A 55,223-nucleotide genomic window follows, 5' to 3' on the forward strand; every position below is an offset into this window, starting at 1 on the left:
AGAAAGCAACCCAATGTCTGACCTCAGTAGCTTCCTTTTCAATCTGGGTGGAAGCCTCCATATCTGCATAACCCTTGCATTTTGCATGCATGTAAATTTATTTAGATTTGCAAGAAACAGGCAAGGGACAAACTCGTATGTATAATGCATACATTTTTATTGGACAAAAGATGAATAGTGTGTAATTCAGTGATGTCCAATCAGGTGTAGAGGACACAACATCTATGAAAGGAGATTTGGGCTTGGGAGAATGCAAAGTCATACACCCAGCTTACTTAGTTAAAAATGTGGTTCTACCTCATTGAGACTAGATTTATTCATAGTTTATACTTCTCAAAAGAATGGAATTTAGCAGTTTACACACACACACTCACATATATTAGATTGTAAAATAAATAATTCACAAATAATTATGGATTCCCTGTTCTGTAAATAGGAATTTGGAAACACAAATATACAAAATAAATATGAGTAGCTGACAAACTTAAAATGAATTTTACAGATTTGTTTCTCTCTTCCTCTCTCTCTCTCTCTCTCTCTCTCTCTCTCTCTCTCTCTGTGTGTGTGTGTGTGTGTGTGTGTGTGTGTGTGTGTGTGTGTGTGCTCTTATTTGGTTACAATTTGGTGGGGTTTTGGAGGGGTGTTGTTTTATTTAATTATTTATATTTTATATTTGGAGGGTTTTTGTTTTTGCTGTTGCCTTAGGTTTTTGTTTGTGTTTTGAGAAGGAACTTACACTAGGGTGGGGAGGGAGAGGGAGAAGAACTGGAAGGACTTGAGGGGAAGAGGAGAACATGATGATATACATTTAAATTTAAAAATTGTTTCAAATAACAAAAAGGAAAACAAAAGAAATGTATACCAAAAGGAATTAAGGAACCTTCAGGAAAACCCAGATACTATGATGTCACAGTTTAACATTTTGGCTAATATCAAAAGAAGGAAAAATCAGTATTTGTGCTTCTTTCTCCATGAGAGAATGAAGAATCTATCTTTGGTCTCTTTTATGGGTATGGCAGCCATGTGAACCAACTGCCCCTCCCAGTATCATATTAACTAAAATTGAACTCTAAACCCAGAATCATGGTTTCTGTGTTCCAAAAAGCCATGCAACCTGATGGACATCCTGACAGTACTGACAGCACCATCCCTTTTCCTCTTCTGATCTGTGTGTCTATATACCCAAATCATGAAGTTACACTTAGAATTTTTACAGAAATAAAGTATGATTACTGTTTTCATTGTAATACTATTAAATGTCTGGACATCTTTCAATTTTTAAATTGCTTGGGTGGAATGCATGTGTTATAAAATCCATATTTCTGCCCTTGGGAAAGTAGAAATTAAAAATTCCTATGTTAGAGCAATGAAACTTGTAAGAAGGAAAAGAGCCTCACTCTATTCAATAATGAATGAAAGCAGAGACTAGAAACAGGAAACCATGACCCAGTTAAGAAGTGTAAACATCATATTAAAATCAATGTGCAATTTTAGAGGGAGATGGGAGATATTTAGGGCTTATAATTATTTAATAAATAGTCAAAGGATAATTCATATTTACCTTTTAATACATTTTCTAAAACGAAACAATATTCATAATCAGGATGAATGTAATCACAGTTTGAGGAAATTGGCATGATACTACTTGGCATATTTTACAGTGTTGTATTTATTTTGCAGTACATTCTATCATGATAGAGTAAATATCATACCCAAACATAATGTAATGGAGGTACTAGATGAGATAATCCATGTTTACTTGATATTGTATTTTTGTTCTTTTATGGAATTAAGCCAATAGGAAGGCCTGATGTGGACCAGCTTGCTGACCGATTCAGGTAGCTGCTCTGTGGTTGCCTGGCAACAAGTTGCTGTTTTTGTTTTCCCAAGAGAATTGGCACATGAGCCGAAATGTTTCTGAAAATGAGCTCCCAAGCACTTCAGTTCCCCTATATAACAAAGAGGAATGTGAGAGTTTTATAAGGCATTTTATTGACTGGTGACTATGATACCCCCTTCATAACTATCATCTCCATACATGCACACTACAGATCTAGAAATTAAACATTTACAATTTCTATGTGAGAGTTCTCAATATTAGAAAACTCACATAGCTGATATAGAATCTTACACAAATTAGCATTGTGGCTCCCAAACACATATCTAGTGAGCTAAGAGACTCCTGTTCCTAAGTTCCCACCCATGCTGCCTTCATGATCTCTGTCTTGGTTTAACACACTTCATCATCTTGCCAGAGAACTCATAATGTCAATGCATTGTTCATAAAATAACTGATAATAATTGCTGCAAATAGGTCTTGGATATGCACTGAACCCACTGCTAACTCTATTTTAGCCTCTCCATTTATCTATCTGAAGTAAGAGAAATTAGTATATCAAAACCTGCAACAATTTACTAATGGTTGATCCTGGTGTGGACCCAAGTCCAGTGCCCTCTTTCTTCATACTGTCTTATTAGCTTGACACTGTCACATTCAGGAAACACAGTTGCTTGTTTTCAGAGCATAGCTGATGCTGCTACAACTTGGACCATGACTGTGGGCCTATTTTCACAGCATGTTCAGTAGTTTTATACCCCAAACCACTGTTTGTCTGTTTTCATATCATGGCAGATGCTGTCACACTAGAACCACTGTTTGCCTGTTTTCAAAGCAGATTTCATTCTGGTGTTGGCATCTTATCTTACCTATTCTTTCATGGTGATGTCATCTCAACTCTGAAACTTCTAGCCTATAGGGTTACACTATTTGGGGGAGGATAGTCTTTGGGTTCCCCATGATTGGTCCAAGGCCACAATGGTGATTTTCAGGAATTTTCTTTTGGTCACCGCAGATGTTTTCAATATCTGACTACTGGACATCTCTTAAGGCAGCAGTTGTTCTGCTAGGTGGCCCAGTGTCTTCTTCATGAATTACCCAGATACCACTGACTCTGTGAATTCTTCATTGTGAGTCAGGTGAATCCATCACTGTACCTCCAGGTGGTATCTAAAATGTTCTCAGATGAAAATCAATTTAGACACCAGATATTTATATGTATGTTCCTTACCCAGAATCACCACCAGAAATGTCAGGAAAGGGTTATTAATATTTCAAGAGTGCAACATTCTAAGGTGTGGTGGTATGCACTAGGATACTGGAGAATGAACTAGGGTTGAGAATTCTAAGTTTTGATATACTTATTTCATTATGCCAAAGGATTGCATCCCCCTGGATATCACCACTGAATGTCTTTTCTTTTGTACAAATGATTTTCAGTGAGTCTTGTCTATCTTTGAATTAGAACAGAAAAATTGTGGTGAAACTAAAAGCTACTTCATCACATGCCAAAGTCGGTGATGATGATGTTACCCTCATCAGAGTTGATGCAGTTTCTGGATGACTCTCATGCCCATCTTTCCAATATTACTCGCCAAGGACCACTTTTTCAGGGAGTACTTTGAAATAAATTTACTCTTCATGAGTATCTGATTAAAACTAAATACCGCATTGTACTTCTAGAACACAATATGAGTCTTTCCACAATTCTTTTGCACAGTGGTTATGTACTTAGTTATGACCATGTCACCAAGGTACTTCTGGCAGATCTACACAAGCATGGAATACCGGGTGTCACTGACCCAGCTCCTAGGTTATAGATGCAGTTCCAAGAAGTCATAGCAGCTCCCACTCCTGCATCTTACTGCCTTCATTGACCCTGATGTTGTTTGTCTTCTTAAGCACATCCCTTGGATAGTCCAGCAGTTCCTCCATCTTACACTTTAAGTGAAAACCTTCCATCCATCATGGAAATACCCTAATTTTCAGTTATTAGATTCTTTGGCTTGGTCTCCTTATAAAGCATGTTGTCTTTTCTCATGTCTAACAAGACTGAAAATGAAAGCCATTTTTTTTATAATTGAAAGTGCACGAATGATGTATGTTTACTGGGTTACACACACACTTGCCTGATATTATTTTCATCTGTTATTTTTTAATTATTCATTATCCTGGCCTTCAGATCTCTACGAAAAATGTCTCTTTTTATACTATAGCCAGTCCCTAGAAAAGTTTTATAGCAATGAAAAATGGATAAAGACCCCATTCAAATATGATGAATTACATATTTATTGTCTTAAAAGGAAAGAACATTAGAAACACATTTATCATGCAGAACAATGTTCTAAATTGAATACATAGCTATATTAGAGTTATACAGATGTTTGAAAGTCAAAATAAGAATAAACATTTATTCTTTGGCTCCTACTAAATAAATTTCTCAATGATTATCAAAAGCTCCAAACATTTTAAATAATTTCCAATTATAACACCCAACACTGCAGTATTTATAACAAGTATGTATATATATGCATAAATATATACTATTAGAAAGAAAACTATTAAAATAAAAGTAATGGTAATGATTTTTGTCTACACGAAAATTTTACTCTCCTATGCTATTATATTGATGAGAATATGTGAGGTCATTGTTATGGAAATGTCATCATAGTTCCTTAATACTAAGGAAGAACAAAATAGCAAAATCATATAAATCAGATTCTCATTGTATATACAAAATGATCAAAAGTAAGATCCTGAAAAGCTATTTGTATTTCTGAGTTCATAATATTATTATTCACAAAGCCTAGGAATGGAAAATGTCTGATTGTATGAATGGGTCATATCAATATATCATACAAATGACATGCAAAGGGATACAAAGGGATATTGCTCAGATTTGAGCAGCAATGAAGTTCTGACACATTACTCCTCAGCTACTTGGACAACCTTTTAGGCGAATGAACTAAGAAGGAGGAGCCAATGACAGTAAAATGAACATAACCACTCTAGAATCTATAATAAGCTGCTATTATTGAAAAATGATATAAAATGATGATTAGTAAGGGGTGTAAATTTGGGAAGATTATAGAAACAGAAGAAGACATAGTTTTGGTTTAATGGCTGTATTTAGTTTTTGAGATTATATATAATACACATATTATATATAATATATATACACACCCTTTTGTTTCTTCCCTTCAAAATCTTCCATATAACCCTTCTTTCTCTTTCAATATCCCTTTCACTTAAAATTGTTATATGCATGTATGTAAATTATATACATATATTTCTAAATATAGCCTGCACAGTCTATGTGATGTTCCTAGTATGTAGACCTATCTTCCAGAATTACCATTAGGTGTTCTATAGCCATTTGATGTGCTGTTTCCTGGAGAAGACTTTTTCTCCTACTCTCAGCATTCCCTGGTTTCTTGCAGTTTCTTTTAAAATTAGTTTTGTGTTATACTATAAAATCATGGTCTCCATTATGACACTTTTACCATGTTTAAGTTTCAATTCTGAATGCATGAAGGGTCCTGTAGATGGTGTAACAGTGTGAATGCATCCCATACAATTGAACTGCACACTAGAAGATGTTTAAAGCTCCAATTTAAAACCTATTGCCTGTTTTCAGGCCATGTGGTTTTTGAGGGAGAGAGATACCTTCTTTTATTATAACTACATTCCTGCCAGAGATTCTCAAACCACTCTATCTCAATTCTTTCCCAACATCAATGTAGTGTGGCCAGGAAGCATCTGAACGATAGAAAGCAGAGTGACTGACAAACATTGCTTATAGCAATAGCAGTGAGTTTCCAGTTAGCCCATTGTACTCCATATCAGGCACATGCAGTTGCACTGTGGATGCACCTTGTGTTTGAGCTAGACTGCTGCGTGATTATATTATACATCAAATAGGAACTGGGGGTGTTAGAATATTTAAAGTATAGTTTTTGTGGAAATAAACAGGATCCTGCTTCAGATTTTCACCCATAGCTGCACAATGAAGCCAAATTTGGTAAAGCTGAAAATGGTGGTCATCTTTTTTCTCCTAAAATGTCTATCTGCTATGTTTATCCTCCTTATCTCATTGGATTTGGGCCCTTTTCTTCATATCCTTCATGGTCCCTCTTCTTAGCCATGATTGATTTCAGTCTCTCTTCATTGGATTTATTCCTATAAATTTTCATTTTGTTCTGTACAAATAACCCTCCCTCTTTTTATTTTTTTATTTTTTTTCCAGTTTAAATTTAGATAAGAAACAAGGTTGCTTCACAAGTCAGTTCCAGGTCCCTCCACCTTTCCCTCCCCTCCTCCCGTGCCCTTCCCCCAACCCTCCCCCCCCCGTTATCCCCTCATTCAACCAGGGAGGGTGAGGCCCTCCATGTCTCTTTTTATTTTATTGATCTGTTTTCCACCCTAATGGCTTCATATTTCTCTTTATCTGGAAATAAAGATATAGTCTGGTACCATCATGTTAGGCTAACTGGCTCTTTCCCCATATCTACTTAAGATGGCATTTCTCTACACTAATAACTATTCTTTCCCCTTTATTCCTGACCATATGTCTGAAAAGACTCTAGTGCAAGGCTCTTACTTGACTATTTGAACAGTCTACTCTTCCCCAGAACTATTCTTTGTATTGTAGATGTGGTCATATCTCTATATAGTTTCTCACCCGCTATATACTCTTGCTTAAAATTGTAGCATTTCATCTACTCCTTATCAATAGACAACCGTTTTAATGTAAACAGTTGGACTTTCAGTCATCATCTGCAATCATCTCTCTCTCAAGCTTTATCTTAATCGGAGTTTTCATCCTATAACCTCTAACACCTCCTTCATTTGCAACACTAGGCATAAAACCTGTGACCTTCTCTATGCTAAACAATCACACTACAATTACGCATACTTACAATGAGCTGTGACCCTATGCTTTAAAATTTTTATTTTAAGACATAATCTAAACAAGTTTCCTATGTTAATCTTTGAAGTTGAGCATTTCTCTCCTGCGCACTAGTTCCCAAATATCCACTCAGAGGATTAATATTAATTATCTTAGGCTTGTTACTAGCTCACTCTTACACTTTAGTTAATCCATATTTCTTATTTACACTCTGCCACCACATGGCTCATGCCTTGTCACCTCATTTTCCACATGCCCTGCTCCTTTAGAGGCTAGCTGGCATGTCCTGACTCCCTCTTTCTTCCTCCCAGAATCCTCTGTGTCTGCCTGTCTCACTGACATATATTGCCTGGCTACTAGCCATTCAGGATTTTATTAATGGATGAGAGTAATACATATTCACAGTTTACAGAGGGATTATTCCACAGCAAAACTTGAATATATTCAGTCATTCAGAAAAGTCTACATTTGTGATCCTAATCCCTCAGACTCATAAGAAACTGAAAATAGAGAGTTGTGGACTATCCCTTTATATTGTATGAATGTATATCACTGTGATTGGTTTAATAATGAATCTGATTGGCCACAGCCAGACAGGATAAGGTTAGAGGAAGAGCCAAATAGAGAATGCTGGGAAGAAGGGCAGAGACAAAGGAGTAGGGAGCAGACACAGGGAAAATAGCATTGACATGCCATACTGAGAAAAGGTACCAAGGCACATGGCAGAGTGTGTATAAAAATATGGGTAAATGGAAAATGTAAAATTGAGCTAAAAAGAAGCCTGAGATATTGGCAGATCACTTATAATTCATACTAAGCCTCTATGTGGCTACTTGGAAGTGGCTTGCAGGACAGGAATTCTGCCTTCAGTGACTCTGACATTCAGGCCCATCTCCTAAATTCCTTAAGTATCTTGTGATCCTTTCCATCATACACAAGTCAGTTCCTCTGCTAGGAAACTGCTTTGTGTCTCCCCACCCTGTCTGCTGATTGACACTGTAGGGCCCAGATAAGAGGACATTTACTGACAGTACTTCTCCTAGCTTCAAAGAACCCTACCTCACCATATAGGTCAGTATGTAACAAATAGAATTTCAGCATTACAAGATTTTATAATTTTTAGTCAAAGGTTAAGTGTACAAGAAAAATATTGAGGCTTCATCTAAACATTGTTGAAGAAAGTTCATAAAAGTCCATAAAAGTGTTAACAAAAGATACTGAAATAATTCACCAGCACCACAACATAATTGAACAAAGGACTTAGTTAGATGTCTGCTCAATAAGACTTCCTTCTCTTGGGGTTAATACCCAAAGGAAGATCATGATTATATAAAATCTCTTGTGTTGTGAATTATTGCAGTTCCTGGAGCCAAACAGGAAATTGCTGCCAGGGAGTTGAAGCATACTTCAGTGTGTGGCATTCTACTGGAAAGTGACTAAAACAAGAATAAATTCTCAGTTACAACTTAGAGAGTGAAGGATGGTGAGACACCCTCCTTCTACTGCAGATACAAAGGAAAACAGTGTTCAATAAAACCGTCCATCACATTAGGGTTTCTACTGCCTCAGTAAGTGACCAAATGTCTCCTTCACCTTTATCAGAGTGTTCAGTCTCCTAGTAACTATTAGACAATATATTTTATGACTTAACCTATAATTTAAGGAATATATTGTTTTGGAAAACTGAAAATATATGAAAATACGTCAGAAAACGTTAAAATAGGACAACTTGAAAGGAGTGTTTTCTCTGCGCACCTTTATCTTTAACTCAAATATGGTTCCAGAATTAGATTTTGCATCATGAGGTAGAGTCAAGAGCAGTTTCTTTGTCCCGTATTAAATGCCAAGGTATTTCTTTAGGTAGCTACTCATTGTCCCTCGTGATTCAATAATCATGGATAGAGAGTTAAAAGAAGTTGAAATTTGATGACACAGTCTTATGCTCACAGATGAACACATGAAATTTCTTTGTTAAATGCAGTAAAAATTTCATGCCTTTTAAAGCCTCTGTGACAGTATTCTTGTAGAATGTTTTTTGTGCATCCGTTCCTTCTATACAACTGGGCAATTAAGTACTTTTTAGGTTGCTTTTTTTCAATTCTACATACTTAGTTTGCCTCCTGTGATATATGTGACAAATATCCTTTAAAATTTGACACATTATTAATTGTGAGGTTTGGACTGATGTTTGTGTATGTAAAATTGTCTCTGTGTATATGTGTGTCTTACTGTGTGTATGTCTGTGTGTTCATGTGTGTACTTGTACGGTGGGTATTATGTTTCAAATAGAAGTAGGTGAAGTTCTGCATTGTGTAAGAAGTGCCTATGGAGACTTCAGTCACTATGCTATTATCAACTTTTAACCATATAGTTCACAGTATTTTCCCATGTAAAATCACAAATCCTCATTTTTCCACAGGAGAAATAGGCAAATATTCCTGCTTCTGTGTAAGAAAAATCGATGAATTCATTCAGGTTCAAGATTCAGTGATGCTCAGACTTTGAGTTTAAAATCATGAGATATATCCTTTGATGTTGTTTTTTCTTCATGAATACTGTAGGTTCTGATTATCATTACCATTGGTTCCAGAACCTGGGTGCCAATGTATCTGGAAACATAACCTTTAATTAATTAAATTTTCTTAGAAATTTTCAAAACTGATTATGCTCACTCCCCCTCTTTCTTATCCCTCTTCTACTTCTGCCATTCCATCATCCTTCCCACAAGTACAATTCTAGAGTGTTTTTGTTTCAGAAACACAAACTTCTGGAATGTTGGAATAGAATCATTTGTATGAATAGGGAAAGAGAAGATATGAGCATTGGAAGTTAAACTTGGGTAAGATTGTAAAGACACCATCCGCAATTACTCTGGAAGTTACTTTCTAAGTGACATTTTCAGAAACACCATCTGTAATTTGTCACCTACTGAAGGGTAATTCTGTCTACAACATCTCTCTGTAAATACCACTATTATTTTCTCTTCCACCCTGGTGATGTAAACCCATCTATTCCACATACATAACACATTTTACCAATAATTTCTTTCCATAGATTCCTAGGAATTGTTTCTCCCATAAATATGACAAACAACACTATAGTGACAGAATTCATCTTGCTGGGCATCCCTGAGACAGCAGGCCTGGAGAAGGTCCTGCTTTTCCTGTTCTTAGCATTGTATGCCTGTGCCCTCCTGGGAAACTTCCTCATTCTCACTGCAGTCATCTCCTCCCAGAGACTCCACACACCCATGTACTTTTTCTTGGGAAACCTCTCCATCTTTGACTTGGGTTTTTGTTCTACAACAGCTCCAAAGATGTTGTCTTATCTTTCAGGACAAGGTTGAGGGATTTCTTTCCAGGGCTGTGTGGTACAACATTTCTTCTATCACTGTCTGGGTTGTACATTGTGTTTCCTGTACACAGTGATGGCCTATGACCGCTTTGTTGCCATATGCTTCCCTTTGAGATACACAGTCATCATGAACCACAGAGTGTGCTGTGTCTTGGCCACAGGGACCTGGATGAGTGGCTGTGTGCACTCCATTATTCTAACAACCCTCACTTTCCAGTTGCCCTACTGTGGCCCCAGGGAGGTGGATTATTACTTCTGTGACATGCCTGCTGTGTTACTGCTAGCTTGTGAGGACCCCTCTCTAGCACAGAAGGTAGGCTTTACAAATGTTGGTCTTTTATCTCTCATTTGTTTTTTTCTCATTGTTGTGTCTTACACTGGAATCGGGATATGTATCTCAAAAATTCGTTCAACAGAAGGCAGACAAAGAGCGTTCTCCACGTGCAGTGCCCACCTTACTGCCATCATATGCGTTTATGGACCAGTCATCATCATCTACCTCCAGCCCAGTCCCAGTCCATTGTTTAGTGCAATAATTCAAGTTTTGAACAATCTTGTAACACCCACACTCAACCCAGTGATCTACAGTCTAAGGAATAAGGAAGTGAAAGCAGCCCTCAGGCATGTTTTTTTAAAGAGATGTCTTAGTCTTGAAAATAAATAATGATATCTAAATTGTTGCTGAATAAAAGCTAATTCACCATTTAGTAGGGCAGATTTGAATCTGCACCTTATTTCCTAAGACAAATTGACATCCATATCATCTAAATTGTATTAAAATGAAATATACATTACATAAATTATCAGTTTTGTCCCTGTTAAAATGTACATTGGTTTTATATCTCCCTGTGTTTTATAATGAAATATAAATGACAAAGTCTCTTAGAAGATCCAGGATTGATTTTCTTTTTTATTTCTTTCTTTTTTGTGTGTGTGTGTGTGACAGGATTTCTTTGTATATCCTTAGACATTCTAGCTCTTTAGAGTAGCCTGCCCTCACAGGCAGAGAAGTATCTGTCTCTGTCTTACAAGGGCTGGTATCAACCAGTCCTCCTGTGTTGATTTTTGTGTTGTGTGGATTCTATCCAAGCACCACTATTTTTCAAGGATTTGCTCATCTTCTAACTCCTTAAATGTGATCCCCTACCATTGCTGAACAGTGGGGTATCTCTGGATTTCTGGGGTCAGCTCTCCCTTGGGAACAGAGAAAGCTCTCCTTCTACAGTGCCCAATGAGGGGCAGAGCCAGTCATCCCAGGCAAGTGGCGATGTGGCATCTCAGCATGGCCCTCGGGATTTCAGTACACACACTTCCTATTACCCCTTATGGTAACATGGGCTATTGATATCTTTACAGACCCCAGCTACAACAGAAACACTGATATCACTTGGCCCAGGTGGAAGGACAGGCCACATTGTTAAGTATGGGCACAGCTACAGAAAGTTCCTCAGGCACCAACATGGTCATGGAAAGCTGTCCAAACCTAGGACATCAGCAGTGTAACCAACATATTGATACTATTTTTTTTTGTTTGTTTGGGTTTTTTGTTTTGTTTTGCTATTTTCTCCTAGAGGACTGATGTGTTCTCACAACTTCCTTCTTTTTTCCCTCAATATATGTTTTTATTTAAGTTAGAAATGTGAATGTTTTACACGTCAGTCCCAGCTCCCTCTCCCACCCCTCCTCCCTTGTCCCTCCACCAGGCCCCAAGCCCCCCACCCAATCCCCACTATTTTTATGCTGGCTTTACTTGTTCCCACGTCTTTCCTTGAGAAACATCCCATATTCTGAACCTATCTAACATCCTGAGATAGCCATTCTTGCTTAGCTTTGATCATTATAGCTTCATGAATCACTCTTGTCATAGACTGCCTGCAAAGAAAGCAACCTAATATCTGACCTCAGTAGCTTCCTTTTCATTCTGGGTGAAAGCCTCATTGTCTACATAACCCTTGCATTTTGCATGCATGTAAATTTACTTAGATTTACAAGAAGCATGCAAGTGACAAACTCCTATGTATATTGGGTACATATCTATTGGACAAAGGATGAATAGTGTGTAACTCAGCGATGTCCAATCAGGTGTAGAGGACACAACATCTATGAAAGGAGATTTGGACTTGGGAGAACGCAAAATCATACACACTGCTTACTTAGTTGAAAATGCGGTTCTACCTCATTGAGACTAGATTTATTCATAGTTTATACATCTCAAAAGAATGGAATTTTTATATGTTAAATTGTGAAATAAATAAGTCACAAATAATTATGGATCCCCTGTTCTGTCAAATAGGATTTTGAAAACACAAGTACATAAAATGAAAATGAAGGGTTGAAAAATTAAAATGAATTTTACAGTTTTGTTTTTGTTGTTGTTGTTGTTGTTGGTGGTGGTGGTGGTGTGTGTGTGTATGTGTGTGTGTGTGTGTGTGCTCTTGTTTGGTTACAATTTGGAGGAGTTTTGGAGATGGGTTGTTTTATTTATTTATTTAATTTTTATCTTAGGGGAGTTTTTGTTTTTGCTGTTGCCTTAGGTTTTTGTTTGTGTTTTGAGAAGGAACTTACACTAGGGTGGGGAGGAAGAGGGAGAAGAACTGGAAGGACTTGGGGGGAAGAGGAGAACATGATGAAATACATTTAAATTTAAAAATTGTTTCAAATAACAAAAAGGAAAACAAAAGAAATGTATACCAAAAGGAATTAAGGAACCTTCAGGAAAACCCAGATACTATGATGTCACTGTTTAACATTTTGGCTAATATCAAACGAAGGAAAAATCAGTATTTGTACTTCTTTCTCCATGAGAGAATGAAGAATCTATCTTTGGTTTCTTTTCTGGGTATGATAGTCATGTGAACCACCTGACTCTCCCAGTATTGTATTGACTAAAATTGAACTCTAAACCCAGAATCATGGTTTCTGTGTTCCAAAAAGCCATGCAACCCGCTGGACATCCTGACAGTACTGACAGCACCATCCCTTTTCCTCTTCTGGTCTCTCTGCCTCTGTGTCTATATACCCAAACTGTGAAATTACACTTAGAATTTTTACAGAAGTAAAGTGTCATTATTATTTTAATTGTAATACTATTAAATGTTTGGGCATCTTTTGTTTTTGAAATTGTTTGGGTGGAGTGCAGGTGTTATAAAACCCATATTTCTGCCCTTAGGAAAGTAAAAATTAACATTCCTATGTTAGTCAATGAAACTTGTAAGTATGAAAAGAGCCTCATTCTATTCAATAATGAAAGAAAGCAGAGACTAGAAACAGGAAACCATGACCCAGTTAAGAAGTGTAAACATCATATTCAAGTCAATGTGCAATTTTAGAGGGAGATGTTTCAGGCTTGTACTTCTTTAAGAAATAACCAGAGGATAATTCATATATACCTTTTAATACTTTTCTAAAACAAAAGAATATTCATAATCAGAATTAATGTACTCACAGTTTAAGGAAATTGGCATGATATTACTTGGTATATTTTACAGTGTTGTATTTGCTTTGCAATACATTCTATCATGATATCATACCAAATATCATACCAAGACATAATTTAATGGAGGTCTTAGATGAGATAATGCATTTTTGGATATCTTTACTTGATAATGTATTTTTGTCCTTTTATGGAATGAAGCCAATAGGAAGGCCTGCTTTAGAACAGCTTTCTGATTGATTCAGGTAGCTGCTCTGTGGTTGCCTGGCAACAAGTTGCTGTTTTGTTTTGTTTTGTTTTTTCCCCAAGAGAATAGGCACATGAGCTGAAATGTTTCTGAAAATGAGCTCCCAAGCACTTCAGTTCCCCTATATAACAAAGTGGAATGTGAGAGTTTTATAAGGCATTTTATTGACTGATGACTATGATACCCCCCCTTCATAACTATAATCTCCACACATGCAAAGGCCATATCCATAAAATAAACCTTTACAATTTCTATGTGAGAGTTCTCAATATTAGAAACCTCACATAACAGATACAGAATCTTACACAAATCAGCATTGTGGCCCCCAAACACATATCTAGTGAGCTAACAGACTCCTGTTCCTAATTTCCTACCCATGCTGCCCTTCATGATCTCTGTCTTGGCTTAACACACCTCATCAATTTGCCAGAGAACTCATAATGTCAATGCGGTGTTCAGAAAACCACTAATAAGAATTGCTGCAAATAGGTCTTGGATATGCACTGAACCCACTGCTAACTCTATTTTAACCTCTCCATTTACCTATCTGAAGTAAGAGAAATTAGTATATCATCCCTGCAACACTTTACTAATGGTTGATCCTGGTGTGTACCCAAGTCCAGTGCCTTCTTTCTTCACACTGTGTTATGAGCTTGATGCTGTCACATTCAGGAAACACAGTTGCTTGTTTTCAGAGCATAGCTGATGCTGCTACAACTTGGACCATGACTGTGTGCCTATTTTCACAGCATGCTCAGTGGTTTTATACCCCAAACCACTGTTTGTCTGTTTTCATAGCAGATTTCATTCTGGTGTTGGCATCTTTTCTTACACATTCTTTCATGGTGATGTCATCTCAACTCTGAAACTTCTTAAACTTTAGGGCTAAACTGTTTGGGGGTGGATCGTCTTTGGGGTCCCCATGGAAGGCTCCAAGGCCACAATGGTGACTTTCAGGAATTTTCATTTGGTCACCCCAAATGATTTCAATATCACATTACTGGACATCTCTTAGGGCAGCAATTGTTTTGCTAAGCGACCCAGTGCCTTCTTCATGAATTACACAGATACCACTGACTCAGTAAATTCTCCATTGTGAGTCAGGTGAGTCCATCACTGTACCTCCAGGTAGTACCTAAAAAGTTCTCAGATCACAGTCAATTTAGACACAAGATATTTATATGTATCAAGAATCACCACCAGAAATGTCAGGAAAGGGTTATTAATATTTCAAGAGTGCAACAGGATACTGGAGAATGAACTAGGGTTGAGAATTCTAAGTTTTGATATACTTATTTCATTGTGCCAATGGATTCCATCCCCCTGGATATCACCACTGCATGTCTTTTCTCTTTGTACAAATGATTTTCAGTGACTCTTGTCTATCTTTGAATTAGAACAGAAAAATTGTGGTGAAACTCAAAAGCTACTTCATCCCATGCCAAAATCAGTGAAGATGATGTCACCCTCATCAGAGTTCACGCAGCTTCTGGATGAGTCTCATGCACATCTTTCCAAAATGACTTGCCAAAGACCACTTTTTCTGGGAGTATTTTGAAATTAATTTACTCTTCATGAGCATCTGATTAAAACTAAATACCACATCATACTTCTAGACCACAATATGAGTATTTCCACAATCCTTTTATACAGTGGTTATGTACTTAGTTATGACCATGTCACCCAGGTACTTCTGGCAGATCTATATAAGCATGGAATACTGGGTATCACTTACCCAGCTCCTAGGTTATAGATGCAGTTCCAAGAAGTCATAGCAGCTCCCACTCCTGCGTCTCACTGCCTGAATTGACCCTGATGTTGTCTTCTTAAGCATATCCCTCGGATACTCCAGCAGTTCCTCCATCTTACACTTTAAGGGAAAACCTTCCATCCATCAAGGAAATATTCTAATTTTCAGTTATTAACCTCTTCAGCTTGGTCTCTCTATAAGGCTTGTTGTCTTTTCTCATATCATACAAGAGTAAAAATGAAAGCCATTTATTTCAGAATTGAAAGTACAAGAATGATGTATGTTTATTGGGTTACACACACACTTGCCTGATATTATTTTCATCTGTGATTTTTTAATTACTCATTATCCTGGCCTTCAGATCTGTACAAAAAGTAAATGTCTCCCCTTTATACTATAGCCAGTCCCTAGAAAAATTTTATAGCAGTGAAAAATAGATAGAGACTCCATTCAAATATAATGAATGACATATTTATTGGCTTAAAAGAAAAGAACATTAGTAACACATTTATCATGCAGAACAGTGTTCTAAATTGAATACATAGCTATATTAGAGATATACAGATGTTTGAAAGTCAAAACAAGAATAAACTTTTATTCTTTGACTCCTACTAAATAAATTTCTCATGACTATCAAAAGTTCCAAACATTTTAAATAATTTCCAATTATAACACCCAACATTGCAATATTTATAGCGTGTGTGTGTGTGTGTGTGTGTGTGTGTGTGTGTATTAAAATAAAAGTAATGATAATGATTTTTGTCTACAGGAAAATTTTACTCTCCTATGCTATTATGTTGATGAGAATATATGAGATCATCAGTATGGAAATAACATCATAGTTCTTTAAAAATAATGAAGAATAAAATAACAAAATCAAACAAATCAGATTCTCATTGTATATACAAAATGATCAAAATTAAGATGCTGAAAAGCTATTTGTATTTCTGTGTTCATAACATTATTATTCACAAAGCTTAGGAATAGAAAATGTCTGAGTGTTTGAATGGTTCATATCCATGTATTATACAATGGATATACAAAGGAATATTGCTCAGATTTGAACAGCAATGAAGTTCTGACACATTACTCCTCAGCTACTTGGGCAATCTTTGAAGAGAATGAGCTAACAGGAAGGAGCCAATGAAAGTAAAATGAACTTAACCACTCTAGGTTCTATAATAAGCTGCTTTTATTGAAAAATGATATAAAATGATTAGTAAGGGGTGGAAATTTGGGAAGATTATAGAAACTGAAGACATAGTTTTGGCTTAATGGATGTATTTTCTTTTCTCTTTTCTTTTGAGATTATATATAATATATATAGTATATAGTATGTACATATAACCTTTTGTTTCTTCCCTTCAAAATCTTCCATATACCCCTTCTTTCTCTTTCAATATCCCTTTCACTGACAATTGTTAAATGCATATATGTAAGTTATATACATATATTTCTAAATGTAGCCTGCACAGTCTATGTTATGTTCTTAGTATGTAGACCTATCTTTCAGGATTACCATTAGGTGTTGTATAGTCATTTGACGTGCTGTTTCCTGGAGAAGACTATTTCTCCTACTCTCAGCATTCCCAGGTTTCTTTCAGTTTCTTTTAAAATTAGTTATATATTATCCTACAAAATCATGGTCTTCATTATGACACTTTTACCATGTTTAAGTTTCAATTCTGCATACACGTAGGGTTCTGTAGATGGAGTAACAGTATGAATGCATCCCATACTATTGAAGAACACACTAGAAGAAGTTTAAAGCTCCACTTTAAAACCTATTGCCTGTTTTCAGGCCATGTGGTTTTTGAGGGAGAGCTATATCTTCTTTTATTATAACTGCATTCCTGCCAGAGATTCTCGAACCACTTTATCTCAATTCTTTCCCAACATCAATGTAGTATGGCCAGGAAGCATCTGAACGATAGAAAGCAGAGTGACTGACAAACATTGCTTATAGCAATAGCAGTGAGCTTCCAGTTAGCCCATTGTACTCCATATCAGGCACATGCAGTTGTACTGTGGATTAACCCTAAGTGTGTTTGAGCTAGACTGCTGCGTGATTATAGTATACATCAAATAGGAACTGGGGTTGCTAGAATATTTAAAGTATACTATTTGTGGAAATAAACAGGATCCTGCTTCAGATTTTCACCCATCTCTGCACAATGAAGACAAATTTGCTAAAGCTGAAAATGATGGTCATCTTTTTTCTCCTAAAATGTCTATCTGCTATGTTTATCCTCCTTATCTCTATGTATATGGGGCCTTGTCTTCATATCCTTCATCGTCCCTCTTCTTAGCCATGATTGATTTCAGTCTCTCTTCATTGGTTTTATTCCTATAAATTTTCCTTTTATTTTGTCCAAATAACCCTCTCTCTTTTTATTTTATTGGTCTGTTTTCCACCCTAACGGCTTCATATTTCTCTTTATCTGGAAATGAAGATATAGTCTGGTCCCGTCATGTTAGGCTAACTGACTCTTTACCCATATTTACTAAAGATGGCATTTCTCTACACTAATAACTATTCTTTCCCCTTTATTCCTGACCATATGTCTGAAAAGACTCTAGTGCTAGGCTCTTACTTAACTATTTGAACAGTCTACTCTTCCCCAGAGTTATTCTTTGTATTATAGATGTGGTCATATCTGTATATAGTTTCTCACCCGCTATATTCTGAGACAATCTTGCTTAAAATGGTAGCATTTCATCTACTCCTAATCAATAGACAACCGTTTTAATGTAAACATTGGGACATTCAGTCATCATCTGCTATCTTCTCTCTCTCAAGCTTTATCTTAATTGGAGTTCTCTTCCTATAACCTCTAACATCTCCTTCATTTGCAACACTAGGCATAAAACTTGTGACCTTCTCTATGATAAAAATCACACTACAAATATGTATACTTACAATGAGCTATGACCATATGCTTTTTAATTTTTATTTTGAGACATAATCTAAACAGGTTTCTTATGTTAATCTTTGAAGTTGAGCATTTCTTTCCTGCCCACCAGTTTCCACATAACCACTCAGAGGATTAATATTAATTATCTTAGGCTTGTTACTAGCTGACTCTTACACTTAAGTTAATCCATATTTCTTATTTACATTCTGCCATCACATGGCTCATGTCCTGTTACCTTAATTTCCTCATTCCCTGCTCATTTAGTGGCTAGCTGGCATCTCCTGACTCCCTCTTTCTTCCTCCCAGAATCCTCCGTGTCTGTCTTTCTCATCAACATGTCTTGCCAGGCTACTATCCCATCAGGATTTTATTAATGCATGAGAGTAATACGTATTCCCAGTGTACAGAGGTGTTATTCCACAGTAGACCTTGAATGTACTCTGTCATTCAGAAAAGTCTACAATTGTGATCCTACTCCCTCACACTCATAAGAAACTGAAAATAAAGACTTGTGGACTATCCCTTTATATTGTATGAATGTATATCACTGTGATTGGTTTAATATAGAATATGATTGGCCACAGCCAGACAGGATAAGTTTAAAGGGAGAGCCAAATAGAGAATGCTGGGAAGAAGGGCAGAGACAAAGAAATAGGGAGCAGACACAGGGAGAATAGCATTGGCATGCCATACTGAGAAAAGGTACCAAGGCACATGGCAAAGTGTGTATAAAAATATGGGTAAATGGAAAATGTAAAATTGAGTTAAAAAACAAGCCTGAGCTATTGGCAGAGCATTTATAATTCATACTAACCCTCTATGTGGTTACTTGGAAGTGGCTTGCAGGACAGGAATTCTGCCTTCAGTGACTCTGACATTCAGGCCCATCTCCTAAATTCCTTAAGTATCTTGTGATCTTTCCATCATACACAAGTCAGTTCCTCTGCTAGGAAACTGCTTTGTGTCTCCCCACCCTGTCTGCTGATTGACACTGTAGGGCCCAGATAAGAGGACATTTACTGACAGTACTTCTCCTAGCTTCAAAGAACCCTACCTCACCATATAGGTCAGTATGTAACAAATAGAATTTCAAAATTACAAGATTTTATAATTGTTAGTCACAGGTTAAGTGTGCAAGAAAAGTATTGAGGCTTCATCTAAACATTGTTGAAGAATGTTAGTTCATAAAAGTGTTCACAAAAGATACTGAAATAATCCACCAGCACCACAACATAATTGAACAAAGGACTTAGTTAGATGTCTGCTCAATAAGACTTCTCTCTCTTGGGGTTAATACCCAAAGGAAGATCATGATTATTTAAAATCTCTTGTGTTGTGTATTATTACAGTTCCTGGAGCCAGACAGGAAATTGCTGCCAGGGAGCTGAAACATACTTTGATATGTGGCATTCTACTGGAAAGTGATTAAAAGAAGGAGAAATTCTCAGTTACAACTTAGAGAGTGAAGGATGGTGCGACACCCTCCTTTTGCTGCAGATACGAAGGAAAACAGTGTTCAATAAAACCGTCCATCACATTAGGGTTTCTACTGCCTCAGTAAGTGACCAAATGTCTCCTTCACCTTTATCAGAGTGTTCAGTCTCCTAGTAACTATTAGACAATATATTTTATGACTTAACCTATAATTTAAGGATGATAATGTTTTGGAAAAATGAGAATATGTCAGAAAACGTTAAAATAGGACAACTTGAAAGGAGTGTTTTCTCTACCCACCTTTCTCTTTAACTCAAATATGGTTCCAGAATTAGATTTTGCATCCTGAGGTAGAGTCAACAGCAGTTTCTTTGCTCCGTATTAAATGCCAAGGTATTTCTTTAGGTAGCTACTCATTTTCCCTCATGATTCAATAATCATGGATAGAGAGTTAAATGAAGTTGAAATTTGATGACACAGTCTTATGCTCACAGATGAACCCATGAAATTTCTTTGTTAAAAGCAGTAAAATTTCATGCCTTTTAACCTCTGTGACTGTATTCTTTGTAGTATGGTCTTTGTGCATCTGTTCCTTCTATACAACTGGGCAATAAAGTACTTTTAAGTTGCTTTTTTTTCAACTCTACATACTTAGTTTGCCTCTTGTGATATATGTGACAAATATCCTTTAAAAATTTGACACATTATTAATTGTGAGGTTTTGACTGAGGTGTGTGTATGTAAAAGTGTTTCTGTATATATGTCTGTCTTACTGTGTGTATGTCTGTGTGTTCATGTGTGTACTTGTACGGTGGGTATTATGTTTCAAATAGAAGTAGGTGAAGCTCTGCATTGTATAAGAAGTGCCTATGGAGACTTCAGTCACTATGCCATTATCAACTTTTAACCATACAGTTCACAGAATTATCCCATGTAAAATCACAAATACTCATTTTTCCACAAGAAAAATAGGCAAACATTCATGCTTCTGTGTAAGAAAAATCAATGAATTCATTCAGCTTCAAGATTCAGTGATGCTCAAACTTTCAGTTTAAAGTCATGAAGTATATCCTTTGCTGTTGTCTTTTCTTCACAAATACTGTAGGTTCTGATTATCATTACCATTGGTTCCAGAACCTGGGTGCCAATGTATCTGGAAACATAACCTTTAATTAATTAAATTTTCTTGGAAAATTTCAAAATTGATTATGCTCACTCCCCACTCTTATCCCTCTTCTACTTCTGCCATTCCATTATCCTTCCCACAAGTACAATTCTAGAGTGTTTGTCTTCGTTTCAGAAGCACAAGCTTCTGGAATGATGGAAGAGAATCATTTGTATGAATAAGGAAAGAGAAGAGATGAGCATTGGAAGTTAAAATTGGGTGAGATTGTAAAGATACCATCCGCAATTACTCTGGAAGTTACCTTCTGCGTGCCATTTTCAGAAACACCATCTGCAATTCGTCACCCAAGTGACAAAAAATAACCCATCAGCAGGAAAGATAATTCTGTCTACAACATCTCTCTGTAAATACCACTATGATTTTCTCTTCCACCCTGGTGATTTAAACTCGTCTAATCCACATACATAATACATTTCACCAATACAGTCTTTCTATAGATTCCTAGGAATTGCTTCTCCCATAAACATGACAAACAACTCTATGGTGACAGAATTCATCTTGCTGGGCATCCCTGAGACAGCAGGCCTGGAGAAGGTCCTGCTTTTCCTGTTCGCATCACTGTATGCCTGTGCCCTCCTGGGAAATTTCCTCATTCTTATTGCAGTCATCTCCTCCCAGAGACTCCACACACCCATGTATTTTTTCTTGGGAAACCTCTCCATTTTTGACTTGGGTTTCTGTTCTACAACAGCTCCAAAGTTGTTGTCTTATCTTTCAGGACAGGGTCGAGGGATCTCTTTCCAGGGCTGTATCATTCAACTCTTCTTCTATCATTGTCTGGGATGCACAGAGTGCTTCCTATACACAGTGATGGCCTATGACCGCTTTGTTGCCATATGCTTCCCTTTGAGATACACAGTCATCATGAACCACAGAGTGTGCTGTGTCTTGGCCACAGGGACTTGGGTGAGTGGTTGTGTGCATGCCATTATCCTAACAACCCTCACTTTCCAGTTGCCCTATTGTGGTCCCAGGGATGTGGGATATTACTTCTGTGACATGCCTGCAGTGTTACCACTGGCCTGTGAGGACTCTTCTCTAGCACAGAGGGTAGGGTTTACAAATGTCGGTCTTTTATCTCTTATTTGCTTTTTCCTAATACTTGTGTCTTACACTCGAATTGGGATCTCTATCTCAAAAATTCGTTCGACAGAAGGAAGGCAGAGAGCGTTTTCCACATGCAGTGCCCACCTCACTGCCATTGTCTGTGCTTATGGACCAGTCATCATCATCTACCTACAGCCCAGTCCTAGCCCGTTGCTTGGTACAATTATTCAGATTTTGAACAATCTTGTGACACCCACACTTAATCCATTGATCTACAGCCTCAGAAATAAGGATGTGAAAGCGTCTCTGAGGCACATATTTCTTAAGAAATCTCAGTTTGGAAAATAAATAAAAGCATCTAAATGTTTGCTTCACAAAGTTTGAATTGCCATTTAATAGGTCCGATTTGCATTGACAGTCTTACAAGACAAATTGGCATCTATAACTTCCAAGGTATACTAAAATGAAATATATATTACATCCATTTACCACTCTCTTCATTATTGGAAGATATGTATTTATTTTATATTTCCTTATTTTTATAATGAAATACAAGTGATAAAGGCTTTTAGCAATTCTATGTTGATTGTTGTGTTATGTGAATTCTCTCCAGGTACTTCATAGATTAATAGAAATGAGTTAATAATTAAGACAGAACTGGCCAATAAGAAGCACTAGTCATCGGTCAACAGATTAAATAATGTATGTAGTGTCTATGTGATTATTAGGGGCCAAACGTCTGTGGGAAGCTCCAGAAACAATAAAATATGGACATTATATTTTAAAATGCTGGGAATACTGTACAGCATGTAGCTTCAGTTATTCACTGTAGTGCTTATATCTGTTAGAGCATATGGTGGCTTCCATTGCCATTGTATTGTGAGACAACATTAAATGCATATCACTACACTGAGAGAAGATGAAAATTTGAAATGTGGTTTCTATTAACTGTATACCACTGTTTACATCATCATGAAAGCAAGAATGCTAAGTCAAATGATCATGAGTGGGTGGCCATGTATAGTATAGTTACAAAATAATGATGTATGTACTTCATCTATTATTGGGTTTCTACTGAAGACTAACTCTCCTGAAGGGCTTACCTCAATCCTGTCTACCAACACAGCATCCTCTCAAGCTTAGTGAAGCTGATGCCCACCTGACCAAGTTGTGAAAGGAATTGGTCATAAGAGGACAAAATCTATCATTCAAATAGACAATCGTTTTTCAGAGAAATGAAAATCATATCAAATTACGAAGCTTCTCTTGAACTAGACACCATTTATTTCCCCTCCCAAGTCTGAAATGTGAACTCTAATTCTATATAACTGTTTCAAAACTTTGGACCAATTCATCTGTTTGGGAAAATGAGAGTACGAATAGAGACATTGATGGCAAACCGGAAATAATAATGGGAAAGGGGAATGTTTTTGTTTTTCTCTTTGGCATGAAATAATTGTTGAGTTAACAATAATGTCAAAATCTTTTTCTCTTTCACTTGCCTGGTACCAGCCAGAAACAAACACTGGGTAAAATTGTAAACTAGAACAAATTACAGGAATTTTTAGTTTAAGGTTTGGAGGAGACAAGGCACAAAAAAAAGAAATGCAATGTAGCCTCAGTAATTCATTGTAGCTTATTGTCTGCATGATTGAGAGCTCAGGGTGGTGTCCATTGTCTTATATTGTGAGACAACAGAATTACAGAAATGCTAGCAATAGTGCCCCAGTCAGAGTTTTCTGGGTTCCAGAATGTAAACCTCAGTATTGAGTGCAGAGCTCTTCTGAAAATCTAAGAATGAGTAGGTTCATACCAGACCCTCTAAAACATTGCTAATTCTTGTTCAACTGACACTATGTAGTAGAAAATAACTTCTGTGTATGTGTCACTAAAACCTCAATCTCATCAATATCAACCCTACAAGGCCTCACAATTCACAATTTTATAAAGTCTTCATACTTTACTCTCACGTTCTTTGGGTTCTGTTTCTACTAATATTCTGAATTAGGTACTGTATGTAAGAGTAGAAAAATAATCAGTTACCCAGATTTCTCAGAGGTTCTCCTCAAGTATCTCATCATTCATCTCTGGCTTTAGCTATGTTTTAATAATGCTTGCATTATTTGTCTTTTCATATCTATGAACACAATACCTAACAGCACAATTAAAAAGGGTGATCAATTCATTTTTGTTGTAGCTACAGAATCTTCATCACAAGGTTATTGATTCTGTGTGTCTGGGCCTGTAATGTAACTGTAAGTAAATCATGTTTCCAGAAATATGTGGCAGAAGATATTAACTTCATGATGGGCAAAGAGTAGAAACATAAAATGACAGGATTTGTAACAAAATACAAGCCTTAAAACATGGCCCAGTGAACTACTTCCTCAAGTCTTAAAATTTCATCGCTAGTAATAATGTTAATGTGTGGACCATATATTTCAAATTTGACATCACCTCCCTTTTACTCGGTGTCTCATATGCATCTAACAATTCCAAGATCACTCATTTTCTCTCCACTTGTTGTTTTTAACTACAAATAGATTCTTTTCTTACATAGTACATCTCATAAAACAGTTTCACTTGTCAAAAGTTAAGCCCCTGCCACCATCTGTGCCTAGCCTCCAGGCAGTGAGCCCCTGTATATCCAAAGTAGGTACATTTCCATTTGACAAATGTGTGTGACTCAGTGATGCCTAATCAGGTGTATGGTAAACATCTAAACACAAGTTCCCCCAAATGAAAGCTATCCATTAACATGTATATTTGATTGTGAATAATTAAGAATCAGTATTGATCACTCATTCTGTACAATATTAAGGGTGATAAATACACAAAATGAACATATGTACAACCTTAAAACTGTACATCAAAAGAGATAATAGAGCCTTAAGGAAAACCTACATTTCAAATTTAATATAAAACAAGGAGACAGAATTATTTGGACTTCTATCTCCAAAGAGAATCAAGTATCTATCTTGAAGTTCTTTCCTGGGTACTGCAATCTCATGAAGCATCTGAACCTTGTGGTGGCATCTTAATTAAAATTGAGTTCTAAAACCAGATTCATGGTTTCTGTGTTCCAGGAAGCCATGCACCCTGTTCTGCATCCTGACAGTACTGACAACATCATCGCTTTTCCTCCTGCGATCTCTGCCTGTGTGTCTATATACCAAAGCTAAAACATTTCCCTTAGAACTTTCGCAGTAGCAAAATCCCAGTGATATTTTTTCTTGGAACATTACTAAATGCTTGGGCACCCATTGTCTTTGTAATGTTTAGGTAGACTATGGGTATTATGAAATCTATATTTCTTCTCCTGGGAAAGTTGAAAGTATCTTAAAGTACCCATGTTGGAGCCATGGAATTTATAAGTAGGAAAATAGCCCATGTTTGTTTCATGATGAATGAAAACCAGCAAAAGGGAATCATGACACCTGGTGAGGAATTTTAATTAAGGCAGTATAGGTGGGTTATGGTCCCTTTGGGGGTTGAATGATTCTTTCAGAAGCGTTGTCTAAGACATTCAGAAAACACAAAAAATTTCTATTACAATTCATAACAGTAGCAAAACTATAGTTATGAAGTAGCAAGGAAAATAATTTTATGGCTGGAGGTCACCCCAACATGAGGATAGAACTGAAGGGTTGCAACATTAGGAGGTTTGGGAAAAACTCTATTATAGTTAATGTGAGATTGTAGAGGAAGGAATTTTGGGCTTATACTTCTTTAACAAATTACTAGAGGATAATTCATATTTACTTCTTAATTAATTATCAGAATTCACACACTTATAATTAAATGAAATGCAAATGAAATTTGCATGATTTCTCAGCATTTTTAAATTGTTGTATTTATTTCACAGTCTGTTGTATTGTGCTACAGTAATAATGTTGCCCAGACATAATTTAATATAGGTGACAGATGAGATAATGCATTTTTTGGCTGTGCGTGAAGTATTTACTTGATTATCTGTTTATGTTCTTTTGTGAAATGAATCCAGTAGGATGGCCTGCTGTAGCACAGCTTGCTGACTGATTCAGAAATTTTCCCTCTGGTTGCCTGGCAACAAGTTGTATGTGGTGTATTTGGAGCATAAGCTGAGATGCTACTGAAAGGAAGCTCGATACAATATATTCTTTCATTTATCACCAACCTTTATTTTCTATAAGACTAAGATTTTATTCTTTCATTTTCCCCAGTAGAGACTGAAGTTTATTTAATTTTGGAAGTTAGAGGTTAGGAAATCAGCACAAAGATGACTGGTTAAACCCATCAATCTACAAGATTTCTATGTTTTCTCCTCAATTTCATAATGTTCCACCAAGTGAAAGCAAATAAAACCTTCAAGTTCATTTTTCAATAAAAGCTGAAATGTACTGAACTTACACTACCCTTCCCAAGTTTACATTAAAAAATAAACAACCGGTGTTGAGAAGAGCCTCTCAAATCAGCAGCCCTAGCTGTTTTCAAGTCCCTCTGGGAGCTCTGCAACTCAGCTTTCATGAGTCATTATCCAGGCTGGGACAGACTTTTCTGTGACTCAGCTGCCTTTAAGTCATCCATGCTTCTGTAAGTGACTGCTCATTCATCCTATTCTTAGTCATCCATTAACTCAATAGACAGCAAAGTTGGCCCTTAGTTATCTTTTTTTTTTTTTTTGGACTAGTATCAGGTTATGTTTCTCACTAACAGTTCTCCATGGATTTCAGATACTGTGCAACTCTTCAGTGCCCTCTGGAGTGAACAGCATTTGTTTTAGTCTCACATGATATGTAAACGCACAGATCTGAAATGTGAAATATTTCTCTTTTTTTAATTTATTTTTCAGTTTAAATTTAGATAAGAAACAAGGTTGCTTCATAAGTCAGTTCCAGGTCCCTCTCCCTTTCCCTACCCTCCTCCCATGCCCTCCCCCCAACCCCCTCATTATCCCCTCATTTCCCCATGGAGGGTGAGGCCCTCCATGGGGGTGTCCATAGTCTGTCATTTCATATAGGGCAGGGCCTAGACCCTTCCCCCAAAGTTCAGGGTGAGAATGCACCTCACATTGTTGGATGGGAGTCCAAAGTCCGTGTGTATACTCGGGATGGGTACTGATCTGCTGCCCAAGGCTCAATAGATTACCTAGGCCTCCTCATTGGCACTCACATTCAGGGGGTCTTGATCAGTCCCATGCTGGATTCTCAGGCTAATGCCTGGGATTCAAGAGTTAACCTTTGTCAGGTCAGCTGTTTCTGGGGGTTAAACCAGCCCAAGCCCAGTCTTAAGAGGCAGACTCCCTCAGTTAAGTCCTGAGCTGAACTCAAGAAAGCCAGTAACAGAGAGGGAGGACTGATGACCAAAGTGAAATATTTCTTAAGGAATTTCTATTCACCTGCATAGGAGTGCAAGCAACTGCTTTGTGGTTTCTTACCCACACATTGTTACCTTCAAATAATGTTTAACTCTCACATGTATTCTCCCCAGGTAATATGTGTTTCTCTGAGGTTTTGAGTTCTCCTCCACGAACTTTAAAGATATCAAAATGGAGAGGTTGTTGTTGGAATTCCACACTCTTGATCACTTTCTGTGTCATTTCCCTGTTCCTTCAACTCCCGGGGTTCCATTTTCCTCCATTTCTATTCTGAGCAGCAATACCATCCTCATTTGGATACAGAAAGATTGGTACCCATTAAGCTAGTGAGCCGCAATTATACTGATGTCTCCCAATGCCAAAATGTCATTTGGGAGATTTGTATATAATACCAACAATCATTCCTAGCTATATTATTAAACTGGGGATGATCAAAAATATTAATCACTTAGCACAATGCCTTCATGTGGTAGATATTGAAGATATATCCCATGCATTATTGAACTTTGTCATTAATTGAAAGCAGAATTAATTCACAATAATAAACTATCATTCTCAAGGAATTAATCTCTTCCTTCAGAGATATAAACACCATAAAATTATCCTAAGAGAAAAGAAATGAGCATAGGATAATCAAACAACTCAGCAACCAAATTGCTCAGAGTCTCCAACTGAAAGTAATTTTGCTTTGGAGTCATTGTTGGGTTTTGTCAAAGATTTAGCTATTTTATGACTAATACATATTGTAAGAAGAACTAACAAATCAACCACTCCATCACACCTGTAAATATGGAAAAATTACTGGGAGGCATTTTTTCACCAAGAACCTAGACATTTGTAAAGACCAGCTCCACCTACTGCAAAAGAAGGCAAACAGAGTTTTATCAAACTGAAATGAGTTGGTTTTTTGAGGGAAGTTTTTGTTTTGGGTATCCTAACCTGTCACTTGCTGGATAGCACATGTATGACTCAAACAGTATTCTGTGTTCTCAATGATATCTAAAGTTTGCATATTTATTTATCAGTGTATGTATATGCATGTAGGGAGCACACATGCCACATGGATGCATGTGAAAAGAACTCCAAAAGAAGGAGAACATGAGGCATGCACAGGAGTTACCAGAGCATCTGACTACACAAAAGCCCAGTGGTCACTCTGAGATCATGATCTGTTATGAGACTAAGGATACTTTACTATAATCCAATCGAAAATGAGTTTTGGTACATCAGACTAGAGCAAACATATGGAGAGTTAACTGTTGCTATGGAGTTTTTATTGGGTTTTGGAAACATCAGTTATGATAAGCAAAAAAAATAGTCATGGGCAAATAGACATCTTAGACTAGAAAAATTTTAAAAAGTTGGCCTGGAAAAAGGGAATAAAAATCAAAGGTCTGAGAATTCTGATGACATTGTGTGTGGTAAGGATTTTTTTCAGACAAGCCTGGTAGAATGAAGAAGTTCTTCACTTTTTGTTCCTTAGATTTCTGTGTTTGAATTCACACTGAAAATCATTTCTTACTAACAGTGAGGACTTCTTCCAGCTCACCAACAAACATATTCTGTGTGCGCTCAGGGAGTTGAGTCAGTAGAAAAGGGTAACAATAGAGAATGAAAATAACTGAGTATATTAAGTGGGATCAGTGATTTTTATCACATATGAGTTTGAAATAATATAGATCATAATGCCACAATTTTTATCTTGATGTCACAGGCAAATTTCTCTCTCTAGGAAATTACCCTCATTTTTTCTCAAATATTTAGCTAAAATAATCACCATTACTGGGTGCCATTCTAATGTGTCTACTTTTTCTACTTGAAGATAATGCTTAAAAATTATAAGGTATCATAAATTAATTAAAGGAGAACACTTAGAAATAGTAGTAAAAGTCCCCCATATGTGATCACACCACTGAACATTTATGAAAACACTATGCCAAACATAACTCTGTATAAGAAAACATTTATACGGAGATAATAATGATACCTAAGTTTTTCTAAGTTTTAATCGTTCTATGTGTTATGAGAAATGACACTCATGGCTTCAGTTGAATTTCTGTGAAATTATTTTCTTTTCCATGTTGTTTTTTCATTTCTGATAAGGCAAATTTTAATAAAATTCTAAGAGTCCGTATGTTTTTAAATAACATGATTTAGTCATAAGAAATCTTTAATGTGTTCTCAGTTTTATTTCCTTGGAGTCAAATTAGTACATATTTAGAAGGGGATTACAAAATGATGGTAAAATGTTGCATTTCTTATATTCCATTCTTTTTATAATATTTATTATGGCTGGAGGTTTCACGTCCCACCCACCAGTTCCTGAATATACAGAGGCTTATTATTAATTATAATTGCTTGGCCAATGGCTCCAGCATATTACTGACTGGTTCTCACAATTAAATTAACCCAATTCTTTATTCTATATTTTACCATGTGACTCGTGGCCTGTTACCTCCTGGCAGCTATGTTTCATCTCTCTGACCTGTCCTTCTTTCTCTCTGCATCTTTGTTATATTTCTCACCTGGCTGCATTCAATCTGGCCTTTGGCAAAATTAGCTTTATTCATCAACCATAATAGAAGCAACACATATTTGCAGCATACAGAAGGACATCCCATATCAATTTATTTCTCTCTTTTATATCCCAAACACAGTTTCCCCTCCCTCTTATCCTCCCAGTCCCTGCTTCCCCACAGTCCTTCTGCACCCCCATCTACTCTTGCACCTTTTTATTCATTAAAGGGCAGGCCTTCTGTTCATATTGACAAAACATGGCATATCAAGTTTCAGTGAGAATAAGCAACTCTCTCTCCTTGTATTAACATTGAACAAGGCAACTCAGGGTGAGGAATAGGGTCCCAAAAGCCAGTAAAGGAGTCATACACCATCCCTGATCCCACTATTAGTAATCCCACAAGAAGACCAAGATACACAAATTTCACATATGCACAGGGGGCCTAAGGAACTCCCCAGAAGTCTCCCTGGTTGTTAGATCAGTCTCTGTGGGCTCCTATGATCCCAAGTTAGTTGATTCTTTGGGTCTTCTTGTGATTTCCTTGATGTCTGTGGCTCCTACAATTCTTACTTCCTCTGCCTAGCAGGATTCCCAAGTTTGACCTAATGTTCACCTATGGGTCTCTGTATCTATTTCCCTTGGTTGCTGGATGAAGCCTCTCTGATGACAATTGGGTAAGGCACTAGTCCCAGCACATACCATAGGCAGGACATACTGTAGTTGAAGGTTATGTGGCTGGGTTGATGTTCTAATCCCTCCACTGGAAGTCTTGCCTGGTCACAGAAGATGGTCAATACAAGCTATATATGCCCTATTGCTAGGTGTTTTAGCTGTTGTCATTCTTGTAAATTCATGGGGGTTTGACTTGCATTAGGTTTCTACCTGACCATGAAGTGCCTCCCTTTCAGTTGGATCATCAGTACTCTTTCCTTACACCCATTCTACCTGATCCCTCATGTTCTCGTCCCCACCATCCCCTGTCCAATCAGAAAACCTTGTATGACAAGAACTTCAAGTCTTTGAAGAAATAAATTGTTGAAGATATCAGAAGATGGAAAGATCTCCCATGTGCATGGATCAGTAGGGTTAAAGTAGTAAAAATCACCATCTTACCAAAAGTAATCTACAGATTCAAACACAATCCACATTATAATCTCAATATAATTCTTTACAAACCTTGAAAGAAAAATACTCAACTTCATTTGGAAAAACAAAGAACACAGGATAGCTAAAACAATCCAGTACAATAAAAAAACTGGAGATATCACCATCCCTGATTTCAAGGTCTACCTCAGCCCTGTAGTAATAAAAACAGTATGGTATTTGTACAAAAGCAGACAGGTGGATTAATGGAATCAAATAAAAGACCAATATGTAAGTCTATACACCTATAGACACCTGAATGTCAATGATGAATCCAAACTATACAATTGGAAAAAAGAAAGCATCTTCAACAAATGGTGCTGGTATAAGTGGGTGTAGAAGAAAGCAAATAGGTTCACATCTATCACCCTGCAGAAACTCAAGTCCAAGTGGATCGAATAGCTCACATAAATTTGATAGAAGATAAAGTAAGAAATATCTTTGAGCTCACTGGCACAGGGGACAACTTCCTTAATGGAACACCAATAGTGCAGATGCTAAGATTGACAAATAATAAATGAAGCCTTATGAAACTGAAAAGCTTCTGTAAGGCAAATAACACTGCCAATAGGAAAAATGGAGGCATACAGAATGGGAAAAGATCTTCACCAACCCCACATCAGACAGAGGAATTATTTTTAAAAATATATAAAGAACTCAAGAAACTAGACATCAATAAGCCAAATAATTCGAATGAAAGTGGGGTACAGACATAAGCAAAGAACTATCAATGGAAGAATCACAAACGGCAATAAACTCTTTAAAAAATGTTCAACATCCTTAGCCATCAGGGAAATGAAAATCAAAACAACTCTGAGGTTGCATCTTACACATGCCAGAATGACCTAGGTCAAAAACACAAGTGACATCTTATGCTGGGCAGGATATAGAGCAAGGGAATTACTCTTCCATTGCTGGTGGGAATGTAAACTTGTACAATCTATTTGGAAATCAATATGGCAGCTTCTCAGAAAATTGGGAATCAACCTACTTCAAGTCTTACGTATGCCACTCTTGGAAGTACACCCAAAGAAAGTTCAATCATACCACAAGGACACTTGCTCAACTATATTCATAGTAGCTTTATACATAATAACCAGAAACTGGAAACAACCTAGGTTTCCATCAACTGAAGAATGGGTAAAGAAAATATGGTACAGCTTTAAAAAAAATGGTATCATGAAATTTCAAAGCAAATGAATGGAACTAGAAAACAACATCCTCAGGGAGGTAACCCAGATACAGAAAGTCAAACATGGTATGGTATGTAGTTACTCATAAGTGTCTATTAGCTTTAAAGTAAAGGATAAGCATGTTGTAATCCACAGACCCAGAGCGGGTAGGGAAAAAGGAGGTCTCAAAGCCGGGACACTTGGATCTCTCTGGGAAATTTAAAGGGAAACAGAAGACATACATTCTTATTTAGAAACAGAGGTTGTCATTTGGATATATTTGTGTTCTCTAGTTTAAATATCAAAGCATGTTCCTATTATGTGACAACAACTATGCACTTCAATCACAGTTTGAGTTGTTAAGTAGTATCTAGTATTTCAATCAACAAGTCTTAATTGGTCTTGTCCTTTGGGCATTCTGTTCTCTGTAAAAGTATTATTGAACATCTCAACCTTTCCAGATGCCATGACACAGTGGATTCTCCCATCAGTGTCAAACCATCAAAGCAACAAATGTAGCCTAGAATATATATCCACAAAATGTATCACTAAGGCTTTCTGTGGTTAGATGATTGTCAGTCATTTTAGTAGAGATGTATAATCATTATGTTACATCACATGGCACTTTTTCTCTGTCTTTATGGGTTTCATTTTCTTCTTACTTCATTTAAGGGAAGAATATTCTCACATATGATACTATATTTTGTTTTATATTATGGTTTAAAAAATTTGGAGATTTAGGAAAACAAAAATGGAAACAAATCCCACAAGTGACTAAAATGTCATGAAAATGAAGATCTCATGTGAAGTAGAATCCTCAGTAAATATAACTTTCTTAGTTTTTTTTTCTGTTGCTGGGATAAGACATAGCTACCAATAGAACTTGTAAAAAAAACAGTGCTTTATTTGACCTATGGTTTCAGAGGATTAGAGTTCATGAAGGTTGAGCAAAAGAACATCTGAGGCCTCGCACCTTGATTTATATCCGTGAGGTAAGAGAGAACACTAGGAATTATACCTCAATTCCCAACCCCTAGGAAGAGACTTCCCCCAACACGATCGCACATCCTAATCCTTCTCAAACAGTTCTCCCAAGCAGGGATAAAGTTCAAATAGGTGAGCCAATGGGGTTCATGCTCATCAAATCACCAAATATATTCTTGTTTCCCCGTTGGATTCTGATTTTTTAAGTAGATTTTTTTCTTTTTTACTTTAGTTTTAAATAGCTTGCTTCACATGTCAATCCCAGTTTCCTCTCCCTCCCCTTCTCCCGCACCCCCCTGCTACCCCCTCCAGCCTCCCACCCTATCCCCACTTCCTGCCACATAGAGTATATCCAGAGTCTGTCATTTCGCTCAGGGCAGGGTCCAGGCACTCCCATAAGAGTCCAGGCTGAGAGAGCATCCCTCTTTGTGTTATGGACACACGAAGTCCATTTTTATGCCAGGGATAAATACTGATATACCGCACAGGGCCCCATAGGTTGCCCAGGCCTCCTCACTGACTCAGGGGTCTGTATCAGTCCCATGTTGTCCTCACAGTTATTTGTCTGGGGTAAAAGAGCTCCCCCTTGTTCAGATCAGCTGTCTCTGCTGGTTTTGGCAGCCCATTCTTTGCCCATTTGCTCATCGCTCCTCTCTCTCTGTCACTGGGTTGCATGGGTTCAGTTCAGTGTTTATCTGTGGGTGTTTGCCTCTGCTTCCACCAGTCACTGGATGAAGGTTCAAGGATGGCATATAAGGTAGACGTCAAGTTCATGATCAGGAATGGGCATTTAAGGTAGTCTCTCCACTATTGCTTAGTTTGTCAGTTCGTGTCATCCTTGTAGATAGCTAGAGGTCTCGCTGATGCCAGATCTCTCCCCAAACATATAATGACTCCCTCTATTATGGTATTTCTCATCCTGTTCTTCCCCTATTCTATCCCCCCCTCACTCAACCTTCCTGTTCCCCCATGACCTGCTCTCTCATCTTCTCCCCCTCTCTTCTTCCCAGCTCACACTGCCCTCACCCCCCCCCCCGCCGTGTTCCCAATTTGTTCAGGATATCTTGCCTCATTCCTCTTCTCTGGGCTCTCTCTTTGGCTCTTTCCTGTTTCCCAGACTCACTGTCAGTGGAATTGCAGACTGGAACTCTCCTGATCCATATCTAAGACCATAAATGAGTGAGTACATACTATGATTCTCTCTTTGTGACTGGGTTACCTCACTCAGGATGGTTTCTTCTAGTGCCATCCATTTGCCTGTGAATTTCAAGATTCCATTGTTTTTTTTCTGCTGAGTAGTACTCCATTGTGTAAATGTACCACATTTTCTCTATCCACTCTTCAGTTGAGGGACATCTAGGTTGCTTCCAGGTTCTGGCTATTACAAATAATGCTGCTAGTTTACATAACTGACTCAAAAAACTGTGAAAGGGAACACCTTTTGCTGATAAACACCTTCAGCAAAGACCCAGCAATTCTACTCTTAGGCATATATACAAAATATGCAAATTCATACAACAAGGTTTCTGATATTTTTATGAGAAATAATTCTCATACACATAGTAGGTAGAGGTCCAGTTAGTAAACTGATACTTGGAGAGAAAATTAAATGAGCTTAATTACTGAACCAGTAGGACCTATCCCATACCAAAGGATGGGAACCTGTCAAATTATTTAGGCTGATAGTAATTTAATGATTGGAATCATAATGCAGGGATAAAATCATGACTCAGGATTATATAAGATGACATGGGGCAATCCTAAATTTACCTGAATATGGCACAGAGAAAAAGACTTTACCTTACCTAAAACTGGAGCCAAAATTGTAATAAAATGACCGGTGATGACACAGTCAATGTATCAAGACTTGTGTCTGTGATCATTCCCAGTTTTCTGACTCAATCTTTTCTGTCATGAATTCTCTTGAGAGCTAACAATGAATGGTACATTTCCAGACTTTATTCCTTTGGACTTAACAGGCTGTGTATGTGTGTATGTATAGATGTCTAAATCTTACCTTTATTTACTTATTTCTGAATGTATTTGAGTGGGTAAAGTATGGAAGTCAACAGCTATGACTCAAGAAGTAAAGTTCTTGTCATCAAACATCAAGAATTTTTAAGTCAACTGTTTTGAACTAAACCTCTGGATACTGAATGATAAATCAAACTGCTTTGGTATGTTGGGAACCTTATTTAGAGCACCTTTAGGAATGTGTAAACTTTCCTTTGTGGTCATATTTGTGAAAAATATCATCTCAGTGTCTGAAGAACTACTCCTCTAAAAATATACTTTAAGAGTCTATAAAATGTGACAAGGAAATGGCAGTAGGCAGGAAGCAGAAGTGCATTTCAGGCACAATGGAAGTTGAAGTGTGGCCAGACTTGACACAGAGAGGAGTAAAGGAGGAGCAAAGATCTTTTCTAAATTTAATAAAAAAAGAAAGCCTTTTATAATGACAAGAAAATTGTCTTTAGCTGTTTTAAGATGATGCAGGGTATTTGTCCAGGAAAAGCATGGCAAATAACAATGGTTTTATAATTATTTATGAGACGTTGGTGATGATGGATATACAAAATAGAAAATCCCACAAATAAGTGTTTCCTATTTTTGACTCATTTGTTTAAGAGAATGAAACAGGAGATTGATGATAAGAGAAAATAACTTTTCAAAATTCATTGCTAACTCCATAATTCATTCCTGACCACCTAAGCTAAACTGTGAAACACCCTTCTTAAGGATCTCTTCACTTCCTTGTTCCTCAGGGAATAGATTAAAGAGTTCAGCATGGGTGAGACAATGTTATTTAATATTTGCACCACAGCACCAAGCAGGGGGTTTGGTGTGTGCTGTAGGTAGATGATGATTACGGGTCCATAGGCACAGAGGATGGCAGTGAGGTGGGCACTGCAGGTGGAGAATGCTTTCTGCCTGCCTTCTGCTGAACGGATTCTCAGAATGGCAATCCCAATGTGTGCATAAGAGACACAAACACTGAAGAGAAGCATCAGAGCCAGAAAGCCAACATTGATGGAACCCACCTTCTGAGCCAGTTTACTATCAGTACAAGCCAGGGGTAAAACTGCAGGAATGTCGCAGAAGAAATGATGGACATGGTTGGGTCCACAGTAAGTTAAGTGAAAGGTAAAGGATGTCAGGATGCTGGACTGAAGACAACCTACTAACCAGGATACTGTGACTAAGCTCACACACACTCCAGGTCTCATGATGAGCATGTATCTCAGTGGGTGACAGATGGCGACATAACGATCATAAGCCATCACAGAATAGAGGCATCCTTCAGTAGAACCCAGAAGGTGATAGAAGAAGAGCTGGGCAGCACAGCCTTTGTAGGAGATGGCTGAACTCTGACCAGAGAGATAAAGAAGCATCTTGGGACAGGTTACTGATGGGAATAGCATGTCAAAAATGGATAGAAGTCCCAAGAAGAAATACATAGGGGTGTGAAGGGTAGGTGAAGAAACTATTGCTGCAAAGATGAGCAAATTTCCAAGCAATGTGAAGAAGTAGATGAATAAGAACACAACAAAGAGCAGAGTCTCCAGTCCTTGTGTCTGGGGTATTCCCAATAGAATAAATTCATCCAGCAATGTGTGATTTCCCATAGTCCAGGAAGCCTGTTTTGAATTTTCCAAAACATGAAAATATGAATATAGAGGTTGATATTAGTAATGTATTTAATGTCATAAATTTTTGTTAATTTTCCCTTAGAAATAAAAATGGGAATTATTTAAAGGTCATTTGTGTGCTATAAAACATAATGCGAACACAGATTTCCTCTCAAACATGAATGGGAACAAAATAAAACCTTAATGTGCTGAAGCAATGGATGAAGTAAGAAGAAAGAGTTCCAAATAGCAAAGAGTGACATGGTTTAGCTAATTCCCATAATCCTTTGTTCAAAATTAATACAGAATGAAAATCTAACCTAGAAAATTTTCCTCCTTTTTCTTTTTAGAGTATGTTAAACACTCAGTGGCATCAACCAGTATCCTGAAATGTCAATCAAAGTTGAACTTGGGGACCTTCACATCTAATTTGAAGTGTGAGTCATCATAGTGTACAATTTGTGTAGTATTTACAGTATTCTAAATTCACACACATATATATGTATGTGCGTATAAATGTCAATAGATACACACATGCATTTTATGTATCTTGGTTGGAATATTAACTCATATGACAATATTTATTTTCATAAAAATGTACTTAAAGTGAAACTTTTTCACTATTTTCTTAGATTTTTAAGTTCCCTGGATTTTAGCAGCATGCTGTCTTTTGTAGGTTTTAGATTTTAATTACTTACATGCTATGTAATGAAATGAATGCAAAATATTGTACAATGTTAATAATTATTACATATTGAATTTTGGCTGGTTATTGTATTAAAACAAAATTAATCCTATACTTCTTGAACATTTAATGTTTGAAAATGTGTTATATACCAAAAAGTTAAGATAAACATGTTTAACATGTATCAATATTCCTAATAGATATTAGTACATAGTTTGATATTGCTAAATAAAGGAAGAATGCTCTACAGCAGACATGTAGATTGTATTCTTTTGTGATATTCATCCCCATGCACTGTCTTTAACAGTCACCATACCATGATTTGTTTTGTCCCATTTGACCAGAAATAGGCAATTGAATATGCTGAGAACCCCAAAGACCCTCTGAGTAAGTGTGATAACAAGTCTATTGACATGCTTTCACTTCAAGGTTCTTGGAATTCAACCATGAACAGTGTTTCAAATTGCATTTTTACTTTATCTATCATCTTGAGATATAAATTATACAGATATTAACTGGTGATCATTGCTATGATAGCTAACATTTGTATTCATTTTTTCTGATCTTTCCTTACAATTAATAATTTCTGTGTGTGAATTTTGTCTTTGAAAACCTTGGAAGTTATAAGTCAATACCTTCAATATCCTTACATGGTGATATGGTGAGACTTGAATCCAGTGTCTAAAAAGCTAGAGGTCCCTAAAAAAAAAAAGACTTCAATTTTTAATCTAACTCTGATCTTGCGTCATCTTTACTGAAGAGCTGAAACAAGTCTTTTCTCAGGGGATGCATCCCTGAAAAACAAGTTGGGCATAGATAGACTATCTGTTCCAAGAAGAGACCATGTCTATAATAGTTACTACTGATTATTTCACCTATAAAACATATTTGCGGTGTTACCTATTTGTTTTGACACCACATTTTTGAAGACTCAGACATGATTACTCTCAGCCTGGAACCTTATCTGGGGCTTTGAAAAACTGAACTATAGAACCACAACATTCAGCTTTCATCCCCACATTGCAGGCCTACTGGATTACAATTCAAATCAAAGAAAACCCACAAGAAACGCCTTATGAAAATAGCACTATTCGCTGTTTTCCACCATTTTCTAACATTTTCCACTACAAATTCAAAAACAAACAACAAGTGTCAAATAAAAATAAACAAACACATAAACCCTAAAGCCTCTCTCTAGGTGTATTCCTACCACTAGGCAAGATCATAAGAATTACAAATTCATGTAAAAAGAAAAAAGTCTCACGTGTGTGTGCGTGTGCATGTGGGGGTTGTGTTTGTATGTATGTAGATAGGTAGCCTGTGTGAGCTCATATGGAGGCCAAGGATCAAGTCCAGTTATATTGATTTTTGTCTCCCTACCTTGATTTTTAAAGACAGGGTCTTCTACTGACTGGAGCTGGGTGTTTTGTTTAGCTGGCCTTCAAGCCCTCAGACTCTACCTGTCACCATGCAGATGTGCACTATCATACCCAGTCCTATATGGATGCTGAAGATCTGAATTGGTCCAATTCTGATTTTTGATATTATAACTATAGGTTCATAATTTATAACTTTAAACTCACATTCTCATTTTAAGCAAGGATAAAATTGTACATCAGAAATCTCAAGCCAAAGTCAACAGGCAAGTCCCCATTTCGGGCAGACTTTTTGAGAGTAAAATGGAATATTGTGACTATTGAAAGCAACATTGTGAGAGTAAAGAGGAAAATTCATGTCAGACTATCGAGTTGCCATTACTTCTCATTTGCTCCTCATTTGCGCTGCATGACACTGGTTTTTGATGTATGCTACTAGGATGTGCTGTGTGACTGCATAGGTGCTGTTACGAGCATATGAGGTGCTGTTGTCAATCATACCTGATTTATAGTGGACATCTACTAAGTGAGCTTCATGCTAGTGAAACAAAACTCACTTTAAAGGGTTGCTGCATAGATTTAATATGATGATGTCCTTGAGACATTTTTATGCACAAATCTACATGGTGAGATCATGGTTTCATGGACACAGTGGGAGCCTCTTACTAAAGCATCTAGGAAGGTGACTGCACTGAATTATCAGCGAATATGTAAAGTATGAGTTAGATAACCTGGGGAGAAAGAATAAGGTCTGGAGATATATAATGAGAGGACAGACTTTGAAAATACTATATTTTAGAATATAAGAAAAAAAGGCAGACACAAATCAACAGTTACATTTACCTTTCAGATAATTAGGAAGACAAGCCTGTGCATTTGTCTTATATATCTTTGATAAAGATCATTCTTTTCCCTCTTTGAAGAAAAATATTTAACTAAATTCTATAACTGCAATCTTTTGCAATGCTATGACACATAAGAGGTGATTAATTAACAAACAATGAATAATGACCCAGTAAAAAAAATCATCATTCCTACATGTCATAAGACACCGAGTGGCACGAGGACACTGACCAATGCACTGATGGAAGAGGCAGCCTGATGTCAGGACTTTCCTATAAATCCTTATACCCTAGGACTTCAAAAGTGTGAAAAACAGAACTTAAGAAGGAAAGGAAGCAGATTTGAGCACTTACTTGGTCACAGATCATAACAGCTCAATTAAGGAAGTAAACATTTTGTTGTTCTAAAGGTGACAGGGATTTCCCCTCACCAAATGTTTCCCCTTCCATGGTACCAGCAATGGGCTTGAGCTATTTTTTAATCTAAAATTCACACATGGCTTCTTTTTATTTCAGTACCATGCATAGTAGAGTGTACTAACCCTACGTGACAGGATAGTAGAAGTGGAAGGACCTTCTGCATTTGTGGGATTTTAAATGATGTCATAGTCCCTCTAGAATCTCATTACTTCAAGAAAGGAAGTCTTCTGAGATCAGAGAGTGATTAAACACTTATTACACAACAGTGCAGTAAGGAAGATATTCCTTAAAGAGTATTTTCATCCCTCCTGACCATCTCAACTTCTCCTCTGTGTAAATGTCTCATTGGACCACCTATTCCCTAGGAACTCTGCAAGTTGCAAAATAAAAATATATTATTTTTCAAATTTACATCATTCCATTGTTTCTCATGGTCTCTTATTTCCTGTTGATTTTAACTCATTATCAGATCATAGCAGTTCTAGAACAGGCTATTAAAATTTAAGATGGCTAACTATAGACTTGGCTCCACTTAGGTTTCCTTTCAATGTAACACTCAGTCCTGAAAGCATACATAAAAGCAGCTTTATACAGACTGAGAAGGCTGTATTTATATATTTAGGGATACATATGAATACACATATGCACATACATATGCATATTTGCATGCAATAATAATGATAAAAGAGGCTATGGACTTGAAGATAGATTATGGGAAGATTTGGGAAAGGAGAAATAATATAACTATAATCTCAAAAGATTAAAAAAATTAAGGAGGTGAAGAGAATACTTAGTTATACTAAATCACTAGGAAGAACATTTACATAGAAATAATTAATATGAAATAACTCCCATTTGTTATCCATCATTCTACTTAAATCATGCACCAGCATCATGCAAATGGTTCCAATCAAAGAGCATCATGTTGTCCCAGAGGACCATCATGAGACTATACATACTTTCTTTTTTTCTCAGTTTAAATTTAGATAAGAAACAAGGTTGCTTCACAAGTCAGGTCCAGGTCCCTCTCCCTTTCCCTCCCCTCCTCCCATGCCCTCCCCCCCAACCGCCCCCCCCGTTATCCCCTCATTCCCCCAGGGAGGGTGAGGCCCTCCATGGGGGTGTCCATAGTCTGTCATTTCATACAGGGCAGGGCCTAGACCCACCCCCAAGAGTTCAGGGTGAGAGTGCACCTCCCATTGTTGGATGGGAGTCCAAAGTCCGTGTGTATACTTGGGATGGGTACTGATCTGCTGCCCAAGGCTCAATAGATTCCCTAGGCCTCCTCACTGACACCCACATTCAGGGGGTATTGATCAGTCCCATGCTGGCTTCCCAGGCTGATGCCTGGGATTCAAGAGTTAACCTTTGTCAGGTCAGCTGATTCTGGGGGTTAAACCAGCCCAGTCTTAATCCCTTTGGTCATCAGTCCTCCCTCTCTGTTACTGGCTTTCTTGAGTTCAGCTCAGTACTTAACCAAGGGAGTCTGCCTCTTCTTCCATCAGCCACTGAATGAAGTTTCTGTTTCCCAGACTCTCTGGCCATGGAATTGTAGGCTGGCACTCTCCAGATCTATGTCAAAAATCCATATATGAGAGAGTGCATGCCATGTTTCTCTTTTTTGTGACTGGGTTACCTCACTCAGGATAGTTTCTTCTAGTGTCATCCATTTGCCTGCAAATCTCATGATTCCATTATTTTTTCTGCTGAATAGTACTCCATTGTGTAAATGTACCACATTTTCTCTATCCACTCTTCAATTGAGGGACATCTAGGTTGCTTCCAAGTTCTGGCTATCACAAATAAAGCTGCTATGAACATAGTGGAACAGGCCTCTTTGTTGTATGAATGGGCATCTTTTGGATATATGCCTAAGAGTGGAGTTGCTGGGTCTTGTGGTAGGTTTATTCCCATTTTTCTGAAGAATCTCCATACTGATTTCCAAAGTGGCTGAACCAGTTGGCACTCCCACCAGCAATGGAGGAGTGCCCCCCTTTCACCACATCCCCTCGAGCATAAATTGTCTTTGGTGTTTTTGATTTTAGCCATTCTGACAGGAGTGAGATGGTATCTCAGAGTTGTTTTGATTTGCATTTTCCGGATGGCTAAGGATGTTGAGCACTTTCTCAAGTGCCTCTCAGCCATTTTAGACTCCTCTATTGAAAATTCTCTATTTAGTCCTGCATCCCAATTTTTAATTGGATCCTTTGATGTTTTGGAGACTTGCTTCTTGAGTTCTTTGTAAATTTTGGAGATCAACCCTCTGTCAGATACGTTCTATTGCCTAGTGATGCCCTAGCTTGCAGTAATTCTGATATAAATGAGACTACTGTACCACTTGTCCTGCTGTTGGCTTACAAATTTACCATACTATACTTTCTGTCAGTGTTTTATGGTGTAGTCATTTTATTTTGTAAAAAGAAACTTACTGTAAGACAATGTTATGCTAGAAGTAGCTCATTCATCCTGTGTTATGAATCTCCTGAGATTGCATCCATGTGGGTTGAGAGATATGTAAACTATCTGGAATTATGTGCCAAACCCTGAAGAAATTGACAACATGATTTAGAGTAAGTCTTTGTGGCAATGTTTGGCTTTCTTTAAACACTTTCTTAGCCAGATATTTCCTTGTCTCTGTAACAGTTTGGTCATTGAATATGCTCTCCCCTGACAGGTAATTTCTAAGAGTTATATTTTTTCAGTCATGTAACAATAAAGCCAGTGTGTACACTATCCCTTTGCATAATAAAGCCCAATAATACATATTTGGGATTCGGGAGACACTTATTAAATATTTGATGTGAAAAAAACTTATTAAATATTTGATCATTCAAAAAAGGAACTTACCCATTTGGTTTAAACATATTAAAAATGAATATACTATATAAAATGCATTTATGCTTCAGATTCATGGTTTCCATGTAACCCTCAGCTAACCAGAGTAATATGTGTGACCCCCTGATTCAGCAGTTCCAAGAAACTGTCACATCTTTCATTCTGCTAGACCAGAGGATGAATTCTATTGTCCTCATCATATTTGGTTTTATCTGTCCAGGCCTTCAAATTTGCATGTATGAGAATGATTTCTTCACACGAGGAAGAGGACCATCACTTCTTAGAATTATTTTCACAAGTTTAAAGCCTATGTTTCTATCATCAATAAAAGAGCCCTTTCTGTGCTTTACATTTTAATTTGCTGTTTATTTACATCAGTATATATGGATATAATTTAAGATAAAATTTGATCTACCATATAATTAAAAACTTAACGGAATAATTTTCACAAATTTCACTAATTTAAGAACCTACATCTTAGAAAGGAAATTTTGTCAAAAGAAACATGTTACATATAGCAAATTCAGACTGAGTCTTTTGGTCACATAATATGTTTTTTGCATAGGTTCTACACACTGGCATGATGGTGCTCAAATAGCTAGTTCTGGGCTCTTATTTCTATAAGTGCATGTGTTGTGAAGACATTTTCCTCAAGCTGATTTTTCATAAGCCACGCAGTCTCCCATTGACAACTGTGGAGCATGATGCCTTCAGGCTTATGGTCACAAAAGTTTACTCATTCTTTTACCCTCACTATTCAGCCAGTTTTCCTTTGGCCTCACTGTCTCTTCTGAGTTCACTGAAGGGATTCCTCCAACTCAACTCTAAACAGTTTCTTTCCTACAAAGTTCATACTTTTTCTGCATCATCTACCTGCTTTTTCTTTTGGTGATGTCTGATTTTGTGCTCATGTGTGCATGGTCTTAGAGAGGATCATTTAAGAAAGGTCCTTAGAAAGAATCATTTTAAAAAAACTATTGTTATTTTGTATTTCTAGTATTTCAGCATAAATTGATTGATTTCTACAAATAAAAACAATGATTCTTGGAAAAAAAAGAATCATTTTAATCTACCACGTAAGTCTTAATGATGCTCAGCGCTAAGAGGCAAGAACTTAGGTCTCAGTTTCTTCTCTTCGATGATATTCCCCTTCTCCCTGCATGCCTTTCTTGCCTAGTCTCTTAGATCATGAATGCATGTTATAAAGGAAAATAACGTGTCACAATTTTTAGTCTTAAGAATTCCTTGCGTTTCTATCACTCAAGTCATTCTTGGTTTGTAATTTGTTCATATATATTTTCTGTGCACCGGAAGTGTTATTTGGGTTATTTGGGATATAAAAACAAGGAAAGGTGTGATATGGTACATATGACTTGGGTAGGATGAGAAAAATCTGCTGTATACTTTATGCTTTCTTCATCATTGGCCACAGTATTAATGCAGTCCTATTCTAGTGATCCCCTTAGTGGTTTGCTTCTCCCACAGTTATCAGACAATAGGACTTCATCCTTTCTTTGTCTAGTTAAGCGTGAAGTTACTCATCAATTGACATTTGCCTGAGTTTATTTTTTTAAAGGAGCAAGACTCCATCTTTTCTTCTTTTTATTTTTTCACTTACTTTCCATACTGACAGTAGTTTCCACTCCTTCCTCTCTTCCCATTCCCCTGCCACTTCCCATTTACCCACTCCCCATCTCTCTACCACTAACTCACTTCCAAAGGGGGTAGGCCTCCCATGGGCTTGATCACAGTATGGCACATCAAATTGAGGCAGGACAAAGCTCTTTCCATTGTGTCATAGATTGTGGTTGTGTGGGCATCCTGAGAGCACTGAGGATGGCTTGATGTGGACTAAACAAATAGTACGAGATTTCCAGAAACCCCTTTGGGCCCTTGTTCATTTGAGAGAGTGCGAAGAAGCTTAAGATCAGTTAAGGACCAGGCAAAAGTTGTCCTACTTTCCAGGAGCTCTTGCCAAAGTTGCTTCAGGGTCTTCAAGTAGATAGGGTTGCTGGATTAATGCGGTGGGTTCTATGACTATGGTCTGCTTCTTATGCAAGCATGCAGAAAATAACTGTCTCTCTGTGCTCATTGTCTTTTGTTACCTACTTTCCCATGTTCTTCTCTTTCCTTAATCATTGTTAGAATGAACAACACAGCCGCTGTATTCCCCCTGCATATAATCAAGTTGTTAATAAATTCAGCCACAAAAATAGTACCTTCTTTGATTGACTATCAGGTTTCTCATTTGTAGTTCATTTTAGCTGAAAACAGAATTTTAAAAGAATACTGGAAGATAAACTAAAGTCAGCTCCTCAAGTCCTGTTTTTTATGTAGTGCCATTTCGGGTCAATGTCACAGGATCATTGAAATACAAATTTCTCTCAAACTTCAGTAGCCCTTAGTTGAATAAATTCGTAGCAGAGCTAATGCAAATATTTTATTGAACTATCATAGCATCAAACATGGAAAAACACCAGGGAGAAGAAAAAGAAGAGGAAGAGGCAGGAGATAGGACAATAAAAATAAGGATTGAGAAGCACTGGGTCTGAAACCAGTGGAAAATAATGAGAAGAAAGCGGGATAAAAAGAGTTGTAGACAAGCAGCAGGCTCACATTGCTCTGCCTAAGGAAGGACTGCTCCACTCTCGCCTGCCTGCTGTGTTCATCTGAGAATAGAGGTCAGTCTGAGTCAGACATCTGGCCACGGAGGTTCCATTCACCACTTACTCTCTAGATGCCAGTTACTTGCATTTTTGTCTGTAATAGTACAAATTTAAGATAGCAATATCCATGTTATCAAATACAGAGTAGTTTTAAGAAATTGCTGAATCTACTCCATTAAGCTAAAGGGCAGCTAAATATTTCCTACTAATCATTCTTTACAACTGTTCAGTTAGGAAGCACAGTGAACGTAGGGCAGTCCACAGTGATGATTTTACTTCCTTATTCCGGAGGCTGTAGATCAATGGGTTTAGCATAGGGGTGACCAGGTTACTCAAGACCTGAACAGTTGTATCCAACCAAGGGCTTGGCGTTGGCCTCAGATGAATGAAAATCACTGGCATGTAAAAGAGCAAGATGGCAGTGAGGTGGGCACTGCAGGTGGAGAAGGCTCTGTGTCGACCCTCAGTGGAGCGAATCTGTAGAATGGAGTAAACTATACAGCTGTAAGAGGTGAAGATAAAGAAGAAGCAAATGAGGGGCAGGAAACCCACACTGATGAATCCTACCATCTCCAGGGCTGATGTGTCTGCACAGGCTAATTTCATCACCACATGAATATCACAGAAATAATTGTCCACCTCTTTGGGGCCACAGTAGGGTAACTGGAAGGTGAGAGTAGTTAGAAATGTTGAATGAATACAACCAAAAACTGATGTACCCGTAGCCAGCAAGGCACATACTCTATGGCTCATGATGATTGAGTAGCGTAGAGGGTAGCATATGGCAACAAAGCGGTCATAGGCCATCACTGTGTATAGGAAACATTCAGTACCACCCAGGAAATGGTAGAAGAAGAGCTGGCACACACAGCCTTCATAGGAGATGACTCTGCTATTTCCTGAAAGGTAGAATAGCATCTTGGGAGAACTCACAGAAGGAAAAAATATGTCACACACAGACAGCTGGCAAAGAAAGAAGTACATGGGTGTGTGAAGTCGAGTGGAGGAGACGATTGCAAGGAGTATGAGTAAGTTCCCCACCAGGGTAAAGATGTAGAAAGACAAAAACAAGACAAAGAGAATGGTCTCCAGACCCTCTGTGTGTGGGATGCCAAGCAGGACAAACTGAGTCACTACTGAAAGGTTCTTCATAGCTTTAAGAATGTTTGACCTCACGAAGATTAAAAGTCAGCATTCCAGTCATCAGTATCAATTAAGAAGTTGTTTCTAATAAGAACTTTGAGTATGCTTTGGGAAGCAGCAAATTGCTTTATACTGACGTACATAAACAAGAATTCTATAAAGTACCAGCTACTCTAAACTCATATTTAAGAGATGGTGTACCCAGTTTTTAGAAGAGCTTCTTTGTAGATATAAATGATTGTCTTCTATTTCAAGAGAAGAAGTTAAATGACCTGGTCAAATACTCTCTCATTAGACACTGCTTTATATGACTTTATATTCTGAGAACATGTCTTCTGGATCTTGGTGGTATGTTTAAGTAAACTTCTGTCACTATTCATTGTCCTCTGAAAAGCAATAAAAATATTATATAGAAACTAGGCCATTTAATCCTGACTTTGCTTCTTCTTAACTATATTGAGATAATTTACATAATGTTTTTCATAGACACCTACAAAGTATAAGACATACATAGTCTAACTGCAATAATGTCAACATAATTGTGGTCTTATATGGTAATAAAATTTATAAATGGTCTGAAAGTTGCCAGCAAACTATTACTAAACTCTAATTAAGGTCTTCCTTAACTTCATGAAGCTACAACTTCTAGGAATGCTAGGAAAAATAACTGGGAAGAAAGGACCCTCCTTGTCAATGCTTCCCAAGCATCTTTTCAGGCATATGATCATCAATACATGTGTCTAAGATAATTAGCATGACCAGTGGTCTGTAACGCTGTGGTATATAACACCCTTCACAAATTGCATGCTTGATGGTCAGAAATTCTCTTTATAAATATTGAGTATGATGCCAGCCATGTATACACCAGATAAGAGGGACTGCCTCTGAGGCATAATCTCTCTTGTATTGAAGGTCAGCATGAATCCCAGTGATAACAAAAATGCGACATAGCTGAGGATGAAATATGGACTATAGATACCCCCAATACCACAAGAGTACTTGCTTTCAGATATCCATTGCTGATATACTTCAAAGATATGAGAGTCACAAAATTCAAAAGGAAAGGGATTTTAGACACAATATCAAAAAATTTCCAAGCTGTTTGTAACTCATTCCCATGAATTAGGCTTTAAATAAGAAGTAGATATGGCTTACAACTTACTGAAAAGTTAAAGACGAACCTATGGCAGGGTCTGTATATAGGCCACAATCTAAAGCATAAAACTGATAGCAGAAAATGTAAATACCTATTCCTTCTAAAAGATAAACTGACAACAATAAATACAGTCATTCCTTTCTAATGTATACACTTCCTGACTTCTGGGCCACACAAAATAGCTCAAGGATGACTACAAACGCAAACCAGAGAATATTAATGTGAAATGTTTCTCTCAGGTAATCCAAAATGATGAGTACTGCTTTCCTGGTCAAGTTCCATGTCACCCTGGGCAGAAGGAGATTTTGTACCTCCTATAATAAAAATTATAACGAAAGAAGGCCCTTAGCACCCAGTTCTTACTCTCCTGATGTACTCATCTTTCATTTTTATGGTTTCTTTTTCCTTTAATTCTCCTTTAATGAAAAGTGGAACTTTTTATTAACCCCTTTTAGATTCCCTTGTCCCAAATACTGACTCTCTCTCTTCTCTCTCTCTCTCTCTCTCTCTCTCTCTCTCTCTCTCTCTCTCTCTCTCTCTCTCTCTCTCTCTCTCTCATAAGTGGCCTTAAAGTTATCAATTTATCCTCTGTGTCCACTCCGATTTCCTTTTGTCAACGAGAGCAAGAACTTGTGAAGGGAACTCTATGCCCTCCACGGTACATAATTTAGTTCTTAAGCGTCTTCTGTTAACACTGGTTTTCTATACTTATTTGCAAACACTTTTTTTCTGCTAACTTGGGTCTTTGTTTTTTCAAGGAAAATAAAGCAATGCTAAAGAAGATCCCAGATAAATAATAGTGTAATGGTATTGACAAATTCAAATACAAAAGCTAATAGCTCTATTTAATACATATAATCTTTAAATACAAATAGAATCATGAGACACCCATGTTACTAATTTATTAAACCATTTTTTGTACAGCTGTTATACATCAGACACAATAGGGATCAACTCACCAGCAATTCAGGATCTCACTATGTAGTCCTGGGTTTCCTGACTTTTAAGTACATCAGTTTAGTCTAGGACTCACAGAGATCCTTCTGCTCTTGTCTCTTGAATGCTGAGATTAAAGGCAAACATAATTGTGTTCAAATCCTTATCAATTTTTATATGAAAATTATTGAATTTCTATCAGAGAGTAATTTGATAGAATGTATGGGATATTTTTCTGCCTTACTCCATATTCATTCCATTCAAAGGTCAAGCTTGGTAGCCAGTGTTGCCACTGTTAACAATATGCTTTTTTATTTCCTCCTTTATTTTTTAAGATTATAGTATAATTACATCATTTCTCCCTTTCCCCTTCCCCCTCCAAAACCTTCCCATACACCCCTCCTTGCTCTAATTTAAATTATTAGCAATCTTTTTATTATTGTTACATGAATATATGTATATACATCTATTTCCTAAATATAATTTGTCCAGTCTGTGTAACGTTACTTGTATGTGTTTTCAGAGCTGACTATTTTAGAAAACCTATTGTTGTGTTTTTTCCTGAGCAAGACTATTTCCACCTCTACAATCACTCCTTATTTAAATATATAAAATGATGAAGTGGACTCACATCACATCCTCCTTAGATTACATCACTGTGGACTTTAGAGTTGAGTGAGGTTTTCAGCTCTAGTAGAACATATGTACTAGTTCTTCTTGGCCTTTATCTGTTCTAAATTGAATTAGGGCAACTCAAGCATTAACCAAAATAAGGGTAAAAGCAAAGCACTTATAAAAGGTAAGCTATTGTATTGAGATGGACAATACAGTGACCTGGGTTAAATAAAGACAAAGAATTGAATTAAAGGAGTGAGTTATGTAAGTCTAAAGCAGAGTAGACACCTTAGGAACTAAGATCCTTTCCACTCACTACTCCATTAGTAATGACAGTAATAACAATGGTCATTGCACACACAAGACCATACCATCTGGTGGATATTCACCGTGTTTCAAGCACTGGAGATTCATTCATAAAACTTCATTCATCTTAAAAATATTTACCCATAAGTTGTTATTTCTATTGTAAGTTAGATCTGTAGATAGGAAGTTGACATTCAAACACACCAAGAAGAACTCATTTCCTGTTATTTTCCACATTTGTACTTCTACTCTTTAGTAAAATCTGTTCTCTCTTTGCCTCTCCTTCCTAAGAAAGCCTCTTGTATGGCTGGGAAATTAAGACGTTTCTGGAGGACTTCTATGGTCACTTTTTGCAAAAGTGAGGGAAGACTTCATATCTCATTTTCTCCCAGGCATTGCCAGCCTATTTGTTTGTAAATGTAGTGTGTGTGTGTGTGTGTGTGTGTGTGTGTGTGTGTGTGTGTGTGTCTATTTGCATGTCCATGCACATGCCATGGTGCCCGTGTGCTGGTCAAAGCAAAGGAAAATAGGGCAATTTATGAGACTCATTTCTCTTTCTCCACTTTATTGATTCCAGCAATTAAATCAGGTGATCAGGCAGGCACCTTTACTGGCTAAGCTATCTCCCCATTTCTCATTTTCAATATTGAATTTAGATTTTAATTGAAATTTTATTTCATTTTAGAAATAACACAACATACATTTTCTTCCTTTCACATATTCTTTCTTGACATCAGCTCCAACACAGGAACTTTTGATCTACACAGTGTCATTTCTCATAAAGATTCTAGACAGGCTGAGACCGGAGCTATTAAAAGAACATGACTAAAGATAGGGGCCAGGCTAACATGGGTGAAAACATTCCACTAAGGAAAATTTAGAATGTAAAAACAAACACAGTAACATTCTGAGGAGCGGACTGAAGGCACTTACTTTTCACAAATGCTATTATTATCTGAACAGCCTCAATACCAGTGAGCCTTCCACATCCTCCCATAGTTATGCAAAGGCCTTGCAAGGTTCTGGTCTTTGTTCATGCTCTGATGTCATGAGATTCTGTGATTCCACAGTCTCACTGGCTTTTCTTTTTGATTTCAGAAAAATGCATTCCCCGAGGATCAGGAAGTCCTCGGTGTTGCCTGTTAGTGTGAGAAGCAAACACTGATAGTCAGACCTTGAGAAAAGTTCAAGTACTCGTTCTGTAGACCTGGAAACAGGACCCCAGTTTTCCAAAGTGTAATAGCTAGAACTTGCACTTCCCTTTCACAATAAGAACAGTGAGCTCCAGTCAAGGAGCTTCCATGCCTACTTAGAATCATGTCTCATGAGGCCTATGTAATCACTATCAGAATACCCTCTCCCTGGATTGTTAGCTCAAAGTGTTTCGAAAAACCTCTTAGGCCCTGCTTGGAGTTCAGAAATAGCTCTGAGGGAACAATTAATTTGGCAACTCTAGTCATCATCCAAACATGAAATTATGGTGAGGATGTCATGGTAAACAGATTCTCCAGTATTATTTGCACAGTAGAAAATACTTCAGTTCTTATAGTATTAGTTCATGTGAAATGCTGTCCCTCCATTTGATTGTTTTCTGTATTATTAAGACTCAGCTACATCAGTTATCCATCATTTTAAAAATTACCCATACATGTCAAAAGTTAAAGAATAAAGGAAATCTAGATACCAAGATAACAAATAACCCAATTTAAAAATGGGGTAGAGATATAAACAGAGAATTCTCAACCTAAGAAACTCAAATGGCCAAAGGATATTTAAAGAATTGTTCAACATCCTTAACCATAAGGGAAATGCAAACCCAAATGATTCCAAGATGCCAGCTTACTCTTATCAGAATGGCTAAGAACAAAAACTGATGACAGCTTATGCTGGAGAGGATATGGAGAAAGGGGAACACTCCTCCATTGTTGGTGGGAGTGTAAACCTTGAGAGCCACTTTGGTAATCAGTATGGTGGTGTCTCAGAAAATTGTGAATCAATCTACCACAAGACTCAGTAATACCACAGTATGCACAATCACACCACAAGGACATTTGTTCAAGTACGTTTCATTATTTGTAGTAGCAAGAACCTGGAAGCATCCTAGATGTCCCTCAACAAAAGAATGGATAAAGAAAATGTGATATATTAACACAATGGAGTACTACTCAGTGGTAACAACAATGACTTTATAATCATGAAATTCACAGACAAATGGATGGAAAAAATCATCTTGAGTGAGGTAACCCAGACCCTTAAAGACAAACATGGTATGCACTCACTCATGAGTGAATAATTAGACATAAAACAAAGGATAACCAGGATACAATCCACATCACAGAGAAACTAGGTAAAAAGGGGGAACCCTAAGAGGGACACACATTGATGACCCCAGGAATGGAAAGTAGTTAAGATCTCCTGGGTAAACTAGGGTAAAGAGTGTGAATGGTAGATGGGAACATGAGGGATCAAGAAGACCTAGTTGGAGGAGGCATGGAGAGGGAGAGCAATGAAAGAGATATCTTGATATAGGGAGCCATTATGGGGTTAGGGAGAAACTTGGTGCTAGACAGAAATCCATAAGGATGAGCCCACTTAATACTCCTAGCAATAGTGGAAAGGGTGTGTGAATGGGTATTCCACTTTAATCATACTAGTGACTACCTTAATTGTCATCATAAATTTTAGAAAGAAACTTACATTGAGATTCTTCTATGGCAAAAGTTTGCTCCAAAATAGAAATGGAAATTAGGACACAACCAAAAAGTTAAAGTATGTCACAAAATGTTTGTGAACGTTAAAACTTAAAAATAGCATGTTTATAAAAATCTGCTTAAAGAGCAAAGACTTCTATATTTTATCAAAATAATTGCCTATAGTCTCCACTGAGTTTATAGTTAGGAAGCTTAGTCTTGACAAAGTCAAAGATCAATTAACAATTTGTCCTTCCTAAGTTGCAGCTAAACATTACACAACAGCTAAATTTTAAACCACTAGTATTCAATTCTGGTGTATCTGACATTCTGGATATCCAACAATCTTATATGATGGCCAAAGCCAATGAGAGTCTACTGTAACAATCAATGTTCTGGAAGTTGCTCCTATGTCAGGCTAGATTTCAGGGAAAGATGAGACATCTTCAAAAGTCTCCTGAACCTTTAAGAAGTCACCAGCCCTCTTGATCACAGAGTTTGAGCTTTACTCAGGGTAAATTTCTAAAAGGAGTAAGGGGTGAATATAGAGGGAAATATCTTAAGTGCTTCCAAGGGAAACAACATTGCTGACTAGACCCTGACACACTCCCAATTAATGGCTTAACTTGTAGAAGCAGAGTAAGTAACACTAGGCAGCCACAATTGACCTTAAGAGTAAAGGAGATATAGTTCAGTTATGGGCGTTAGCCTGGCCTCAAGTGCCAGCAGGAATGAAGATCCAAAGAACATAATAATCTGAAGTAATATTGATCAGTAACAACCTCAACAATCAAAAACTAGACTAGACTTAAGAAAGGGAGGAAGAATGACACAATGACTCAGTTTACAGACCTTCCTACACAACTCTAAGGGTGAACTACTAACAAGCACACAAGTCAATCACAGCCAAGCCAAATGTTATACAAAGATAAATTCTATTATTTAAGCTGTCAGAGGCTATATTTTGTGCTCTTTATTTCTTTTGTGGGGACACTTCTTGCTACTTAATAGTTAGAATCTTATACTAATCCATCATTGAATTTTACCTCAGTATCATTCACTTGTATGTTACTTTATTTTTTGTTATTCTATGACAATTTGATACAGCAATAATGATTTTGGTCATTTTCACTTCCTCCAATGCTAAACCCTTTCTCTCTTGCTGAAACTCTTTTTTCCCAGTAGTCCCTTTCTTCATACTTTTATGTCACCTTTTTGTATGTAACTCACTGAATTTAACTAGGGTCGATTGCATCAGCATACATGGAGGGTTATGTTGTTCATTCAAGATATACAACATGGGATCTCCTGGGACAAACATGATCATTAATTTACTGGTCTTCACCCTTTGTTTGTCACGGAGTCATTTTTTGTTATCATTGTGTTTCTTTGGTTTAGAGCTCATATTTTTACTCAAACTTTATCTTAGAGGTCATGTGGTAGTTTCAAATTAAATTCTTTGTGATACAAGGATTTCAGGAAGGTCCTCTACAGAAAATTTGAAACCTCTTCTTTCTCCAATAGATGAATTAGATAGAGAGTTCTGTGGCACATCCCAGACAGGGGAAGCACTCTTCATTAATAGCAGAAGAACCTAAAACTCTCAGTCAGTACCCAAATATTCTGATTTATGCATCTAAAAGTCTGAAACCTAGGATTCAAGTCACCCAAATCAGTATTTTCTTTTTTCTTTGTGTGTACGCATGTGTGTGTATGTGTATTTGTGTTGGGGGGATACATATTTATAAGTCAAAAGTGGTCAGTGTGTACTATAAAGTTTTTTGGTAAATTGCCAAGTGCTGTTTGTACTTCTGAGAGCACACAAAGAACAAGATGGATTACCCTTGTCTCACAGTTGACACTGTTTATCTTCCTTCCTTCAAGACTCCTTGTTAAAGAGAAGTCTAATTCCCAGAAGCATGAGGCAAAGAAAGATGAGGAACAGAAAATAGCTAAGGGTACTAAACACAATGGACATCTGAGAACAGCTACACCATAAACCATTTTTACCAGGGTAACTATGCCTTATCCCACGATATAAAAATGTCCACAGGGGAAGCAAACACTGAAAGCTCTTTCATATACATAGTCTCATGGGGACTTCTGGATCTGGAATTCCAGGAGGACTTTCAACATGTTCCCTCTAGTTATCTCTGTCAGATGTTGTAAATACCCAAGTTGATGATGTTTTTCTGTCTATCTGATACTTTGAATTTGGTCTTTTATTTAGCAGCCTTATCCAAGGGGATACTGTGCTGTGCCTAGGATTCTAGATCAGGAACTCCAGTAGGCTGTCTGTACTATGCTTGCCTAGTCACTTCTAACGGATGTTATAAGTTCCAGATTTGATGTCATTTTGCTGTCTACCTGCTGTCTGCTAATAGTTACTTCACTTTCTCCTGTTGAAGACATACTAAACTCACTCATTTGAAATCTGCAATACAGCTATCACAGATAATTTCTCAGGAAATAATGGGATGTCCCTCTATTACTTTCACCTTACTTGGGAGACAGTTTTCATTCCATTGTCTATATTGGCTTGGCAGTGAGTTCCTGGCATCTTCCTGTAAATGCTGGGATTAGAGGCAGCTGTAACATATACTTCTTATTATATAGACTCTGAGGATCTAAACTCAGGT

At 37.2% G+C, this 55,223-nt stretch overlaps 4 protein-coding genes across 5 annotated transcripts; 2 read left to right on the forward strand and 2 right to left on the reverse strand.

Moving 5' to 3' along the window:
• Positions 1–9,828: 9,828 nt before the first annotated feature.
• On the forward strand, positions 9,829–10,764 carry LOC121133523 (putative olfactory receptor 10D4). The gene is given in 1 exon segment (XM_040730191.1): positions 9,829–10,764. A coding segment is annotated over 1 exon segment (936 nt).
• Positions 10,765–21,530: 10,766 nt separating this feature from the next.
• Positions 21,531–22,460, forward strand: LOC101823631 (putative olfactory receptor 10D4). The gene has a single exon (XM_005069256.1). The coding sequence runs from the start codon at positions 21,531–21,533 to the stop codon at positions 22,458–22,460; it is 930 nt and encodes a 309-aa protein (XP_005069313.1).
• A 13,533-nt stretch (positions 22,461–35,993) lies between these two features.
• Positions 35,994–36,911, reverse strand: LOC101839813 (olfactory receptor 148-like). The gene has a single exon (XM_005069378.3). The coding sequence runs from the start codon at positions 36,909–36,911 to the stop codon at positions 35,994–35,996; it is 918 nt and encodes a 305-aa protein (XP_005069435.2).
• Positions 36,912–44,682: 7,771 nt separating this feature from the next.
• On the reverse strand, positions 44,683–46,890 carry LOC101840085 (olfactory receptor 149). Of its 2 annotated transcripts, XM_005069379.2 has the most exons (3): positions 46,001–46,890; positions 45,281–45,294; positions 44,683–44,714 (listed from the first exon to the last, which is right to left on the reverse strand). In XM_005069379.2, exons 1-3 carry the CDS (start codon positions 46,888–46,890, stop codon positions 44,683–44,685), a joined length of 936 nt encoding a protein of 311 aa, XP_005069436.2. The 2 variants fall into 2 exon arrangements, with proteins under 2 accessions (XP_005069436.2, XP_021082347.1); XM_021226688.1 differs by lacking the exons at positions 44,683–44,714; positions 45,281–45,294 and having other exon boundaries at positions 45,955–46,890.
• Between the last annotated feature and the right edge of the window lie 8,333 nt (positions 46,891–55,223).

Source organism: Mesocricetus auratus, unplaced genomic scaffold (genome assembly GCF_017639785.1).
Source record: "Mesocricetus auratus isolate SY011 unplaced genomic scaffold, BCM_Maur_2.0 Super-Scaffold_100022, whole genome shotgun sequence".
Taxonomy (NCBI): domain Eukaryota; kingdom Metazoa; phylum Chordata; class Mammalia; order Rodentia; family Cricetidae; genus Mesocricetus; species Mesocricetus auratus.

What these genes read in the sequence shown, in the direction of transcription:
- LOC101839813 (XM_005069378.3), bottom strand. Translation starts at nt 36,911, where the DNA reads ATGGGAAATCACACATTGCTGGATGAATTTATTCTATTGGGAATACCC.
- LOC101840085 (XM_005069379.2), bottom strand. Translation starts at nt 46,890, where the DNA reads ATGAAGAACCTTTCAGTAGTGACTCAGTTTGTCCTGCTTGGCATCCCA.
- LOC101823631 (XM_005069256.1), top strand. Translation starts at nt 21,531, where the DNA reads ATGACAAACAACTCTATGGTGACAGAATTCATCTTGCTGGGCATCCCT.